The sequence below is a fragment of the Nicotiana attenuata genome, chromosome 5 (assembly GCF_001879085.1).
Source record: "Nicotiana attenuata strain UT chromosome 5, NIATTr2, whole genome shotgun sequence".
Taxonomy (NCBI): domain Eukaryota; kingdom Viridiplantae; phylum Streptophyta; class Magnoliopsida; order Solanales; family Solanaceae; genus Nicotiana; species Nicotiana attenuata.
The window spans coordinates 24023111-24095199 of NC_031993.1; the positions used below are offsets into that span (position 1 = coordinate 24023111).

At 39.1% G+C, this 72089-nt stretch overlaps 1 protein-coding gene across 7 annotated transcripts; it reads left to right on the forward strand.

Moving 5' to 3' along the window:
* On the forward strand, positions 24719 to 51953 carry LOC109225521 (vacuolar protein sorting-associated protein 8 homolog). 7 transcript variants are annotated; one of them, XM_019390216.1, is made up of 22 exons: positions 24719 to 25030; positions 25522 to 25584; positions 26394 to 26453; positions 32855 to 34372; positions 34692 to 35003; positions 35090 to 35248; positions 35384 to 35477; positions 35569 to 35729; positions 35856 to 36489; positions 37460 to 37524; positions 37682 to 37783; positions 38473 to 38615; positions 38804 to 38859; positions 41326 to 41987; positions 42080 to 42270; positions 42428 to 42722; positions 44612 to 44881; positions 44960 to 45069; positions 45529 to 45838; positions 46723 to 47130; positions 47245 to 47485; positions 47562 to 47934. In XM_019390216.1, the coding sequence occupies exons 4-22, from the start codon at positions 32915 to 32917 to the stop codon at positions 47585 to 47587; spliced, it is 5697 nt and encodes a 1898-aa protein (XP_019245761.1). In that variant the 5' UTR covers positions 24719 to 25030; positions 25522 to 25584; positions 26394 to 26453; positions 32855 to 32914; the 3' UTR covers positions 47588 to 47934. The 7 variants fall into 7 exon arrangements, with proteins under 7 accessions (XP_019245761.1, XP_019245763.1, XP_019245762.1 ...); XM_019390218.1 differs by lacking the exons at positions 24719 to 25030; positions 25522 to 25584; positions 26394 to 26453 and adding exons at positions 29924 to 30335; positions 50981 to 51953 and having other exon boundaries at positions 47562 to 47612; XM_019390217.1 differs by lacking the exons at positions 24719 to 25030; positions 25522 to 25584; positions 26394 to 26453 and adding exons at positions 29924 to 30335; positions 50981 to 51953 and having other exon boundaries at positions 47562 to 47607.

Below are 72089 nucleotides of genomic sequence, written 5' to 3' on the forward strand. Positions count from 1 at the left end.
GTTGTGAAAGTGGTTCTAGCAATTGTCAATAATAACTTAGATTCTTGACATGTATTTCGTATAAATTTTAAAGGCTAAGATTGACTTTCGTTAGGGTATGGATTAAAAAGAATTTCTACAAATGCTCGATCTCAGCTTTCCGAAAGGCATCATCAGTTTTTAATCTTTAGTATAATACTATATATTATATAATATTTAATTAAATACTATTATTTTCTCCTTCTTTAGACAATAAAAATTTTATTCTATGCGGTAAAATATGTACCTAATTACCTATGAGCCATATGCTTAGTATTAGACTATTAGATGCATCTCGTCTTTATTTTTTTCTTAAAATAATCGACGTGCATGGATGCAATTATTTTAATCAGATTTTACCCATTTGTTTGCTTGTAAACTATATTTAGTGTATCTTTTATTAGTTAGCTGCGGGATATTTCATTAAGGATTGTTTAGGTAAACCAGAAGTCATAGATTTCGCCTTAGTTATTGACGCATAGCATTACATTTTGAAAATACAAGAACTCTTCCGATGGTAAGATTTCTTGCTCAAACTCAAAAAGTTTCAGAGAGGTACATACTTTTCCAATTAGGACTGGATATATTAGCTCATCCTCTCGAATAAGATCCATCCTACAAGTAGATAATTATTTTATTAAATCTTGTTAAGATACTTTATCAGAAAAGAAAAAACCTAAAATTCTTTAAGGTAAAGAAAATAACACAAAGATTGCTAAATGCAGAATAGGGTCAATAATTACTATCATTAGCATCAAACAATGAGATCGACATGTTTTCTTTTCATAATATTTTCTTTTATCCGTTGTTGGGCACTGATTCGATTCGAGATACTTTGAAAAAGGTGAAGTTGATTCAAAATGGGCTTATGTTATGTGGTATTTCGTGGTGATTCTTGATGTTATTCCCATGTTGGAATGGTTTGATGAGTTGAACATATCATGGTTTTTCTTAAATAATTTCACTTTGTATTTTATAGATTTTTGTTAATTTTTCCGTGTCATCACATGCCTATTCCTTGTTGCTATTTAATTGGCCATGCTTTTCGTTGTTCGTTTTATATTGATATTCTATACAGGTTATTGTATGGTGAGTGTCTTGACTTGAAGCTCATCACTATTCTACCGAGATTAGTCTTGATACTTACTGGGTACCGATTGTGGCGTACTCATACTATGCTTCTGCACATTTTTGTGCAAATCCAGGTACTCAGAGCGAGCTGGTCGTTAGTGAGGTAATCTCTTCGAGTTGCTGTGGAGACTTCAAGGTATGCCTGTTACTCGGCTCGCAGGCCTCGGAGTCACCTTCTAGTATTTGTGACTGTTTGTCGTATTTCCAAACAATATTGTATTTTGAGGTTTTTGTGTACTCTATGTAGAGTTTATGACTCAGTATTACTGGATTTTGGGGATTTATGTGACTGTTGTATTCCACTTTTGATTATGCTATGGTACTCTTCAACTTTCATTAATATTTAAATTGGTGTTTTGATTTGTTGATCTCATTATGTGTTACGCTTACCTAGTCCTAGGGACTATGTGCCATCATGATTCTCGACGTGGAATTTTGAGTCGTGATATCGTTACGAGTTCTAACAAATACACTTAGTCAAGTCAATTTTTTCCATTTCTAATTTTGTTTTCCGGTAAATAGGGAAATGTTAAGTAATATTTTTTCACATTCTTGTGTTTTCTTATATTGTTATTATTAATGCTTGCTTGCTTATTGAGATTATGTCCAAGAGACTAGGTGGGTAAGGTCTAAGGCGCGGGAGGCGGATGGGTTTAAACTGTGGCACTCGGGAGGTAAGAGGGATAAAAGCAGAGTGGGCATCTTGGTGGACCAGGATCTCAGGGAGCTAATGGTAGAGGTTAGGCGAGTGAATCATAGGTTGATGGCTATTAAATTAGTGGTTGGAGGGCGTACTTTGAATGTTATTAGTACTTATGCGCCCCAAGTGGGCCTGGATGAGGTTGTGCGTGGTATTCCGCCCATTGAAAGGATATTCATATGAGGGGATTTTAATGGGCTTATTGGGAAGTTTGTTAGGGGCTATGATGACGTGCATGACGGCTGTGGCTTTGGGGTAAAAAATGGAGGAAGTATGTTGCTGTTGGATTTCGCTAAGGTGTTTGATCTGGTGATAGCAAACTCGAGTTTTCAGAAGAGGGAGGAGCACTGATGTCGCCCAAGTTCACACCTCAAATTGGGTTTGTGAAGCGGTCGATGCAATTATAATTATCCAACTAGGAGTCGGGATCGAATCCACAGGGAGCGTAGATGAGATTAGGCATATACTCGGACTAAGCGTATAATGTGTCCAAAATGCACTTCCACATGCTTTGTTTTTTTGTCTACTTCTAAATTAAGCTATTGTTTGTAAATATAAACTAGAGAATGATATTTTTGGTGTTGTTTTTCAAGTTATAAAAGATCTAGGGCTGTGAGTTCCACCTAGGTGGTTGCCTAACGAGTGTCGGGCTTTAAAACGAGTTTCGTTGGCTGGGGCGTAATATAGCAATCAACACACAATTACCCACTTAATACCTCTCGGTAACAGAGTGATTTTGCCCAATTTGGCTTTCTCAAGCCCAAATGAGTAATTCACAAAACAGTTGATAGATGCTCAAGTCGGATTTTACTTACTCTAGATTCAACCCTTTAATTGGACTATCAATTTTTTGAATTCATCCCAATTTCTTGTTAGCCATGTTTTCCTAGACTCAATCTCTCTTTCTCAAGTAGAGACTAAGTCAAATAGGCTTGAATCAATGTTTGCAACCATTAATTCAACAATTAAAGCAAGAACTAAACTAAATATTACACACCCAATCATGAACAAGCCCTAAATCAAACACCCATTAGGTACCCACACAAGGGTTGGGTCATAACTCTAGCTAGAAATTTTGCTACTCATATGTGAAAATGAAGAAATTAGAGAAGAGAAGAAGATTACACTTATATTAGATGATAAAGAGATAAAAATCCAATGTAAATTAGACAAGCTATTGTAAAATTTCCTAAACCAGTAAATAAAAATGGCTCCCAACATTTAGATGTTCAAAACTTGACCTCGTTTTGACAAAAAGACTATTTATACACAGCTGAAAATTTCTGCCAAAATTGCCCTTTCGGAGGTTCTGGGGCAGCACAATTCTGTGTGTGGTCCGCACTTTGAAGATGAGCTTGACAGGAGGGACTTCTGTGGCCGCACAATTCTGAATTGCGGTTGCACTTCTTCAGGTTCTGCGGACCGCACATTTATGAGTGCAGCCGCACTCTGGACTTCTGCGGCCGCATAATAATAGTGCGGTCTGCACTTCTCGATGGACTTCATGTTAGAACTCTCTGATCTTCCTCTTTTGCAACCGCACAATTATTGTGCGGTCCGCAAATTGCAAAGCAGCACTGTTAAAATTCCTTCACATTCCGCGGTCGCAGACAAAATTCTGCGGTCCGCACTTTCCCACTTTTTTGCTTGGTTTTAGTCCTTGTCCAAAAATACTCCTTCTTGAGTTGAATTTCATCATGTTGGCTCATTTTCCAATACTCCTGCAAGAAAGCACAGTTTATCAGTTTTTGGGAATACCTTAAAGCATTGTTGAGCTAAAACGAAAGTAAAGGGGTGCAAATAAGTAGTAAAAATTCCTACTTATCAAGCACTTAGTTACCTTCAAGAGCACGACAGCCAAGACTCAAATCGATTATCTTCTTCTCCGGAGGTGTGATAAAGGTATGTGTACTGACAGTAAGGTTATTCCGAGTGAGAACCTAAAAGCCCATCATAGGCTTTTGGTAATGGACTTAGACATCGTGCTGAAGAAGAAGAAGAAGAAGGTTGGGTGTGGTAGACCGAAGATAAGGTGGGCAGCTCTGACTAAGGACAAGGCTTAGGAGTTGCAAGAGAAAAGGCAGCATAGGGTGAGGATGTGCGTCCGTGGTTAGCAGAGTACCTGGCACTCCCGGGCACCACCCCAGCATGGTTGACAGCAAGAGTCAAAATTTTGAGGAGGACTCCAAACTTCAAAGCAAAGGGTTGGGAGACGTTCGTGTGCATCAGGTTGGATCCCACTACTCATGAGAACTCTCTGCCTATCTCTCGGGCAGTCTTGGTGGCTTCTATCATGGCGGACTACCCGATCAATGTCGGGAATGTGATATCTAGGGTGATCACACGGGTGGTCAATGAAGGAGATAGGTCATATCCCTTCCCAAATTTCCTAACTATGTACTTTGATGACTCGGAGGTGGACAAGAGGAGGTTTGATGTGAAGGTGAGGCCAAAGGCACCTTTTTCCTGGTACAACCTACAGAGTGATGACAACCCCAAAGGCAAAGATCCGAAAGGCAAATCCACTGCTTCTACTGGCCATTGTGAAGAGCTAGTAGTAGTAGTAGCTCCTACTCAGCCTTCTGCAGCTACCCCAAACATGGCCCCAGGACCCTCTACTACCGCTACCCCAGATATCCCCTCATCTTCAGCCTACCCATTGACTGCCCACCGCTTGAGCCAGACCCTTGCCAGTATCAACAACTGGATGCAGGCAACCACTTCTAAGCTATCTGTGCTTTCTACCTCGGTGGAAGTCCAATTTGTTCCCCCTCAGCCATAGGTCCCTCAGTTAGTGGGAACCCTCTCAAGGAGCTTCTGGACAACCAGAAGAAGCTCCTGGAGAACCAGCAATTGATACTGGATGTTGTAGGTACTCACAGGAAAGCACTGAAGGAGCTAGCAAAGGAAACAAAGAAGTTGAGAAAGACTCGGGCATCGAAGGAGTCAGTGAAGGAGTTGAGAGTATAGGTAGAGAGAATGAAGGTTACTGATCAATTGCCCTTGGAGCTATTATTGCAGGATCCGACCCCGGCAGTCCAGCCGGAGCAGGAATTGGAGAGGCCATCCAAGAGAAAGAGGGTGATTCCCCGTGCTGATGATGCAGTGATAGAGTTGGCGAAGCCTCAGGAAGGCTTTTCTAGCCAGCCCCAGGTTCCAGTACAGGCCCAGGTCCCAGTGCAGACACAGGTTACAGGGACCCAGTCACTGGGTCCCGAGCAGTCCGAGGACCCAGGTACCCAGGCTCATGATCCTATGCAGACGGAGGGCCAATAGGGAGTTTTCTCTTTACTCTCTATCTTTTATTGATCTTATTTTGTTTAGTTAGCATTGAGGACAATGCTAGCTTTCATTTGAGGGGGTAGCCCTATTTTGATGACATTGGGTTGTATATATGGCACTACTTTCTTTTTATGCTTTGACTTTCACTTTTGGTATGTACATAATTTTACCATTTTAGTTCACTGTTCGTATTTTTGCAACTTTGGTCTGTATATAAAGTTATTTTCTGATGTATATATTCATTCCCTCTTATGTATATTCGACTAAATCCCCTCTTGTACATATTCATTTTACTTTCCGCATTTTTTCCTCCTTACTAGCTTCTTATTTCATTTTGAAAGCTTCTTATTTTTAGTTTTTGCGTGCAATAAGCCTTTGGTTTTCTTAATGCCACGGTTCTTTCCAAAGGTGGAATTTGTGTGAACCGGGTGGCTCTTCCCGATGATGGATGGCATGACAACCTTCTTAAGGGTTTGAGTCTCTTTTCTTTTTCTTTTTGTGTAAATAGTAGCTAGTGAGTAGTGGTGCCTCAAGCAAAGCTTCACTTGGGCCTAACACATTTGCCTTTGATCCTATGGTAAAAAATAAATTGTTGTGTATAGGATGGTGAAAGTTGTGACCTTGAGACTCTTGTGTTGGCCGATAATCATCAAGTGGTTTTTCGGGACCATTGTGTTGCTCAAATCTTAGCTAAGGTCGTTGTGGGCCCCCGACTCTGTCTCTTTAGCAATCCTAGAGCCTCTGTGGTTAGAATTTGAATTGCAAGTCCAAGTCCCGTGCCATTAGTCTAGAACTTGCCCTGAATGTTTGTCTAGGTGAAATCCTAAGTGTAGTTTGACTTGAGAATTGATTATAGGCTCTCCTTGATCCAAACGATATCTTGAAAACATCCATAGCCTACCAATGATAATGTCCCTAGTCCACCCCTTTGAGCCACAGCCCTTTTTCCTTCAAAAACCATGATACAAGCCTTTACCCGTTTTGAAGAGACCCTCTCTTGGCACCCAATCTTTCCTTAGCACAAGGTAAAAGCATAAGTTTGGGGGGAGAGACGAAAAATGCAACAAAGTGGTAAAAGGTACAAAATGAAGAAAAGGAAAGGCAATGAAAAATAAAGAAAATCAAAAAGTAAAAAAAATGAGCAATAAAGAAGAAATGAAGGGATTGAATAAAAGTAAATTGATGAAAGGCGTGGAAAGCCTAAAAAGGAGAAAAAGGTTTGAAATGAACAAGAAAGAGTGACAGTGTGTCTCTCTAACCCCTAAGAAAGAAGTAAATGACTTAAAAAGTCAAGAGAATGTGTGCCAAAATAAAGCAAATGAAGTGCTTAAGGGAAGATGGAACCTACTTAGACCAAATATTTCCTACCCTGAACCAAAAGCCTTCACTATAACTCCAAAAAAGTCCTATATGATCTTGAGTTGAATGAAGCTTACATTAGTGGTGACTCACATAAGGGGCAAGCTTATGGTACTTAGATACGGACTTGTGACCTTTCTTTGAGAGAGATGGGAGTGTTTCCACTATCCTCATTGTGAGTGTTACAATCTGAAAGTGAGGTTTGCTTAGGGAGAGTTGATTATGTATAAGTTTGGGTTCCACAATGGCCAAACTTTTAGAAAGAGTTTCCTTGATGGGTTGAGTCAATTCTTGATGCTCTTGTGTCACACTAAAACCATGGTGCTTATAAGATTGAATGTTGTTAATGATTCATTTGAGTTGAGGGCAATTGTTAGTCCCAATTTTCTTGAGGTCACTTTAGGTCAGCTGGATTTTCTTGGTTTTACTCTTAAGGAGGTGTGACTTATTTTGTTTTCTTGAGGACAAGCAAAAGCTTAAGTTTGGGGGAGTTGATAACTAGGGATTCTAGTTTATTTTACACTCCTTTTTACTTGAGTTTTGATTAAAATGCATACAAAATAGTCCCAAAGGCTTACATGTTGTACTTGTTTGCAGGGTTTGGTCAAAAAGGTGACAATTAGTCAAAACCAGCTCAAAAAAAAGTGAAACATGCACAAGTACCAATAACAAGTCAAAGCATAGCTGCAACAGACCCACCGCGGCCGCAATCCATTTAGTGCGGTCCGCGGTGAGGAGATTCAAAGAGGTGCAAATTTGGAGCTTAAAGCAGTGCGGTCCGCGGAGGTTTTCTTGCGGCCGCAAAAGCCTCTTTGCGGCTGCAATCCATTTTATGCGGTCCGCAAAGAGGGAGGTTCAGAGAGTTGGAAGTTTGGACAATTGAAGCCAATGCGGTCCGCGGAGCATTTTAACCATTTAGGAAACCTTTCAAGCATTTTACTCTTAGCTTAATTTAGCATCTCATTAGCATAAAAAATAGAAGTAATCAAAAGAACTACTATGATTGGAAGTGCAATTAAAAGCACTACGCATTGCTAATTTAGATAGGTCCAAATCCCAACCAATTCTAGCTCCTTGTGGATTCGATCCCGACCATCTCGGGTAAAAGCTGCTTCGACCACTCTTGCCATTTTGTAGTGGTATAGGGTTGGCCTCGATCATAAACAGTATAGAGAGGACTCATAGAGGTGAAAAGAATTTCTGAAAACCAGCACTAGTTTGGTGGTAATACAGCTTGAGAAAAGTATGAAAATACTTTGAAATCAGAACAACCAGATTCAGCAACACTTTGGCAAACAGATTCCACACAGGGAGTGAGGGGTTGGGGGATACATAGAATACACCTTACTGTATAGTGGAGCACATAAGCAAAACAGATGCACAGAATTATCAAGAATTTGTAGAATTAATAAGTTAGTTACAAAGATTACAACAAAGATATGTTGAGAACACATAGACCTTGGACATGACCAAACACACAACTAGAGTTGCCTTGAGAGACTAGATGACTTAGCATGATCTCATTAGTAAAGTAGAGTAGTCAATGACTTAAATGAACAGACTATGCAAGCAACACACAAGCACTCATAACTTAGAAATGATAATCACATATAGAACAAAATAGGGTGAGTCATGTTAGATAAAGTAGTAGACATGCAAGTATAGTTGAGACATGCTAATCACATATTGAACAAGACAGTGTTGGGCATGCTAAGCAAGACAATAAACAGGAACAAGAATGGAACTCATGACTGATGAACTAAGGCAGTAATGAAACACATAGGGTTTAGATTTCAAAAATTAATCAGAGGCATACCAGCTAGGAAGAAGAACACAGAATGTAGAGCAAATGTTGTGCAATGGTCTTGGCTGTCAGCTAGGCCAATGAATATCACAAGTAACAGAAAAGCACAAAGAGAGAGCTTTTTAGAGTGTAAGTGTAATGGTGAACTAATGTCCGTGTCCAGAAGTGAGAATAGAGGAGAGTATATATAGTAGTTAGGAATTAAACAGAATAAGATAAAGAATCAATTATGTAGTAATTAGGGAAATTTACAGAATCAGTCACACGTAAAATCAGTAAAGTCTCCCCTTAATCAAGGGGTAATCAATCAACGGTAAAGAGCCGGACAGATATTTAAGGAAAGAAACCAAGTAAGACTTAGGTACAGAGTAGACAATTAGGGGTGAATAAACAGGAGTTCAATTAAGGAAATAATTAGTAAGAATCAGCAAGTATCACAGTTAATTCAAATAAGGTATGAAAACTAATTATGGTCGTAAATAAAGGAAATAATCAAGAATCAGCACATAGTTTTTTAACAGAGCCAATCAGTGAATCAGAAATTTAAACAGTACTGATTTAAGGGAGAAAATATAGGTTTTCCACAAATAGACAAATAGGCTAGAAATAGAATTTCATAAACATACAGAAATCAGCCAAGAAATCGAATCAAAAACCCTAATAGAGATGAACTAGGGTAAAAAAAAATCACAAGACATTGAATTAGACTAAGGGGAAATCATGAAAGTCAAGGCACAGACCAAACAATGTAACTAGTAACACGGAAAGACTCAGAATCGAAGCAAAATATAAGAAATTAGGGCTTTAGCATAAATCGATTAGGGTCCAAATAATTTTAGCAAAAATCAATCAATAATACTTAAGAACAGACGATTAACATTCGAACAATCAGAAAAACTTTGAGAAGACGAGTTTCAGTAAACCCTAGTGGAAAAATGGAAAATCACTTGAAAACCCAAAAAACTTTCAAGAAAGCATGTGAAGTACGTTCAATCCGTCTCAGATACGTATAGATCTGAGAAGATCAAAGATAAAATCAGGGTTTTTTTTATAAGTAAAACAGAGATGAGAACATAGACTTGGAAATCTACGGATAAAATGAGAAAGATCTTACTCAAGGTCGAGTCAAATGGCCTGAAATAGGCAAGAAAACCCCAAGGTGTAAACAGACCGCCTAGGTCCCTTGAGAATCTCCTCAAGGATCCAAGAAATGGAGATACCACAGCAAGCAGGAGGCCGATATAGGCCTGAGACGACAGAGAAACATCGTAGAACAGAGGGCTAAGCCGGTGACGGCGCCTGAAGACTAGGGTTTAGGCAGAGAGCGTTTGAGAGAGAGAGGGGACAGGCGACAGCGGGGTATGGTGGGAAATGATTAGGGTTTGGGGGGTGTAGGCGGGTTTAATTATGGTAGGAAATATCTTGACCGTTGATCAAAAGTGATCAACGGCCAGGATTGGCCAAAAGGTTTGGCCGGGCAGGTAGGTATTGGGCCTAGGGTCTTTTGGGCTGGTTTTTAGTTTAATATTAAGGGGGTTTTGGGCTGGTATAAAAAGGGTTAAAATTGAAATATAAGAGACTATTTGTTAAATACCCCAAACATATGATTAAAAATAATTTGTAAAATGATTACTAATTATAAAACATGAATTTCATGCATAGAAATATTTTAAAAATAGTTATTTAGTATTTAAAAATGCAAATGACTAATTTTCGATAAAATAATACAGAAATGTACGCATGGGCTATAGTTGCAAAGTTATTGCAATTATAGCCAAAATGTGCCAATTTGGCTATTTATGAAATAATTTGGACTCAATAGGACCATAATAGTAATATTAAATCAAGACATGTTCCAAATTCGTTTGTGATGCGATTTCACAGTTATTTATATGAATAAAATATTGAGATAAATTAATTTGAAAATGTAAAAATTATGGGAAAATACCCATTGATGCTAATGCATAGTTTTAAAGATATTATGCATTTCAAAAATATAATAGGAAAAAATTGGGTATCAACAACCCCTATGAATGATAAGATGCGTGAAGCAAGGCTTAGATGGTTCGGGCATATGAGAAGGAGAAGAATAGATGCTCCAGTGAGGAGGTGTGAACGACTGGCACTGACAGGTAGGAGAAGAGGTAGAGAGCGGCCTAAGAAGCACTAGGAGAGGTGATCAGACAGTACGTGGCACGACTTCATCTTAACAAGGACATGTCCATTGACAGGAGAGTGTGGAGATCGAAGATTAGGGTAGAAGGATAGTAGGTCGTCGCGTGTTTTTCTGATTTGTTCCAGGTTTATTAGGGCTAGCTGCCTAGTACATTGTCTTCGATTCTTAGAATGTTAGTATTAGGGTTGTTTTAGTACTATCTTCCATTTCATTTTTCTAGTACCCTGTCGTGTTAGTGCTTGTGGCTATTACTTTTGCTATTGCTATTGCTACTGCTTTCTGTCATTTATTTTTCTCCGGTCCTTACAGTGTTGATATCATTTTCTAGCCTTGTTATTGTTATTTACTTGTTCCTATTCTTCCTCTCGAGCCGAGGTGTCACGACCCGGATTTCCCATCCTCGGGAATCGTGATGGCGCCTACTTGTGAAAGCTAGGCAAGCCAAGTGTTACAGATTTTATTACCCTTTTTTCTTAACCTTTAACATTTACAAGTCAATATATGATCAACAGCGGAATACAAATTCGGAAGACAAAATGTAACAATTTAACTTAATACAAATACGTATCCATAATAATAATTTACCCAGAACTGGTGTCACAATCTCACAGACCATCTATGAATACTACAAATAGGGTCTGAACGAAGAAAATACATAATTGTCTCAGAATTAGATAAAACAGAATGGAAAGGATAGAAGGGGACGCCAAGGCATGCGGACGTCTGCAGGACTACCTCGGGTCTCCGCTGGACTGAAGGCAGCAACCTCTCTATGGCCAAATGCTCCAGTACGGGGATCTGCACACAGTGCAGAGCGTAGTATCAGCACAACCGACCCCATGTGCTGGTGAGTGTCGAGCCTAACCTCAGCGAAGTAGTGACGAGTCTAGGACAAGACTACCAAATAAACCTGTGTAGTTAAATCATATACGGAAAATAATAAAAATAGAAACTAATAGTTAAAGATGGGAAGGGGGAACATGCTGCGAGGAATATCAAGTACTAACAGAATTTCAGTAGATAAGCGTAAAGAACACCATAATTCAATTATAAGCAAGAATAAGGAAAACAGTAACAAGTGCACGGCATCACCCTTCGTGCTTTTACTATCGTTCTCACCATAAGAATCAATAGATTCGGCACGACATCACCCTTCGTGCTTTTACCTCACATAATCATGGCACAACATTATACTTCGTGTATTATCACTCATATCATGGCACGGTATCACCCTTCGTGCTTTTACATTTACAATATCGGCACGGCATAACCCTTCATGCATTAACACTCACTCACAAATATCATGCACGGCATCACCCTTCGTGCTTTATACTCTTCCTTACCCAAGAAACAACTACAAAGCAATTCGGGCAAGGGAATCAATAAAATCAGAATAAAATTCCGGCAAAGAAACAATAGTATAACAATAATATCCCAGCAAGGAAAACAATATCATAAGCAATAACATCACGGCAAGGGAAACAATATCATAAACAATAACATCTCGACAAGCGAATCAACAATATATCTCATTTCATTTCCACAATCACTTCACAACATAAATCTCAACTTGAGCCAATGCTCAACAATGGTCAATTACCAAGAATACTTTCGTAAGCCTTGTCCAATATTGATAATCATCATATTAAGCAAGGACAATAATAACGGAGTCACAACAATCATGGTATAAGACTCACGGGAATGCTTGACACCAACGTATAGATACTCGTCACCACACCTATACGTCGTACTCAACACTCAAACATAGCAAATAAAACCACAACTCCTATTCCCTCAAGCTAAGGTTAGACCAAACACTTACCTCAATGCCACGAACACAATCAAGCCTCAACTACCGCTTTACCTCTTGATTCCACCTCCAACCTGCTTGTATCTAGACACAATTTACTTAATAACATTAATAAATGCTAAATATACCAATTCTAATGCATGAAAATAGGTTTCCCAATGTTTTCCCCAAAAAGTCAAAACCCGACCCCGGGTCCACTTGGTCAAAACCCGAAGTTCGAACCAAAATCTGATCACCTATTCATCCACGAACTCAAATATATAATTTATTTTAAAATCGGACCTCAAATCGAGGTCCAAATCCCCAAAATTTGAAAATCCTAAGTTCTACCCAAAACCACCCAATTTCCCATGAAAAACCATTGATTTTGAAATGAAATCATGTAAAAAGATGTTATAGATTGAAGAAAATAAGTTAGAAATTACTTACTAATGATTTGGAGAAGAATCTTTCTTTGGAAAATCGCCCAAGAGAGTTTAGGGTTTGAAGGAGTTTGAAAAATAGGTGAAATCCCGTCAAAAATCTCATTGCGATGGAAAACATCGCATTTGCGATGGGCAGGCTTCGCAGTTCCCACCCAGTGCTCGCATTTGCAAAGAGGGCCTGCCCAGGCTTGGTTCGCATTTGTGACACTGGGGTCGCATTTCCCAAACCTGAGCACCTCACATTTGCGATGCCTGATCTCGCAATTGCGAGATCAGAGGCCTGTTACACACCTGCAACATACCAACAATTTTTCTAAGTCGAAATTCACTTTGTGGCCTATCCAAAACTCATCCAAGCCCCCGGGGCTCCTAACCAATCATGCACACAAGTCTAAAAACACCATATGGACTTGCTCGTGCGATCAAATCATTAAAATAACATCAACAACTACGAATTAAACCTCAAATTCATGAAATCACTCAAGAACATTGAAATTTCTATTTTCTCAACTATAGGTCCGTTTTGTACCAAACCTATTCCGATTCTTACCAAACTTCACAGATTCAACTTAACTATTATTTTAAACCAGTACCGGGCTCCAGAACTAAAATACGGGCCCGATACCATCAAGAACGCGCATCATTTTATTTCTAAAAGCCTTTATACTTTCCAGCAAATAATTTTTCTTTAAAAATTCTTTCTCGGGCTTGGGAGCTCGGAATTCGATTCCAGGCAAACGCTCAAGTCCCATATTTACTTCGAACCCTACGAGATCGTCGGATCACGGGTCCGAGTCCGTTTACCAAGGATGTTGACCAAAGTCAACTTTAACTAATTTTAAAGGCCAAATTCATGAACTTTTCTTATATTTCACATAAAAGCTTTCCGGAAGCGTGCCCGCATTGCGCACGCAAATCGAGGTGAGACAAATTGAGGTTTTCGAGGCCTCGAAATGCAGTTTTGACTTCTAAAACAAGAGATGGTCTTTCGAGTCATCATATTCTCCACCTTTAAAACAACCGTTCGTCCTCGAACGGGCATAAGAAAATTACCTGAGTCGGTAAAAAGATGGGGATATCGGCTCCGCATATCGAACTCTGACTCTCAGGTCGCTGCCTCAACAGGCTGACCTCTCCACTGCACACGAACTGAAGGGAAATTCTTCGATCTCACTAACGAACCTGCCGGTCTAGGATAGTTACCGACTCCTCCTCATAGGTCAAGTCCTTGTCCAACTGGACAGTGCTGAAGTCTAACACGTGGGATGGATCGCCGTGATATTTCTGAAGCATGGACACATGAAACATTGGATGCACGGTTGATAAACTCGGCGGCAATGCAAGTCTGTAATCCACCTCTCCCACTCGATCAAGAATCTCAAAAGGACCAATGAATCTAGAGCTTAGCTTGCCCTTCTTCCCAAATCTCATCACGCCCTTCATGGGCGACACCCAAAGCAACACTCGCTCTCCGACCATGAACGCCACATCACGAACCTTGCGGTCGGCGTAACTCTTTTGCCTTGACTGAGTTGTACGAAGCCTATCTTGAATGATCATAACTTTATCCAAGGCATCCTGTACTAGATTTGTACCCAACAACCGAGCCTCTCCCGGCTCAAACCACCCAACCGGCGTCCGACATTGCGTACCATATAATTCCTTATAGGGAGCTATTTGGATGCTCGATTGATAGGTGTTGTTGTAGGCAAACTTCGCTAGAGGAAAGAACTGATTCCACGAGCCTCCAAAGTCAATAACACAAGCTCGAAGCATATCCTCCAAAATCTGAATAGTACGCTCGGACTGTCCGTCCGTCTGAAGATGAAATAAGGTGCTCAACTCGAATCGTGTGCCCAACTCACACTGAATCGCCCTCCAGAAATGTGAGGTAAATTGCGTACCTCGGTCAGAAATGATATACGTGGGCACACCATGAAGACGATCAATCTACCGGATATAGATCTCTGCTTACCTCTCTGAAGAATAGGAGACTGTCAAAGGAATGAAATGCACTGACTTGGTCAACCTATCAACAATAAATCATACTGCATCGAACTTCCTCTGAGTCCGTGGGGGTCCAAAAATGAAGTCCGTAGTGATATGCTCCCACTTCCACTCAGGAATCTCAATCCTCTGAAACAAACCACCAGGTCTCTGATGCTCGTACTTTACCTGCTGACAATTCAAACACCGAGCCACATATGCAACAATATCCTTCTTCATCCTCCTCCACCAATAATGCTACCGCAAGTCCTGATACATCTTAGTGGCGCCCGGATGAATAGAGTACCGGGAACTATGGGCCTCTTCCAGAATCAACTCTCGAAGTCCATCCACATTAGGCACACATACTCGACTCTACATCCTCAAAACTCCATCATCCCCATCTGTAACCTGCTTGGCACCACCGTGCCGCACCGTGTCCCTAAGGACACACAAAGAACGGTCATCATACTGTCGATCTCTGATATGCTCAAATAATGAAGAACGAGAGACTGTATAAGCTAAAACATGACTAGGCTTAGAAACATCCAACTTCACGAACTGATTGGCCAAAGCCTGAACATCTAAAGCAAGCAATCTCTCACCGACCGGAATATACGCAAGACTACGCATACTGACTGACTTTCTACTCAAAGCATCAGCCACTACATTGTCCTTCCCCATATGATATAAGATGGTGATATCACAGTCTTTCAATAGATCCAACCACCTTCTCTGCCTCAAAATCAGCTCCTTCTGCTTGAACAAGTACTGCAGACTCTTGTGATCCGTGAACACCTCACATGACCCGCCATATAAATAGTGCCTCTAAATCTTCAGCGCGTGAATAATGGCTGCTAACTCCAAATCATGAACTGGATAATTCTTCTCATGAATCTTAAACTGTCGCGAAGCATAAGAAATAACCTTGCCATCCTGCATCAACATCGCACCAAGACCAATGCGAGATGCGTCACAATACATTGTATATGGGCCTGATTCTGTGGGCAAAACCAATACCGGCACCGCAGTCAAAGCTGTCTTGAGCTCCTGAAAGCTTGCCTCATACTTGTCTGACCACCTGCACTAGGCACCCTTCTGGGTCAACCTGGTAATCGGGGCTGCTATAGATGAAAATCCCTCCACAAACGACGGTAGTAACCCACCAAACCTAAGAAACTCCGGATCTCTATAGCTGATGCGGGTCTATGCCAGTCTTGACTGCCTCTATCTTCTTCGGATCCACCTGAATACCCTCTGCTGATACAACGTGACCCAAGAAAGCAACTGATCCCAACCAAAACTCACACTTCGAAAACTTGGCATACGACTGACTATCCCTCAGAGTCTGAAGAACGACTCGAAGATGCTGCTCATGCTCCTCCCGGCTGCGGGAATAGATCAAAATATCATCAATGAAGACAATCACAAAGGAATCCAGGCAAGGCTTGAACACTCGGTTCATCAAGTCCAAAAGATGTTGGGGCATTCTTTAACCCAAATGACATCACCAAGAACTCATAATGCCCGTACCGAGTACAGAAAGCTGTCTTAGAGACATCGGATGCCTTAATCCTCAAATGATGGTAGCCAGATCTCAAATTGATCTTCAAAAACACTTTGGCACCCTGAAGCTGATCAAACAAATCATCAATCCTTGGCAATGGATACTTATTCTTGATTTTGACCTTGTTCAACTGATGATAATCTATACACATCCTCATCGACCCATCCTTCTTCTTCACAAACAACATCGGCGCACCCCAGGGCGAGACACTAGGTCTTATAAAGCCCTTATCAAGAAATTCTTGCAACTGCTCCTTCAATTCTTTCAACTCTGGCGGAGCCATGCAATATGGAGGAATAGAAATGGGCTGAGTGCCCGGAGCCAGATCAATGCAAAAGTCAATATCCCTATCGGGTAGAATACACGGCAGGTCTGAAGGAAATATCTAAGTAAACTCACGAACAACAGGCACAAAATCCTTAGAAGGAACCTCGACACTAGAATCACGAACATACGCCAAATAGGCCAAACATCCCTTATCAACCATACACCGAGCCTTCACATATGAGGTAACCCTACAGGTGGAATAACCAGGAGTCCCTTTCCACTCTAAACGAGGTAAACCCGGCAAGGCTAAGGTCACGGTCTTGGCATGACAGTCCAAGATAGCGTGGTAAGGTGATAACCAATCCATCCCTAATATGACATCAAAATCAACAATATCCAAAAGAAATAAATCTACTGGGGTCTCAAGATTCCCAATCACAACTATACATGAACGATGGACACGATTTACCACAATAGAATCACCCACCGGTGTAAACACATATACAAGAGCACTCAAGGAATCACTAGGCATGACCAAATACAGTGCAAAATAAGATGACACATAGGAGTATGTAGATCCTGGATCAAATAGAAATGAAGCATCTCTACTACAAACCAGAACAATACCTGTGATAACTGCATCGGAGGCCTCAGCCTCAGGTCTGGCTGGAAGAGCATAACATTGGGGCTGGGCCCCACCACTCTGAACTACATCTCTGGGACGACCTCCTGTTGGCTGGCCTCCACCTCTAGCGGCCTGACCTCCACCTCTAACACCTCTACCTCCACCTCTAGCACCTCTACCTCTACCTCTAGCTGGCTGAGCGGGCGGTGGAATCCTCAGTGCCTGAACCATGGCACGGGAACCCTGATGCTGAGAGCTGCTCGGTGCTCGAGGGCAAAATCTAGCAATATGCCTCGTGTCGCCACAAGTATAACAAGCCCTCAGCTGCTGGGACTGACGACCCTAAAAATTCTGGAGCGGAGGTGCACTGATAAGAGCTGGCGATGCACTGTAGGGTAATTTGATCAAAATACTGTATATGAGAACCACGACCACCTGGAGCACCGTAAAAAGCCTGTAGTGCCGAATAAAACAGCCTGGAACAATGGCCCCTACCAAAAGAATCCATGCCTCCAGACGAGACACTACTGAACCTGCCCGAATGACGAGGCCTCTTATCAGACCCCTGACCACTCCCCTACGATAGAACCATCTCAACTATCTTGGCCACGTTGGCCGCATCCTAAAAAAAATCTCGCTCCCCGTCTCCTTAGCCATATGTAATCGAATAGGCTGAAAGAGTCCCTCAATGAACCTCCTCACTCTCTCTCTCTCGGTGGGAAGTATAAGAAGAGCATGACGGGCCAAGTCAATAAATTTGGTCTCGTACTGAGTGACAGTCATAGAACCCTGCTGGAGACGCTTAAACTGCCTCCGATAGTCTCCCTCTAAGTGATAAGAAGAAACTTCTCCAGAAATAGCTGAGAGAACTGATTCTAAATCAAAGCCGGTGACCTAGCTGGTCTAGCCAAACAATAATCCCTCCACCAAGTCTTGGCGATCCAGACAGACAAAAAGCAGCAAAGTCGACCTCATTGGTCTCCACTATCCCCATGTTCCGTAGAATCTCATGACAGCTGTTCAAATAATCCTGGGGATCCTCAGAAGATGTACCGCCAAAAGTGGTAGTAAAAAGATTGGTGAACCTGTCCAACCTCCACAAGGCATCAACAGACATAGCTGGCCCTTCACTGGTCTGTGACACAACACCCGACTGAACTACTCCAACTGGCTCAGCTGCTGGAGTCTAATACTGGGGAGCCATCTGCTCTGGAGTGTGGGTAGAAGGAGTCTGGGCTCCTCCTCCAGCATGAGAGACAGCTGGTGCTACATGAAATATGCCTGCCTCAGTGACACTCTCCACAAGGCCCACTAGACGGACCAGAGCATCCTGAAGTACCGGGGTGGCTATGAACCCCTATGGGACCTGAGCTGGTCCTGTTGGAACTGAATGGGCTGGAACCTCATCGTCAACTCAACCTGAGGCTCCGCCATTGGTGCTGCTGCTCGAGCTCTGGGCTGAGCTCTGCCTCGGGCCCTAGCACGGCCTCGGCCTTTGCCCCTCGCAAGATCTGCTGCTTGGGGCTCGAGTTGCTGGTCAGCTGATGAAGCGGTACGTGTTCTCACCATCTCGAAAGAACAGAGTGGAAGTTCAATTAGCATTGAGAAATCAAGTCGCATGACAGGAAAGAATAGATGTGAAGTTTTCCTAAACTCCGTAGCTTCTAGGGATAAACGCAGACGTCTCCATACCGATCCCTCAGACTCTACTGAGCTTGTCCGTGAATTGTGAGACTTAAAAAACCTTAAGATCTGATACCAACTTGTCACGACCCGGATTTTCCACCCTCGGGAGTCGTGATGGCGCCTACTCGTGAAATATAGGCAAGCGGAGTGTTACAGATTTTATTACCCTTTTTCCTTAACCTTTAACATTTACAAGTCAATATATGATCAACAACGGAATACAAATGCGGAAGACGAAATGTAACAATTTAACTTAATACAAATACGAATCCATAATAATAATTCACCTAGAATTGGTGTCACAATCTCACGGACCATCTATGAATACTACAACTAGGGGATGAACGAAGAAAATACATGACTGTCTCAAAAGTAGATAAAACATAATGAAAAGGATAGAAGGGGACGCCAAGGCTTGCGGACGTCTGCAGGACTACCTCGGGTCTCTGCTGGACTAAGGCAGCAACCTCTCTATGGTCCAAATGCTCTAGTACCGGGATCTGCACACAATGCAGAGTGTAGTATCAGCACAACCGATCCCATGTGCTGGTAAGTGTCGATCCTAACCTCGGCGAAGTAGTGACGAGGCTAGGACAAGACTACCAAATAAACTTGTGCAGTTAAATCATATACGGAAAATAATAATAAAAGAAACTAGCAGTTAAAGATGGCAAGGGGGAACATGCTGTAGGGAATATCAAGTACTAACAAAATTTCAATAGAGAAGCATAAAGAACACCATAATTCAATTATAAGCAAGAATAAGGAAAACAGTAACAAGTGCACAGCATCACCCTTCGTGCTTTTACTCTCGTTCTCACCATAAGAATCAATAGATTCGGCACGGCATCACCCTTTGTGCTTTTACCTCACATAATCATGGCATGTCATTATCCTTCATGCATTATCACTTATATCATGGCACGGCATCACCCTTCGTGCTTTTACATTTACAATATCGGCACGACATCACCCTTCGTGTATTAACACTCACTCACAAATATCACACACGGCATCACCCTTCGTGCTTTATACTCTTCCTTACCCAAGAAACAACTACAAAGCAATTCGGGCAAGGGAATCAATAAAATCACAATAAAATCTCAGCAAAGAAACAATAGTATAACAATAATATCCAGACAATGAAAACAATATCATAAGCAATAACATCACGGCAAGGGAAACAATATAATAAACAATAACATCCCGACAAGCGAATCAACAATATATCTCACCTCATTTCCACAATCACTTCATAACATAAATCTCAACTTGAGCCAATGCTCAACAATGGTCAATTACCAAGAATACTTTCGTAAGCCTTGTCCAATATTGCTAATCATCATATTAAGCATAGTCAATATATAACGAAGTCACAACAATCATGGTATAAGACTCACGGGCATGCTTGACACCAACGTATAGATACTCGTCACCACACCTATACGCCGTACTCAACACTCAAAACGTAGCAAATAAGACCACAACTCATATTCCCTCAAGCTAAGGTTAGACCAAACACTTACCTCAATGCCACAAACACAATCAAGCCTCAACTACCGCTTTACCTCTTGATTCCACCACCAACCCGCTTGTATCTAGCCACAATTTACTTAATAACATTAATAAATGCTAAATAAACCAATTCTAATGCATGAAAATAGGTTTTCCAATATTTTACCCAAAAAGTCAAAACCCGCCCCCGGGCCCACTTGGTCAAAACCCGAAGTTCGAACCAAAACCCGATCACCCATTCACCTACGAACTCAAATATATAATTTATTTTGAAATCGGACCTTAAATCGAGGTCCAAATCTCCAAAATCTAAAAATCCTAAGTTCTACCCAAAATCACCCAATTTCCCATGAAAACCCCTTGATTTTAAAATGAAATCATGTAAAAAGATGTTATGGATTGAAGAAATAAGTCAGAAATTACTTACTAATAATTTGGAGAAGAATCTTTCTTTGGAAAATCGCCTAGGAGAGTTTAGGGTTTGAAAAATGGGTGAAATCCCGTCAAAAATCTCATTTAGCAGGTCTCAGATGCCGCACCCTTTGGAATCATGTCATCTTCGCAATTGCGAAGGAAAATATCACATTTGCGATGGGCAGGCTTCGCAATCCCCACCTAGTGCTCGCATTTGCGAAGAGGGCCTGCCCAGGCTTGGTTCGTATTTGCGTGACTGGGGTCGCATATCCCAAACCTGAGCACCTCACACTTGCGAGGTCTGATCTCGCACTTGCGAGGTCTGATCTCGCAATTGCGAGATCAGAGGCCTGTTACACAGCTGCGACATACCAGCAATTTTCCTAAGTCCAAATTCACTCCGTGCCCTATCCAAAACTCAACCGAGCCCCCGAGGCTCCAAATCAATCATGCACGCAAGTCTAAAAATATTATATGGACTTGCTCATGCGATCAAATCATTAAAATAATTTCAACAACTACGAATTAGACCTCAAATTCATGAAATTACTCAAGAACATTGAAATTTCAATTTTCTCAACTATAGGTCAGTTTTATACCAAACCAATTCCGATTCTTACCGAACTTCACAGATTCAACTTAATTATTATTGTAAACCTGTACCGGGCTCCGGAACCAAAATACGGGCCCGATACCATAAAAAACACGCATAATTTCATTTCTTAAAGCCTTTATACTTTCCGGCAAACAGTTTTTCTTTAAAAATTCTTTTCCCGAGCTTGGGACCTCGGAATTCGATTCCGGACATACGCCCAAGTCCCATATTTTACTACGAACCTTACGAGACCGTCGGGTCACGGGTCCCGGTCTGTTTACCAAGAATGTTGACCAAAGTCAACTTTAACCAAGTTTAAAGGCCAAATTCATAAATTTTCTTATATTTCACATAAAAGCTTTCTAGAAGCGCGCCCAGACTGCGCACGCAAATTAAGGTGAGACAAATTGAGGTTTTCGAGGTCTCGGAACGCAGTTTTGACTTCTAAAATAAGAGATAACCTTTCAAGTCATCACACGAGGGTCTTTCAAAAACAACCTCTCTGCCCTCCAGGGTAGGGGTAAGGTCTGCATACACATTACCTTCCCCAGACCCCACTTGTGAGATCTCACTGGGTTGTTGTTGTTACTTGCTTATTGTGCTGAATTGCCTTTTACTACTCCTGATTCGTAAATATTAAATTACTCATTGCGATGATACAAGTACTAAATAAATTACTCCCTCCGATTCACAGTGAGTGACATTTTTGCTTTTGGCACACCCCTTAATAAAATACTAACTCCTAGAAAATAAATAAGTATTTTGACTAAATTACCTTTAATTAAAATTTGTATATTATTAACTTCATATATTGGGATATGTAAATAAGGACAAATTTGAAATCTTAAAGTTAATTCATTCTCGATTATGTGAAAAAGATATTTATTTTGAACCAAAATAAAAAAGCCAAAAGGCCACTTATTATGAACCAGAGGGAATAATATAGTTAAAATATCATGGTATAGCCAGTTTTCACACTGGTCAATGAAAAATAGCCAGCGTTTATCAAGTCAATGAAAAATAGCCACTATTTTGCTACAACAGGGACCGGTCCAGTATAATATACGGGAGTTCTGGTGCATTTGTGTACGAACTCCAGCATATTATGCTGGACCGGTATACTTTGCTAACTCCTGTAAAATTTGCGGGAGACTGGAGCACCAGTGCTCCAAACTCCAGTATATTATACTGGACAATTATACTTGCTGGAACTCCCGTAAAATTTGCGGGAGTTCTAGCATACTTATGCTGGAACTCCCGTAAAATTTGCGGACGTATTTTTCCGGATTTTGAACAGTGTTTTCGCTCAGATTTAAAGTGACTAAATTTCGATGACTTTTGAAACTTGGCTATTTTTCAACGACCAGTGGTAAATCTGGCTATTTTTGAATTTCTCCCAATAATATACTACGTAAAGGTCAATGATGTAATAGGAGACTTTGAGCTAGCTACCCAATAGATTTTCAACGTAAATTTGAAAACTTTGTGAGGAAGTTCCTTGACAGGCCACCTAATATTAAAGGGATGAAATACAATTTCTCAACTTTCTCTTTATGCATCTCATGTAACTAAATAGCAGTTTTTTTCATTTTATTGAATAAATAAAGGAAATTTAACCTCCTATATTAAAGCTTTACACCCTATTTATTATAAATAAAAATCCTTTAAAAATATTATTTTCGATAACCTTTTGGATTTTATAGCAAAATGTGTATTTATGGTCACTTCCTATCGTTAAGCCATTAAATACGCTATCTAATATTTTTCTCTCTCATTCCTTCAGTTTATTCTTTCCCAAGTTCACCGCATAGTATCTTATTTCTCTCTTCACGATCCCTCTCTCCGCTCTTCTCTCTCTAGGCGACATGGAAACCTAACAACTGCCATGGCCGTGCAGCATTCATCGCACGTTCCTATCCATCTATTTCCTAATGAGTTCATCCATACAAAATTGCAACTTTTATTCATATTTGGCACATAAACATTTATTTGATATGCAAGCTCCAAATTTCTCTCCCCAGCTCTCTCCTTTATCAGCGCCATTGTCTCCCTCAATTTCAACTTTTTTTCCTCCAAAAAGTTGTGGTAAGTGTTAAAGTTTTTGGGGTTTTGGCCGGTTAAAGCTTCTTCTTTTTCTCTTCAACAATTATTTTTTAAATATTCACCATTATTAGATTTTCTGCAGAATACCCACTAAAACACTCAATTTCGAAGGGCCATCTTTCAATACTATAAAAGCTTTGTTAGGTTTTCTACAGAATACCCACCAAAGCACTCAATTTCGAAGGGCCATCTTTCGATTTGCAAATCACTCAAGGAGAACATGTATTTGCAAGTTCATCAGCAACCATTGAAGTCGAAAGGAGAACAAAAATACGCAATGACTCTAATTGTAGATGTATTTATATGTATTCGAGTCCGAATACATTGTTTTTAGTTTGTACAATGATTTTCTCTTCTTATATTTAGATGTATTTATGTGTATTCGATAAGGAATACATTGATTTTTATTTTGTATAGTGATTTTTGACTGTTGTATTTAAATGTATTTATATGTATTTGAGTTCATACAACAATATTTTTAAATATATTGTTAGTTTTATCATTTTAATGTTATTCATCAATTAGTTATGCATTCAATCTAACTGTATTCATCTGTATTTTCAACATAACTGTATCCATATGTATTTAAAACAACAATACAGTGAATTACCATAAATACTCTCAATTCAAATATAAAATCAATGAATACAACCAATGAAATATACTCAATAAAGCAGTAATACAATGTATTAGGAATAAATAAAATATTGTGAATACAAAAATAAACTTGAATATATTGAACACGACTGTTAGATACAATAGAATACAAGCACTAGGTTTATTATGAAATATGCAGGCAGTAGTTACTATTACAAGTTGTATCCGGCATAAATACATGATGTATTCATATACAGAAAATCGAATTTCAAAGTATTTCTGTAGATACTTGTATCAATTCCGAGTAGAACCTCGAACAATGTCAGGAAAAAAAACTCGAACTATATCAGAAAAAAGAGGGACCGAAACTTTGAAGAATGCTCTGTTTTTTGGTGTTTAGCGTATGCTAAATCTTATCATTAATTGGATTGACAATATTGTGTGTTATAATTGATTTAGGTGAGTTATATTAGGAGTGTTTCCAATTAAATTAGCAACTTTCTATTATTAAATAACTGGGGAGACCTATTATTAGGTTCTATTCGTGAATACATTTCTATTTCTATTATATAGAAAAGGCTTGATGGTCCACCAAGGGCATAAATGACATTTTGCTCTGCCATTGTTCTTTTAGGTGTAAAACCGCTCCTTTATTTCCTTCACAATATATCTGACACAAACTCTAGATCTCTCCCTTTCTGAAGCACTGCTCTCTTAGTATATCCGTTCATTTTCTCTTCTATGTCCTTGTTCATTCCATATTCTAAAAAAAAAAGAGAGAATTGGTGACAGTCTTATTTTGGGTAAAATAGCTTCTAGGTCATGTGCAATTTATGGAATTTCAGACTACTTTGCGAATTTTTGATTATAATTAGGCAAATAATGTCTGGTATTGTGCAAGACTGAATTTTAGGGAAACAAATGTTGCTGAATTTCATGTCACTCTCTTCAAATATCCGGTGCTCATTAGGTATCCCTTTTAGCCTTTGTTCTCTGGTGATACATTTATTGCTCAATTTTAGGGTTCTCGTAATCTCGTTCGCTTCTTATAAGTGTCATCTCTCTGTTTTGGAGTGTTTCTCAACTTTCTTCGGTGCTTTTTTATGTTCTTCAGGTTGCTTAGTTGATTTAGTGGTAAATTTTTTAGGTTTCTCACCTTAAGGTATTCTTAGATTAGAAATCAAAGTGTGTAGTCTCTGGATATTTCTCATATATTTTCATTAAAAACCCTATAAAAATTTCCAGTCTTTATTGGACACATGTGACATGCTTAAATCTTATCCGAAATGGAATGAATACTTGAGCTCTGATGACGAGTAGTTAATGGATGTGGTATAGTTGAACATCATAATTTATGTAATCTATGCAAAGATATGAATATTTGTTGACATGTGTTCTTCAATCTTTTAGTATTATATGAATGTGCCTATGAATGTTTTTAACTACTCTTTGTATTTACAGGACTTACATTTCCCATGCACTTGGTGTATACCATCAAAACAAGTGATATCCTGCATCTTAGAGGTAAATATCTTTTCATTAGTGTGGCTTACTAGAACGATCAATAGTTATACTGGCAATCCACGTAACATGAATGCTGCTTTCCTTGATTTTGTTCTAATGTATTTATCTAGGACTACCTCTATTGCTTTCTTTCTTTTTTTCTTTTTTTCTTGTTCTCTGTTTTTTTTTACATTGGACCCACATTATAGGTTGCTAAATATGTTAAGTTTGCTAATGAAACCTTTGATGACTTCTTCTAATGTCTTATGGTGTAATGCTGTCTAGAGGTGCGACATATACCTTGCTATAAGTCTAACCTCATTGGGTTATTAAACATCATATAATGACTTTTACTTGATTTCCTAAGACACGCATGTGACAAATTCTGGAACTAACTCTCTATGTTGAATTTGAACATGTTGATATGGGAATTTGTTCATCAATACTGTAGTGACATGGTTGAAAACACTGACCATATGGAGATTTTAATCAGACAACATTTAACAAACGTTTACATTTAGCCCGCTGTTAGTTTTATCCACTGCAATGTTCAATTGACATATCATCCTAAAATGAAATGGACTAAGCTCTTGAATCATGAGAAAGAAGAAAAGTGCTTACTGTTAGCTCTAGGTTGAATCTTTTTTATTTAGTGTCCATTATCTTTGAGACATGAGAGGCTGTGGTCTTTATAAATGATTTGCGAGTGTGTGCTGAATTCCATTAAAGTGCTCTTTAGTTTTAATATTTTTTTGTCTCCTTTATCTTTTGACGGATTAAAGGCTTTGGTCATTTTAAACGAGTAATTAGCTGAAATATTTTTGTTGCAGGCATCAAGGACGCCGCTATATTTATTCTTGTAGAACCGTGCTGGGATAAGAGTTGCTAAGGTAAATTTTGAAGCTTAGCAGAATAAAAATGGAAATCTTTGTTTACTTCTTTATGTTTCAAGAAGAAATACGTACTATCTCCTCTTTTCCTTTCTGTAATGTTAGAAAATACTTTATGATCCTAAATAGATAGCTGCACATATTCATGCTATCTGATGCACTGTGTAATGTGTTTGTGCAATATTAAGATGTCAGCTTGGTAAAATGAATCGATCGTATTTGTTATTATTGTACTAATATAATTGTGGTATTTGTTATTATTGTACTAATATAATTGTGTTATTTTAGTCATCCTGTCGCCATTCTACAAGCAAGACATCATGTAGTATCTTTGTTTTAGGTCTTTAACCATATTTGGAGGGTAATTTATTTCTTTTATCGCATGTGAAAGTAAATATTGCTTTAATTATGGCTTCATGCCGATGCAATGTATAGTACTTCACTGTACCAACCCTACAACAATTTTTTTTCATAGGTTTATTTGTAGATAGATATTTTACTAAATTTTAACTATAACAGAAAAGTTAGCATTCTTTCTGATTTCTAAAATGTCTATTATTGGCAGATTTTAACTTTCTCCCAATTCCTACAAAGCCCTCCCCGTTTCAAAATGAAATAACTAAAATTTGGATACGATGCTAGAAATTAAGCACATAAGCTAAGATATTCTACAATTTTTTTTTATGTTTGTGTGTAGACGGAAACACTTTAATATTTAGATACAAAGACCAAGTTTCCATATGAAAAAAAGTGTAGTACACCAGGAATCTTTGTATTTGAGTGTGAAGCAACTTTTGTCATGAAACTTGAGGTTGCCAAACTATGATTTGATAGGAATTCAGTTTATATTTCCCAATTTATAATGTTAAGAAGTGTTTTGGAATTCTTAATACTTCAAAGGAAAAAAAAACTTTATGCTTGATTTCAAGATTTTGTATCCTTTCTAATTTGAGGTAGATTGTGAATAGCAACAATCTAAGGAAAACTCTCTTAATATTATTTGTGTGGCACTTTGCTTGGCTGACTTACAAGTCTGTCTAAAAAGCTTTCTCCTTAGCTTTTATTTTAAGCCTATCTATTATTTTAAGCTCTTATCTACATGGCATTTTTTTCTTCGTTTTACAATATTTTTCAAGTATCTTTAAATGAGTTTCATAGATAACTTTCTATCCCCGGGGTGTCGAAGAACAGAAACAATCACAGTTATCTTCCTTAAAGCTCTTTCTATCTTCTTCTTTTTCCCTTTTGTATCTTTTTCTCTTCAAGGAAAAGCATTGAAAATACACACTACTAATTTCTTGGTATGGCATTGTCAAAAATATCCGTTTAGGGGATGATTACCCATTAAAAAAATAGGAGGAAATGCCTTTTCCTTATTTTTTTTCTTGAAGGAGCTTATTGTTGTCTACTCTATTTTTCTACCATTCTTTGCTATTTGGTGCCTTCAGAGAAATGCTTTTATTTCTGGATCAGTTATGCTTTGTGTGGTTTTCGTCTAGCTCAACTGGAGATTCACTTCATACTTCATGAATTGTGTTGTTGTTTAATTTATAAATGAACTTGTGACTTCTTAAAAAAAATTCAGTTGTCTAAATTGGTAAACATTGCAAGTACTACAAACTTTTGTCAAATGTGGACTTAACAAATGTAGGCAAAATTTACAAAAGACTGTATTTCTCAAATCTTAGATCCTTCGTTTCAATCAAACGAAGGGAAAATCCTCTTTTAACTACTATTTCCAAGTTATACAAGCTGCATTTGCATCTTTTCCTTCTTGAAGTGCAGGGTTGAGAGCGGTTACGTATTTTTGGCATTCATTCTTAATTTTGATAAGTGCTTCTATATATTTGACATAACCTATTTTCTGCATCTAATGTAATGCTGCAAAAGCTTCTTTCTTAAAACCTGGATTTGGTTATTTCTTGCTTTACAATTTCTTTATCTGCACTTCTTTGTCATCTGATTGGTCATATCATGTATCTCTTGTTTTAATCGTCCCTCATGCTTCTGGTCCTTCCTTTTATATAGAAAAGTATTCTGTATTTATTTATTCAACCTTTTATCTCTTTTTATGTACTAAGAACTCTCTCTTTCAGTTTTACTTTCAACTTTACAGCTTTACATGTTTCTATGTTATACAGTAGTGAGAATCTTCTAAATTTTATCCTTTCAGACATAAAGTGTAAAACCATTCTTACATGGAATTGTTGCTGAGATGGATTTTTTTTAATCCATAATTACTTATTGATCTTGTTACAAGAAATGGTTGTAGATCTAGATGGAACCATTGCTCGATGCAAGATTAATTAGGGTGGGAGCTTGCGTTCAAGAGAAACTGCAGTAAACAGAGAATAGAAAGAACTTCCTCTCTTACAGAAATTCTTGAAGCAGTCAGCCCCTCTACGTAGTGATGTAGTGAGCCTAATTCTGTTATACGGAATAGAAGTACCTACAATTTTTTCTCAGTTGATGAAGTCCTGTTATCTGTTCTTTTCAAAAACTACTGACTCATTTGGAATAAGAACTTGGAGGTGTATTTGGCAGAGCAAAGCACACCAGAGTTAATTTTTTTGGAGTGAACTACATGTCATAATGACCTAACTCGAGCAAACCTCCCACATGCTGGTGAAATCATATGCTTAAGATGTTACGTGTGCTTAGAGGAAGCTGAAGTCCATTTTTTCTTCCATGTACCATTATTTCTTATCTTTATTGCATGCTCTTGGATTTATAGAAGTCACCACAGTTGGATGGGCAAGAATATAAAGAACATCTCAAAAATGTATGAAATACAATTCCGACCTGCATTTCTTTAGTTTAATGTGCAAAAAAACTTTGTATTACCTACCAAAAGAAAATCATTAAACTCTTGAGATTATGTTGAGCAAGTGATTATATTTTTTCAGGGAAGTTGACCCATCACATGTTTCCTGCACTTTGTTGTTGTAAACTTCCAATTTTGGTTCTGATCACCGTAAGAGATTACCTATTTGCAATGTGAATATTTCGTTAATCCTTTCTATGTTATAGCAGTTCTTCAATTTGGCGTCTTTTGTTGGGCAAAAGAAGGCAAATAACCATCCCACTTTGGAAAAGAAATATGCATAGCTACACAGAAATAACATAAAATCTGAACAGTTCTAAAATCTTATTCACAATTTGCAACGTTAGGCCCGCAAGTGCGGGCCTGCCTCATCTAGTGGTATGAATACATCGGTTGCTAGCTGCATTGCCCTATTTTTTAGCCGATTTTTTGCTACTGTATTCATGAATACAGTAGCTCGAATATATCGAATACAATACCATAACAACTGCAAGGTAGCTACGAAAAGTAATTATGTATATAGTAGCTATAAGAAATTAATAGCCACTTAACAATAGTTATTTATGAAAATTGTTGCTAAAGAAACTACGGAGGGCCCATTTCAGAGAGGGGCTACCCATTTCAGTTGTGAAAGTCCGCCTCGTTTTGGTTGAAGGATGGTGTATTTTTACCCCCTTAAATCTGAATTCGTGATAAATTCCATTTCTGTTCTTCTTTTTTCTTTTCACATAGTTCAGTAATTCTGTTTCCTTTCACATATTGAAATTTGAAGGAAAAAAAAAAAGAAAAACGCAAGTACGCAACTAAGGATAAATAAGATTATTTTGGTATTACCAGTTAAGGAAAAAAAAATCACCTTAGCGAAGGAACCGGGTCGAAACTTATACCCATTGTTATTCTCCAACTTGGCAATACTCTTCTCCTTACTTATTCTAGAAAATAAACCGAAGGAAGAATCAATTTATGAGTACTATTTATCTTTGATTCGTGTGTATTAAAAATCACTAAAGTGAAGAGCTTTCAAATTGGGCCAAAGCTGAGTTCTTCTTCCAATCAAGGTAATCTCATGCCTCAGTTTCTTAGTTCTATGGTAGAATTCGTGCTAGGTTTTCTGATTGAAGCATTTTTTAACTTTTGATTTTGGGATTTTGAAGAATTAATTTCGTATTTGTTAATTTATGATTGGAATTTTGGTATTTAGTATTGATTTTGGTCTTATTCCTGATCTTTTGATTTTTCGAACCTTTCTTGTATTCAATGGCAACTGCTGGGTTTTGGTTCAAAGAAAAAAGAGAGTGCTTTTTGTCCAATTGGAATGCTCTTTGTGTTTATACATGATAGTAAATGGTTTTAGCTTTGAATTACTACTTGAGGTCTTCTCCTTCTTGTTCTTCACTGATCCATATTCAAATTTCCCTACACATTTCTGCTTAATTCAAGTTTACTGAGCTACATGATCTATATGTACATACTAAGTTAGCCCATCTGTTTTTTATAGATTAATTGAGGTGTGTTCAAGCTAATTCGAACTGTAGAGTTCTAAAAGAAAGTGTAAATAAACTTACATAGTCTCTGTGTGTGTATTCATGAAGTTACAATGTCTCACAAAACCCTAGATTCATGTCACGCCATTGAATCCTGTACATCCATTCTTGGATGCCCTTTCAGCTTCAAATCCAAACCCCTAGATTCTGATTCCCCAAAACCCTACTCTACATAATCCCGCGGGCTTCAAACTAGGCGCCAATGTCCAGCTGACCGAGCCACCTCCTTTCCCATTTAAGCCTTTGACACTCTATATGATAGTGATCGCTGTTTATCGCTTATAACAAAAGGAAAAATCTCGGTTTGATAGTGGCTAGGGGGGGGGGGGTCCTGCTCCGTTTCGGGGAGGCGCAGTGTTTGGTGTGGGACCCGTCACCATTGTTGCTCTGTTGGAACTTCTGCAGCTTATGGGACTTGCTCGGATTTCCTGTAGCTGTTGGGACTGATTCATGTGGATAGTTGTTTGTGAATGGAGATTTGAATTTGGTTTGGATGTAGTGAGATTAAGAGGAATTCGAAGTGGGAGAAGGAAGGTGGGTTTGTTGAGAGAGAATTTTAATGGTTCGTTTGTGCAAATTCGGGATTTCGAGAATTAATCACGATATGGGAGTTTGGACTTTGGATATGGTAATGAGTTTGATGAAGAAGAGGATGATCAGAGGCTCTCCATCTGGGGCAACTGGAGGTATACCCTGCAATCTGCATTTGGCAATCCATTGTGGTGAATTATGCAATAAGCTTTAATCCCAAACTAGTTGGGGTCGTTTAATGAATCTGTGTATCCATTTAGCTTCATTTGGGTCCGTTGAGTTGATTGTTCTATTATACTACTTAAATTTCCTTGAAGTATTTGTCTTTTGAGACAAGCATTTAAATGGTCAATCTGCAAAAAAAATATAAATAGAAAAGAGAGGAGGAAGTGCTTAATCTGTTTTAGTCTAGTCAATATTAATTCAATGCAAGTATGTCATTGAAATGTGAAATCTTTGGCTCAAGTGGGTTTTTGGGTGATATTGTGGGATCTCTTGACTCTGTTAAAATGGACACTGTATAGGCTAATGTAGTTATAAGAGTTAGTCCTACTACTTCGGAAAAAATTAAACAATTAGTGAATTAAAATTTTCTGTCAGAAAGGTCAGTTTCATCCTGTCCCAAGCTTAGACGGCTGCATTGTAGCCTCTGAAATAGCATGTAAATAGCTCCTCTTTAAGGGTGTACGGCAGTCTGATCCACTCCTTCAGCATATATATATATATATATATATATATATATATATAATGGAAGTTATTGCCTTTTCTGTAAATTTCTTATCGTTCACTATTATGAAATATGGGTTCCATTACCACCTAACTGAGTTTGTATCACTGCCTAAAGATAGTGCTTTTAGTGATATTATCCAACTACAGAATATTGCAGGTTTTAATTAATGTATGGATAATTTGGATTGTGATCTGTTTTATTTTGTGTTTCTGATGTTTTATTTTGTGCTTCCTACTTGTCAAAAATGTTATTTTTTGTGTTCCCTATTTATTTGAAGTGCTAATTTGCTGCCTTTATAAAACCCTCTTGTTATCTTGTTCTGTTTCCTACTAGTGCTATTGGCTTTGTTAAATGCAGAAGTTAATCTCTTCGAAATGAATAAGATTTCGTTGGCTTCTTTATTTGATTTTGATGTGTTTCTAGTGTCGGGTTTGTCGTTCTGAGCAGTGATTTTTCAGGTTGTAGATTTGGATTCCTCTTTGCGTTTTTTCTTTCTTTTTTGAAATTTTGTTTCCCTTAATTTCTCCTGCGACTAAGCAACTTATGTTTTGCAACTTAAAAGTTATATAGCCTTTGACTTGTGTTCATTCAGAGTTCATATAATACACATAATTTAGATATTCGTTGTCTCTGAAATACTAGCTAATTATGTCCCTAACTTAAGTAGAGGTCTTCAGTTATTCAGACTCTACACCTACGATAGCCTTCTAGACATTCTACCTTGTATAGACCTCCTTTATCATAAACTATTTTCATTGGACCTTGTTTACAGGGGCAAAGAGCTAATTGGTTTTGCATCATAGATAAAATCAGTAGTGAGTGAAGACTTGAAATGGAGCTTGACCTCGATTCGTTTTTGGAGTCACATGCTGATGACGACGACGATGATCACTTACTACATCATCGCACTGTTGATGAAATTCTCCTCAACCACTCCTCCTCCTCCTCTTCTTCTTCACCTTCTCCTCCTTCTTCGCCATCTGCTGCACATGGACACAATTATCTAGATCGTCGCAGTCGCTCTGTAGACTCGTCTTCCCAATCTACAGGGCCAAGAGCTGAGTCAATTAGTAGCAAACAATCCAGTGAATTTTCTTCACCACCGGTAGGCCAGAGTGTGTTGCCACCATTTTTTAACGGGGTCATCAGATCAAATTCAAAGCCCGGGGATGCCTTGGCTGCGGCAGTCGCTGCATCACGCTCCATTCCTGCACCTCGTGCAGCAGCCATCAAATCCAGAAGAGCAAGCTCTGCAGTGTTGCAAAGGGCTTTGGAAAGTGATGCATCGCCTTCCATAGCTCCTCCAACCCGTAATGAAACCAACGTTTCGGACAAAAATCTTAATACGTTTGGGCGCTCAGGGTTTTTACACGAGATTGGTTCTGAGAATATTGACTTGGAAGTTGACAGTAAGGATCAGTTTCAAGCTGCTCAAGCTCAACTAAGTGATATGGACGAGACTAGTAGGGAGGTTTCTACAGTGGATGCAGGTCAGGATAATACGAGCTTTGCTGGAGATGATGTTTCTGAGATGGAAGAATTTTCAAATAAAAGTAATTTGAAGGAAGCTCCAAATTATACTGGAACTCTAGTGGAATTTCCTACTAGAACTGAAAAAGACTTGATTTTTAATGAGAGGTCTGGGTTGGATGAGATTGAAGATAGGCAAGTTCAATCTTTATCTGGAGGTGAAGATAATGTTGCAAGTGCTGATAGCAGTGAAGAAGCTGCTACAAATCAGATACTCTCTTCTCCAGTTTATGGAAGTCTTTCTGACGAAGATTCGACTGAAAAGGATGGTGCTAAACATGAGCTTGAGAATGTAATTTCTCAATCTAAAGAGGAGGATATCAGTTCCCATGGAGATGAAAACGATTCTCTAAATGATGCTGCAAGTATCATTGAGGAGTTAGTTCTACAAGGGGAAAGTATGAGGGATAGTACAACGCCTCTGAAAAAATATCACTCTGCCTTGAAGCCCCTAGAATTGGCTGAGGAAGCTGAAAAGAAGCAGGCCTTCACGGCTATGCACTTGGAAGAGGGTGCTGCTGCTCAACCAATGAGGCTTGATGGAGTTCATAGGGGTTCTAATGTCTTGGGTTACTTTGATGTAGATGATAACAACACTATTAGTCAAACCCTGTTATCTCAAGCTTTCAGGCGAGAACATGGATCTTCGCAGGTCTTGGCTGTTCACCTCAACTACATTGCTGTGGGAATGTCCAGAGGATCGATTCTTGTGATGCCAAGCAGATACTCTCCACATCATGCTGATGACATGGATGCTAAGGTTTGTTTTTGTGCTAATTAGCTCTGTGCACCAGTACCTTATTACAGTGACTGACCACATTCTGAGTTAGGTTTCAACAAAAAGTATTGGTCTATTCCAAAATATATTATTCTTTCTTTCTTCTTTGAACTTATGTGAATTTAATTTAACAAATATTTAGCTATATGCACTTCTGAGAAGGAAATTACTCATTGCTTATTGTAGAATCTCTGTATCTGTATTGTGTATATTTACTTGTTACTTAAAGTTAAAGCTTTTAGATGCTACTGAATTATTAAATATGTTTCTTTCTGATGGCAGAAATGTCTATATATTTCAGATGTTGATTTTTGGGTTGCCGAGAGATAGACCTCAAGTCCCTGTAACTTCCTTGAGCTTTAATCAGCAAGGGGACTTGCTCTTTGCAGGATATGGTGATGGGCATTATACTGTATGGGATGTGCAAAGGGCCTCTGTGCTTAAAGTTGTCACTGAACATAAAGCTCCAGTGGTGCACCTTTTATATTTAGGGCAGGATTCTCAAGTTACTCGTCAGTTTAATGTGCTCAGCGGTGATACTAAAGGTGTAGTTAAGTTTAGCCGGTTTAAAGTGCTTCCCTTGATCAACATGATCTCCCTTTCAAAGTCACAGGTAAAAATATCCTTTTCATGTTTCTCAACTGACATGAATAACGTGAATGGCTAGATTGAATAATATACTTTAATACATTTAATCAGGAAATACTAACGGAAAACAATAGCACTACAATATGTGCTGTGCCACTACTATCTGGTGAAAGTTATGGAGGTGCAATGATGGCTTCTCTAGATGGAGGCAACCCTTCTTTGATTGAGGAAGGTGTGGTCATATTTGGCACACACCAATATGCTCTCGTGGTATGAAGTTTTTAGAAGATTCATTTCCTTGGAAGGACCTCACAATCTCCTCAAAACCCAAAATCTTTTTAAATGATCAGTTTAACCTTCATTCCTACTTCTTGCTCAGGACTATTGTTTCATTGTCTATTGCAGGCAAAAATAAGCCCCACGTTTAAAGTTTATGCTAAAATTGCACGCTCTGATGGTGTTAGGGAGGGTTCAATGCCATATGCTGCTTGGAAGAAATGTATGGGATCACTTATTTCTTCAGTTGTTATGTGTGAATTTCGCCTATGGTTACTTTGCATTGAGGCTTGCTAAGATTGTTTTTCTTGCAGCAGAAAGTATGTCCATTGAAACATCAGAAAATGTTTCACTGCTTGCAATTGCTTGGGATCGAAGAGTTCAGGTGGCTAAGCTGGTGAAATCAGAGCTAAAAGTTTGTTGGAAATGGACTACAGATAGCTCAGCAGTTGGGCTGGCATGGTTGGATGAACAGGTGTATAAATTTCTTGGTGCTTTATCAGGAACTTACTTTTTTTGTCATTTATCTGCAATATGTGGCGTACTTGCATTTAGTTTTTGACAGAAGTACAAAGATTACAAGGGTCTTTTACTTGTCCAGATTTTGGTAATTCTCACGGCAACTGGACGACTTTGTTTGTTTTCAAAAGATGGGAACTTGATCCACCAGAGAAGTTTCGCTATGGATGGATCTTGTGGAGATGATCTCATGTCATACCATGCCTACTTCAGCAATGCTTTTGGAAACCCTGAGAAAGCGCATCACAATTGTTTAGGTGTCAGGGGGGCAACGTTGTACATTCTGCGGCCATCCCAGCTTGTTGTTTCACGCCTTCTTTCCTGGAAGGAACGAATAGAGGTTTTGCATAAAGGAGGTGACTGGACGAGTGCGCTGAACATGGCAATGTCTCTTTATGATGGTCGAGCACAAGCAGTTATTGACCTTCCAAGTAATTTGGATGATGTTCAGAAGACTCTTATACCATATCTTGTACAGTTGCTGCTGTCATATGTAGATGAGGTATTCTCCTACATAGCAGTGGCATCTGGCAACCAACATGGGCAGTCAGGCCAATCAAATGAATCTAAGTACGACGCTGACTTTGTGGATCCTGATATTAAGGAGCAGTACACTGTGGTTGGTGGTGTTTCCGTTGAATTCTGTCTTCATATCAAGAGACTTGATGTTCTATTTGATGAAATTTTTCCGAAGTTTGATGCTGTGAATCACAAGGGTATGTTGCAATGTGTTTAGACTTCAACTTCCTGCAGTATGTCTCATGTCAACTATTTGCAAGCTTGCTTCTGCGTTTGATGCCTCCTTGATGAAAAAGAAAATTGCTTATCATAACAAAACTGTAAAATATTGGTGATGCCTCCAGTACCATAGTGAATGAACTAGGTTAACGATTTATGAGGAACTGATTATAATAGGGTGAGCATATTGTTAAGCAGAGAGTTTGAATCGAAGGGACAAACCATAGTTTGAATGAACAATTATTTCACGTCTGTTTGGTAACTTTTTCTTTCTCCCCCAGTCCCCTCCTCTCTCCTGCCTACTAAACTCTGGAACTCAACTTTCTGCCTATGTTGCTCGGACTCTCCAAAAATGTCGTTGGGTGTGTGTCGGATCCTCCAAAAGTAATGCATTTTTGGAGGATCCGACACGGGTGTGGCAGCATTTTGGAGAGTCCGCGCAACATAGCTTTCTGTAGTAACTGACATCCAATATGTTAGAAAACCTACAATATCCATTTTTCTGGCCGTATAAAACAAATTTTCCAGAAACTAGTTATATATGGATAAGAAAAATAAGGAAAACTGATGCATATTGGAGCCCCAGCGGATTGGCCTAGTAGTCCCTGGTCTGACAACCTTGAAAGTTCAATTTCTGACAGAGGTTCTCATCTGCTTAAGACTTAGCCGGCAAAGTTACCGGTTCCTGTGCTGGTGGAGTTGTGCTGGTGGGAGTTAGTAGGTACATGAAAGATTAGTTGGTCTGCTCAGGCTAGTTTGGACACCACTGTTATTAGAAAAGGTATTAGAATAGAGACGTTTAACAGATTGTTATTTAATCCTTTAATTCCATTCGTGTTCCCCTAATTGAAGTCTGGGCTTTTACTCTTCTTATTCTGCTTCAATTTGCAACATGTGTTATCATGATGAAGTTAATAGTCTGTTCAAACTATATGTTTTCATGTACAGATACTTTTTTGGAGCTTCTGGAGCCATATATTTTGAAAGACATGCTAGGATCTTTACCACCTGAGGTATTTCCGTGGTTTTGATTTGTGATGAACTTTTGAATTGGGTTTTTTTTTACAGTCTTATTACTTTACTGTGTCGCTGTTGCACACTTGCTTTGTGGTTCATTTATGAAAGTTTATAATATTGCTGTTGATCTACTTTGATCTGTTATTGCTGAAGATAATGCAAGCACTAGTGGAGCACTACAGCACTAAAGGTTGGTTACAGCGTGTTGAACAGTGTGTCCTCCACATGGACATGTTGTCCCTGGATTTCAATCAGGTATTGCTGCATGTTTTATACCCGTCATTTAAGTTGCTCGGACACAGGGGCGGGTGTCCGATACGGGTGAGGATCCTTCGAGATGTAAATTCTAAGATTCGGGGATACGGATCCTAGTTATGGATATGGGTACGGGGATCCGGCTAAAAATAATTCAAAATAAAAAATAAAAAAATAAAAAAATCTCTAAATTATGAGAAATTTTGTGGAATGCTTACGTATAGCTTGTAAAGTATGGACTTCTTTTTTATTCTCAAATTATAGATAAGTAATGGATTGATTTCCCAGATAAGATATGCTATTTTCTTCAAATTTACCCTAGTTTTGGTCCTGATTTCAGGAATCAAATTGCATCTCGTCTCGAATTTTTCCGTCCGTCGTGATCAAAGTACCCAAAATTGTTTGACCAAATTCGGTACGGATCCCATGCCCACAACCATACTAGTGTCGTGTCGGCACGGATGCGGCACCTAAACTGCCGTGTCGGAGCAACTTAGCCCGTCATGAATGTTTTGGTTAATAAGACAGAAGCGCAAAGGAGATTGTCCTTAAACAGGGAAAATATTGCATATAAAAAGTTGCATGAATGAAATAGAGCTTGCATTATAGGCTTGATCTGCAATTGTTTTTTTCTCTCTTTCCTGTGGATTTGTTGGACTTTAACTGTTAAATTTTAATCTACTTTGTAGATTGTTCGCCTATGCAGGGAGCATAGGCTGCATGGTGCATTGATCTACTTGTTCAACAAAGGTCTTGATGATTTTAGGACTCCTTTGGAAGAGCTCTTTTTAATTTTGCGAGATAGCAAAAGAGAAAGTGCTACTGCTCTTGGGTAAGTTGATAAATGTGTATAATTGTTTGAACATGTCTCATAACTTCTACAAATTTAATGCCCCCATCTAATGTAAATTTCTGCTAAAGTAGGTGATCCGATTCCTAAAGTGTCATCCATATTTTGACATCTTTTGAAATGTACTTGGTGTTTCAAGTAAACAAACTTCACTTTCTTTGTGGAAACAGGTATAAGATGCTCGTTTACCTCAAGTACTGCTTCCAAGGTCTTGCTTTTCCTCCAGGTTGGTCTGCAGTATGCTATATGTAACTTGTACACAATTAAATTTGAGATGGTTTACCGCTTGATAAACTTCTTTTTCTATGCTTGCTTGAACAGTAAACTGCCGATAGTTATTCCTTGCTTTAATAGACTGATAACAGAAGAAAAAGGGTTATATTTTGGGTTTCACTTCCTAGCAACTCTATTATTTTTCTCTATTGTGGTGGTCGATTCTTGTGATATCAGTTAAATTTGAAAGATTTGACGGTTAGTTCAACTGAGGAAATGAGCTAGATTAAAAGAAATATGGAACTGTCAAATATTGTATGCACATGTGATGTTAAAAAATTCAGCTTCACGTATTTTAAGGGCAATTGAATGCATTTGACGTTTCCCTTGTTTGTGTGAGCATCAGAGCCGTCCAGGTGACAATTACTTTGGTTGGTATATGGTTGTGTTGGTTTCTTTTGTTTGAAGAAGTTGAAGTACTTTAAGGAGAAGTTTTTGGATTGATAGTAGTTCACGGAGAAGTTGAAGGATAGGAGCAAGAGATTTTGGGGACGTAAAAAATGGGATAAAGAAGGTGTTAGAGAATCTTGAGAAAGTTAAAAGATGAGAGGAATATTCCCTCAAGACATATGGGGTTATTCTCAAAATCAATTTCCATATTTTCCCACAATATCCACCGTGACATGTTGCATTGCCTATATCCTGTTCTATTTTCATATTTAGTCTTTGAAGACTGGCACAGTAGATCTCCTAATGATATATGCACTTCGTGATCTTGTCCAAGGGAGAAACAAGGAGTGGGGATGGGGAGTTTATGCTGAAGATAATGAAACTTTAATTAAAAGGATTTTTTAGCTATTCTGCATTTCTGCTTTTTTTTTTCTACCGGAGAAGGGCCATATATGCCAGTGAACTATGCGAATTAGGATAGATATGCCCGTCGTTAATAGTTTGACACAGATATGCCCAATCCGTCCAATACTTGCTCATTCATGCCCTTAGTTTAACAGAGCCACTATTTTGTTTTTCTTAACTAATTAATAACCGGACCCAACCAAAATCTGCTGACCCGATCCGTTAGGACTTGACCCACCCTTATTTCAAAGATATTTTTTGATATATTATTTTTGTTTGATTGAGAATTGTGTGATAATCATATTTATTTATTTGAGTAATTTGATAATCGATTTTTTTTGTTATACATCATTTCGGGAAGTAATCCTACTAAAAGTACTACTTGATATTTATTTTATTATTTTAATAATATAATATTCGAACTAGTTTGTGCTTTCTTCAATCACTTTACCATCTATTTTTATTTTTCTCACAATCTATTTGGATTTTTGACCAATACAAATACAAATTAAATAACTCCATATTCACTATAACTTAACCTGATGGGTCCGGTTTTTTTAGATAAGTGATCATTATATGATTGATTATTAGTTTATTGGATTATTTTCTGCATTACAAATTTGTTATGGAATAAGTAATAAATTGTTAAAACAGTGGTGCTTCTTTTCCATTTTTATTAATAAATTATTTCATAACAAGCACCACTGTTAAAACAGTGGTATTTCTTTTCCATTTTTATTAATTAATTATTTTATAACAAATATTATTTCATAGTAAGCACCACCGAGAAAAATAAAAATAGATGGTAAATGATTGAAGAAAGCACAACTAATTCGAATATTATATCATTAAAATAATAAATAAATATCAATTGTTACTTTTAGTAGGATTACTTCCCAAAATGATGTATAACTAAAAAAAATTTGATTATCAAATTACTCAAATAAATAAATATGATTATCACACAGTTTCTCAATCAAACAAAAATAATATATCAAAAAATATCTTTGAAATAATGGTGGGTCGGGTCCTAACAGATTGGGTCAGCAGATTTTGGTTGGGTCCGGTTATTAGTTATTTAAGAAAGATAAAATAGTGGTTCCATTAAACTAAGGGCATGAATGAGCAAGTATTGGACGGATTGGGCATATCTGTGCCAAACTATTAACGACGGGCATATCCGTCATAATTCGCATAGTTCGCTGGCATATATGACCCTTTTCCGTTTTTTCTATATGAGAAAAGTGTATTGAAAAACAGCACAAAGGCTGTGCAGGAGCCATATTTGCAATACAAAACATTAAAAAGATGTGTCGTTGTTCATCTTACAAGGACTCAATAATCTCTATTAAAGGTTGAGCATCTTCTAAAAAGCTTTCTTTACACCAAGTGAAACAGAAATATATAATTCATTTTGATTTTCTGTATTAAATTACCGCTTCCTTCATAGCATCTTGCATTTCTTTCCCTCCATATCGTCCACCATATGCATGCTGGAGTTGTCTTCCACCACTTCTCTCTGCTTCTTGTGTGGACCTTCCTGTGGTACTTTCACACGCTATCTTTTACTTAGCTGTGCTTTTTGTGTTTAGCCTCAAGCAATTGATGATGAACTGTGTTGCAGGGCGTGGAACTCTCCCTCCCACACGTGTGCCGTCTCTTAAAAGAGAGCTTGTGCAATTTTTGTTGGAGGAAGCGAGTTCTCCAAATTCTTCTACAGCAATGTGCTTACCATACAGTGGACCGCACCCAAACCTGCTCTCTCTGTTAGAGCTCGACACAGAGGCCACCTTAGATGTTTTCCGATATGCATTTGTAGAAGGTGGAAACGAAAGTTTCAGTCCAGCATGGAATCCAGCTAATTTAAAGACGGAAACAACTGAAATAGACATTTTAGCTATTGAAGGCGAAAACTTAGTTCAGAAAGTAGTAGATGTTCTTGCTGCCATTCTTGATATGAGTTATTTCCAAACTGGTGGTTCTTTTAACCGTAAAGACGAAAGATGTACCGACATTTGGCCTACAAAGAAAGATATTGAGTACATATTAGATTTTATTTCCTTTTTTATTACCTTTGAAAAAGCTACGGTTTCAAAAGATACCCTTCGTCAAATTCTTGAGTACCTAACACTGGGGAACGAAACTTACCCCAATGTGTCTGGGCGGATTGTTGAAACCTTCAACAGAAGACAGAAGCAACTGACTGCACTGTTAGAAGTTCTGCCAGAGGAAGATTGGGATGCACATTACTTACTGAATTTATGTGAGAGGGGTCAACTGCATCAGGTACTTTTCGTTGTTAACTGTTTCTTTTCCTTTCTCTTCTATCATGTATCATCTAATTCCATTTATTTAAGAGGACATGCTTATTATTTTAGGTCTGCGGCTTAATTCATGCCATCCGACATCAGTATCTTTCTGCTTTGGACAGTTATATGAAAGCTGTTGATGAGCCTATTCTTGCTTTCGTATTTATTGATGGCATGTTGCGGCAACCGAGAGGCAAAGAATCTGATGCTTTTAGATCAGCAGTCATTTCTCGAATCCCAGATCTACTCAAGTTGAACAGGTTGCTATACAATTCCATAAAGCTTGTCCTTCATAGTCAAGCTGGATTTTCATGAGATGAAGTTCAATTCTATGCAAGGGACAAGTTATTTAACCTATTATTTTAAAGGAGAATCACATGGTAATTGAATATCTTTGCTAATTTTGGTATTCTGCAGGGAAGGAACCTTTTTTCTGATTGTCAATCATTTAGGAGAGGAGAAGGATTACATTTTGTCTCAGCTGCGGTCTAATCCTGAAAGTCTTTTCCTTTATCTGAAGACGCTCATTGAAGTTCATTCAACAGGCACCCTAAACTTCTCTTCTCTAAGAAAAGATAATGCTTCAGACTTTCGTGGAAGCAAGAGAGTTATGTCCTCTGAAGTCTACCTGGAAAGCTTGTCTGACTTACCTAAGCTCCTGCAGAATTATCCAATTCACATAACTGATGAAATGACAGAGCTTTATATTGAGGTGAGTATTGTTCTCAACTGAGTAATGTGTACATCGAAACTTGTTCAGGGGCATCTTTTGCTCCTTCGCATGAATATAAGTTACATTTTGCTTTTATTACAGTTACATATTTTCAGCCTTCTGTCACTCTCTCCTGTATATATAAGTTTGGCTTATGTGCTTGTTTGTGCTGTCCTAATGCCAAGTCTTTCCTAGGCGCCCTCCCTTGTTTATTCACATCCTTACTCCTATCCTGTACCTTCCGCAAAATAATTCAACATATTATCAGAAAAGCTGCCTTCGGATGTTCTGAGCAACAGTCAAATGTTGTCTAAACATAGAAGAAAAGTTTGTTTCGTACTGACTTTTTGGTCTGGTACTCATACATTGGTAAAAACGCTCCATATTAGAGGTCTACCCTTTATCCTATATAGGTAAGAGAGCCTTTCTACTTCACTTTCTTTTCTTCAACTTTAGCTTATCGAGCATGAACTTTTCTCCTGATATGCCCTGTCTTGATGGAATACCTCCTCTCTTTTTTTTTTAATCAAGTAATTGGAGTTTCACTGAAAATGCATCAAGAGGATGCTAAAAATTATAGCAGAGAGCAAAAGAGAAAAGCTCCTATATGGTGCTTTGCTGTATGTGGTCTAAGGAGCTCAAAGTCAAAAAACTGATAAAAATTATTAGCATGGAATCTACACCAGCAAAAAACGTTTACAAGGCATCTAGGTTTTAGAATATTTTTTTATAAGGACCATCAAATCATCTGCAATTTCTTTCAGTCCATAAGCACCAAAAAGTGCAAGCTGGTACCATCTGCCATATCTTCCGGATGGACTTACTTTCCACTGCCTCCAACTTCTGTAGGCTTCTTTGATTTGAAAGGGCATTAGCCAGTGTACCCCAAAAGGCAGAAGAACATACTTCATATCTCTCTCGCTATCTGACAGTGAAGTAGGAGGTGACATGTCAGATGCTATAGGCACATATAGCATCTACTGCTGAGAGGATTCTTATCAAATTTTCATGTGTTAAACAACAACCAGATAAGGCTATCCAACTGAAGCAAGCTATTTTGGTAGGATTTTTGACCTTCCACACTATCTTCCATGTCAATCTTCTATGACTCTGCTACTGCTGGACATATTGAAGTAGCATCATTTCACAATAAAAATACCACTGTTACCACAACTCCACCCCAACTTACATCATGAGGGGGTTGACTGTTACTTCTAGCCTTGATAGAAGATTTACTACTTCCTCCAGTTCCCTGTCATGAATATTTCTTCTGAATAGTACGTTCCAGTTGCCTTCTACTCTACAATGACTTACAGCAGCATGTGGGATGAGGGGAAAAGGTATAGGTGCTGGAAATTCCTCTTTTAAAGAGTTATTTCTAAGCCATCTATCTTCCCAGAACCTGGCATATTTACTATGACATATGTTGAATGAGTGTTTTGGCTAAATTCATCCCACAACTAACTGGTGTATTTTCCATGGACCCTCTCTTTTGCCTCCAGCAGATATGATCGACTACTTGTCAGCCTATTTCTTTAGAGCTATCTTAGTTTTATATTCTCAGCCAGTGTTTTATTGCATCTAAATATAGTAATCTAGCGGTTTTGGTACAATCCCCTGCTGTTAGTGATAATAACTACCAGACTGTGTGTTGTAAAGACCAGAGTATATAGCTTTTCTTAAAAGTCTGCTTCAGAATATAGAGCTCTGCAGGACCTTCATGCTTCACAACTAAGGCTTTTAATGAAAGTTGCTTCTTTCCATGTCAAAAAGAAGCCACTTCCATTTAGAGCCTTAGTGTGAAGCATGACTTAGGTCCTGCAGATGCAGTTTAGTCTTATACTGCCATATAAGTCCAATATCTTCCTTATACAATTTCTTTTGTGTAGCTGTTATGTAGGTATGAGCCTAAGTCAGTCCTTGGATTTTTGGAGACTTTTGAAAGCTATAGGGTGGAACGCTGCTTGCGTTTGTGCCAGGAGTATGGAATTGTAGATGCAGCTGCTTTCTTGTTAGAAAGGGTTGGTGACATTGGAAGTGCCCTTTTGCTTGTTATATCTTCACTTAATGAAAAATTCATCCTGCTTGATACTGCTGTTGAAAGTAAACACTGTGATGCAGCTCCCGAGCATTTCAAAGCTATTTTAAGCAAGAAAGAGGTTTGTTTCCTCTAATAATCTTTTATGATAAGGTTTGTCCTGTTAGGTCTAGTCCTTCAACATCTTATTCTCTTGCAGGTCACTGACATACTAGATATTTTGCGTACTTGTATTGGACTGTGCCAGAGAAACAGCCCCCGATTGGACCCTGATGAAGCAGAGAGTCTCTGGTTTCAATTGCTTGATTCGTAAGCCAATTTCCTTTATTTGCTTATTTTCTTGCTTACCTTTACTATTCATGTTCGCCCAGTTTCACTATAACGGGGCTGCAAATGAAAGAGGCAACTGCTTCCCTTCAGGTCACTTGAAATCTTTAGTTCCATTTTTCATTTACTTCGACAGGTTTGTATTCCTGTTGGTAACTTTGCACCTGAACATTGATCTCTTATTTTATGTGAAAATATCAAGATTCTTAATTAGTAATCTCCATTTTTAGCCATTTCACTGAAATCGAAAATAGAAACAAGGTCTTTAACAATATCTAACTACTTAATGTTTTTTCTGTCCATAATAATCTTTTCATTTACCCAATGGATTTCAAATCGCCTGAACAAAAATGGATCCTTACATAAATGTTACCTTCTCAAAAAAAAAAAGGATCCTTACATCACCTGCTTATTGATTCCCTCTTTTTATTCCTGGTACAGTTTTTGTGAGCCTTTGATGGATTCACAGGATCATAGTAAAATAAGGTACAAAGAAGAAGAATGCATGCAAGAAGGTCAGCAGGCTTGCAAAATTCAGTGGAAGGTATCAAAATCTCATAGAAATGCTCACATCCTCAGGAAATTGCTTTCTGTGTTTATCAAAGAGATTGTCGAAGGAATGATTGGATATGTAAGCCTCCCAAGGATCATTCTAAAGCTTCTTTCAGACAATGAGACACAGGAATTTGGTGATTTTAAACCTACTATACTGGGGATGCTTGGAACATATGATTTTGAGAGGCGGATTTTGGTAGGTTTCCTTTTATGTTTCTTCCTCATCTCTCCTATCTTGTGAGTACGGCATGTCAATAAGATTATCATTGAACATCATTCGTTTACTCTATGTAAATTGCTCGTGATGTTTACTCAAATAGGGTTTTCCTTGTTGTTTGGTGTCAATGTATATCCTTTGGCCTACACCTTTTTCTTCATTTAGTTGCAGAAGAATTCCCATATGCTAATCAATGTGTTAAACCCTTCAAGCCTGTGAGTTCTCTCAAGCAAAGATTTTGATTAATTGATGGAAATATGGAAAGGTGAAAAAATAATAAATGTACACTTGTGCATGAGCCATCGAAGTCCGTTTTCTTCCTTTTTTGTTGTTCATTTTAAAGGTTGTATTCTTGCGTTAGTGACATCCTGTGCAAGTAACTCTTTCTGTTGCTTGGATCCCAATTTCAAAATATCTCTAACTTCTATGTAGAAACCTCAATGTGGAAAACTGATTTGCTTCACTACTTGATGTACTTTGTTTGAATAACTTGAGAGGCGGCGGAACCATCAATCCTGACTTCTAATCAGAACAGCTAACTTGAAAAAAAAAATGGTAATTTTCCGTGGAATTAGTTGTTCATATCAGCAAAGTAATACCACTGCATTAAACTTGCCACTTGCCATTTTATCCTGTTAAGGTTTTCAGGGTTTTCCTTTCTTTTTTTTTTTGTGGGGGGGTATGGGGGGTGGGGTGGGGGGGGATGGGGAAATAAGGTCTAGGTCTTCAAGGCTCCACTCTTTTCTGATAAAGGATTTAGACCTGGACTCTTAAAGTAACTTTACCTACCTATGACTCTGTGATTCTTAGTCAAAGCTGTCATGCAGTATTTTCATAGTGACAACTTCCCTACTCTGTTGCAGGACACTGCTAAATCATTGATCGAAGATGATACTTATTCCTCCTTGAGCTTACTTAAGAGAGGAGCTTCTCATGGATTTGCACCGCGGAGCCTCCTATGTTGCATTTGTAACTGTCCCCTCACAAAAGATTTCTCAGCTTCTAGCATTCAAATTTTCAGTTGTGGTCATGCAGTACATCTCCAATGCGAACCTCAGGGAAATGAAGCTTCATGCAAGGGCAACTCAGCTGGATGTCCTATTTGTATGCCAAGAAAGAATTCAGAGAGGTTGAGAAGTAAATCCGTGCTTGTGGAGAATGGATTGGTGAAGACTCTATCAAAATCCCATCAAACACATGGGATGACTGCTCTTCATCCCCATGAGAATGATGGTATCGACAACTTCTATGGACTCCAGTCCATTTCAAGGGTATGCAAATATTTCACTTTGTTATAATTGTGTGGTTGATATTACCATGTGCTTCCCCCTCTTGCACGCACCCCAAAATTTAGGCTCCACTGATCACATGTGAAACTTTTACAGTTTGACCTCCTGCTTAATCTTCAAAAGAACCATCAGTCAATGCAAATAGAGAATATTCCTCAGTTGAGGCTTGCACCACCTGCTGTGTACCATGAAAAGGTTAAGAAAAGAAATGTTCCCTCAGCTGGAGAAAGCAGCAATGGTCTGCCAAAAATGGAGAAACCCAGCAGGAGCAAGCATCTCAGAGATGTAAAACTTAAAGGATCATCTTTAAGATTCCCCCTAAAATCAAACATATTTGGTGAGATTGCTGTTCGCACATGCTTGATCCTTAGATGTGTACCTCTAATTTCTAAAGCTTGTTTAAATGTCTGTAGGAAAAGAGAAGAACATTAAGCTGTGACCAGCTCATGGACGGCCAAGGTTAGGTGATTTTCCTCTCTGGAAGCTACTAATCTGATCATTATTTTCTGGGTTTATCTTCATTAAGCTTGTTGTTATAGCAGAAATTGAATTGGCGAGAGGAACAAACTGTGGCTAGTACTGAGCCTGAGGTTGGATATTAGGATGTGTCTGCTCTGTACATTTGGTATCTGCCCCATTTTATTTATGAGATAGGGGGACAAATGAATTGGAACTGAACTCAGCTTTTGAATTTGATTAAGTTTCTCCGGTGAGCCTTTAAGATAAACTCAAAGTTAATTGTAAAATTTTATCTAATTTTCAACACTAATGAAGTGGTATAGATGATATTTTGGTAGCAAACAGTAAACAGATGGGAGGACATACTATCAACTAATTTTGAGAAAGGAGAACTAAGATTTTTAATTGCATTTGAATTTTAAGATGTTGAATTGGTCAAAATAAAATAGGTTCCCTGAAAGATAATACAAATACTTATCGTCGACACCATGAACTAATATGTTAATTGGTAACAACAATTTCACCAGAATGATTATCGACTTCTCAACGTATGACCTCTCTTAGCCAAGACAAATTTTAGCTAAGCATCTTCGAGCTCCTATATTCAACTGAATTTGATGGATAATGTAGGAACTAAATGGTAAAGATAAGGAGAACTATATCCTAATAGTGGTATTCTATTAAGACACGTTAAGTCATACAGATCTACTATAGCAAGCTTTAGGAAAAATATTGCCACGCAAATGGCTGGATCTTGAATGGGTTTCAAATTTAAATGAAGCGATAAAGATCTATTATGCAAGCTTTAGAGGGATGGTTGGATCTTCAATGAGTTTCATTGGGCCCTACCGCAGAGTAGTGAGAACACTTCCACTATTGAGAAATGGACTGCCTGAAACCTAAACGAACTCCAAAAAGAGAGGATGACAATCACCTTATGGGACTTCTTTGTTTGTTTTTATGTCATTTTCGATGTTAGTTTGAGCTTAATAGTCATAGTAAATGTTTGACACTTGTTATGGTGATGATGGGGGCTCATCATTTTGGTCGGTGAGATTATTAGTGGAAATCTTGAATGTAATGTAAAAAGCATATGGATATCGAGTTGCAGTAGATAGAGCAGTACCGACAACTTACCAGGTACAACTTACCATTGCTGGACTTCTACTGGTTTCCTTTGCTATTTTTGTTCCCAACCTGAGCATAGGAAAAAATAAAGCTTCTAAAAGCAACAATAATTTAATTATATGAAATGGATGAAATGTTTTTGAAGAATAATTTTTAATTAAGCTACGCTAGCACATCAAGATAGAACAGCAGGAAATACAATCTTCTAGCTAACATGTTTGACAAGTTATTCCTAGGATAATATCTTGGGTGAGTCAGAGATCGAGAATCTAGTTAGTGCTATTTGAACTAATTCAAAACAGTGGGGATGCTTAAGTAAAGGACGATGCCGGAAAACAGCCTATAGGAAAGAATATGAAAATAGCAGTTTTAAAAGTTTTCTGGAATGACTTCTAGTAATCACATTACACGTTGCAGTACAATCCAACTTCATCTCTTGAATGAACTTGCCAATTTCATTCCAAATCCATCCATCCATGGACATAGAATTCGTCACTAGACCCTTTCTCTATGAAGGTAGTCACATTTCTATATCTTACTGGTTGATTTTGATCACTCACATACCATATGGCAGCCTTATTTCCAAGCAGCAATATATAGTTGATGTTGATCATTTCATAAGTCCAGAACCTGAAAACATAATTGAACATTTTGCTATGTGACACCGCCATCCTTCTAGTGGTGATATCTCCATCCGCTGATGTCCGGAGTTCCGGCCAAGGCCCGACTTACCTGTGCAACATTACCCCCTACCTGTCGTTGAGTTGTTTTTGGAAAAGGGTCATATTACCCCTCTACTTCCAAATATTATCCTCCGTTTCACTATTCCACTATTAAAACCCCTACTGTTATACTTCGGTCCAAATATACCCCCTATCCGTTAAATAATTTGGTCCCGGCCTAAAAATAGACACGTGGAGTGCTAGGGATTAGTTTAAAGGACCCTTTCATTTTGCCCAAATCAACACCCAAAATTCCCATAACCCGACCCATTTGAACCCATTTAATCACCGAAGAAGGGTCTTCTTCACGAAAGACTTTAGCTTTTCACTCTTTCCCTACATTTCTCGTCCCAAGTGGAGCTGCAGCTTACATTGTTTTCTGAATTAACATCATTTAATTCAACATCCACCACATCGTACTGAAAACTGTCGAAGTCTAAGAAGGACATGTCATCTTCTTCAGAGGAAGAAAGACTAGTGCTTGTGGGGTGGTCTTGTTGAGGTTGGGATGGGTAAAGGCAAAGAAAAATGGTTGAATTGAAATGGATTTTGCTTGGATTTGAAGATAATGATGAGTTCAATGTCCTAAAAATCTTAAGGCTTTCATATCAAGATTTTCACAAAAATTTTCAACTTGAGTTATGCAGAAACCAAATGGTTGAATTGAAATGCTTTTTGCTTTATTCTGCTGGAGAAGGTGTTGGTGCGTCAGCGTGGGTGGTTGCAAAGAGGGTGTGTTGAACTGTGAAATGGAGAAAGAGTTTTTTGAAGAAGTGGATTAATGGGGATTTGTTTTGTCATTTTGAAATTGTTCGAGTTTGGGCTTATGATCAAATTCAAATTTGCTTTTTGCTTTTACTTGTTTTTTTGTTTGAATTAATGGGCTGGGTTAAGAGAGTATTTTAAGGGAGGTAATGGGTCGGGTTATGGAAATTTTGGGTGTTGATTTGGGCAACATGAATGGGTCCTTTAAATAAATGTCTAGCCCTCCGTGTCTATTTTTAGGCTGGGACCGGATTATTTAATGGACAAGGGGTATACTTGGACCAAAGTATACAATTGTAGTTTTTATAGTCGAATAGTGAAACGGAGGGTAAATACGAATAATATTTGAAAGTCGAAGGGTAAATATGACCTTTTTCCTTTTCTACTATATACTTTACATCCCTTCTAAACTTACCAACCTCACTTCTTCCTCTTCCTCGGCCTATTTCTACTATGTACTTCACATCCCTTCTAAACTTACCAACCTCACTTCTTCCTCTTCCTCATCCTTGTAAAGTTTCCCATGCTTCTCTTTCCCTTCATGGAAAAGAGGCAAATTCTTTCTTCTGATATAAACTCAGTTGGCATGTGTAATATTGGAAAATCACTAGAAAAACAGCAAACTTGAGATGATAACGCAGCTTAGGTCAGGAAAAGTGGAAAAGAAAAAGATGGACTTGTGTTTTTTCCCCATTTCTCAGTAACATTTAACCGATAATGATTTTGAGGCATTTCCGTTTCTTCTTATTTTTATATAGTTGGAGAAGGTGACCTTTAAGGATTCAGATCAGTCAACGCAGGATATTAATGAAAACTGTGGAAGCAGTGGCTTTACGTGAAGGCTAGGAAGGTTCTTCTACTTGAATTAATCTCCAACTCTACAATTGAACTTCAGGCCACTCGTCGAATTGAGTGTCCCGAAGTTCGAACTTCAGGACATTATATAGGTGGAGTAGTGTATTCAATGATGGGTGTATCAGTGGTTTTTATGTGTTTTGTGACGCTGTTATGATAAACAATGGAGGCAGACGGATCTGTCATCGAGAAGGTTTAGTGGGAGTAAATGTGAATCTAGCTTGTGACGAGAAAAAACTCATGGTGTGAACATTTGTTACTCGGTTAGTGCTTTTACTAGAGAACTTCTCCTGTTTCTGATTATTTTCTGTTGCATCCTTGCGACACCAAGTAAGTATCCATAACAACTTGGTTGAACAGATCCTGGAATTACCACCGCAAAAAAGTTATTGGACTGGTTTCAGTCTCTTTTTTTCCCGTGAGCTTTCTTGGAGTAAAGCGAACTTTGTCTGTGTGAAACTGTAAGTAGCTCTGTGAGAAAGTTTGATGTTTTGAAGTTTGAAAGAAAGAAGAAAGTAGAAGAAGAATAAAAAGAAGAGGGAAGAAGAAGGTACAGCGGAAGAAGCAGTAGAAGAGTTTTTCGTGTTTGGCAATTTTCAACACATTGCAAATGCTGGATATCTTTTTCACAGCCGTTCTTTTGAAGTGGCTATTGCTGCACTTAGCCCTTGTCACCATGGTTAAGTGATAAAATTAAAATAAGAATGCGTCTGAATTAAATACTGTTAAGTGGTAAAAATGCATGTAAATATACATGATATATTTTGGTGTACAATAGGTGCGAATAAGTTTTCTTTTGTGAGCCATATATAATAGTTAGGCAGCTTTGATTACTTTGATCTGTTACTGTGCTAAAATTGGACGAGTTCATCATCATATTGTTGCATTCTGGCCGTACAATTGTTTAAAACTTTCTTTTCTCTAGTAAAATGGTTTGCGATTTAGCAACTAGGGCTTTTGCTCCTTTTCTTCTACTGGAGGAGTGGTCCCAGTGCTTACCCATTTCCATTTTTGCAGTTGTCTATCTCCAAAATAGTTTCTTTTCTTAGTGGGTCATTGATTTTCATTAAAGAAGTGGGAAAAAAGACCGAGTCTTTATTGTAAAAACAAAAAGTAATTTCTGGGTTTTGATGAGTGAGTTGAAAGATTGATGGCTGAGACTAACCTGGGAAGAAAGACCTTGATTCTTTACACTTAAGGGCACCAACAAAGTCGTTAGACCTGGTGATTGTGTTAATGAGACTCTTATTCTGATAAGCCTCCTTATGTGGTAAGAGTGGAGAAGCTTGAGGCTGACCACCACAACAATGTGATAATGAGAGTTAGATGGTATTACTGACCTGAGGAGTCTATTGGTGGTCGCAGATAGTTACATGGGGCCAAAGAGCTGTTCTTGTCAGATCACTTTGATATGCAGAGTGCACACACCATTGAAAGGAAGTGCATAGTTCTCTCGTTTTAGGACTACACCAAATTGGAGAATGTGGGTCCTAGAGGATTACTTTTGTAGGTTCGGGTACAAAGCTAATACCACCGTTGAGAAGAAAAAGAAACTAATCAAGATGTGCCAAAATATAAGCTACATATTAATTTTACATGGCATCTCTTGCAAATTTCTTAAATCCATCAAGGTTCGGAGGAGCTTCCGTTGGTGGTGGTGGAAAAGAAGCTTGTTCATCACCTCTTCTGGGCGAAGCTGCTTCCTCCGCAAGTTTAGCTAGCTTTTCTTCGTAAGCTTCGCTACCTTTGGTTGTGATTCAGAAAGTCCAAAATTTCTTCGCTCCGAATGGATCCAATCTCTGAAAAGTACTGATTTTTCCAAGTTTTCCCTCATAGATGCTCTATAATCACCGAGTTGTAGTCTTGCTTGACTGTAAGCGTTCTCCAATGCCACTGTTGAAGCTTGAATGACAAAAATGTCTCGGGCCATCCTTGAAAGGACTGGAAAGTGTTTTTCTTTACCCTTCCATTATTCCAAAAGATTAAATGAGCCGTCAGGATTCTCCTGCTCAAGTCCCTGTGACAAATAAACTTCAAGCTCATTTAGTTGTGAACAATCACTAGTGGTACAACCTTGAGAACCCCCGAACTCGGTCCAAGAACTAAGTGCTCTTACTCCCGCAGTTCTTTTAGATGATTGAGAACTAGAAGATGAAGGAGTTGGAATATCTGGTCTAGCATTATCTAGTGCAATTTGATAAGCACTATAAATAGTTAGAGCATTTATTTTAATTGAGGCTTGTGCGTCCGAAAGTGTAGAGAACTCCTCAGATGGAAGTGCTAAACCATTAAAAATAGATCGATACCAATTTTGAGGACCACCTAATTTCATAGTAGGATTTAACAAGGCAGCAACACCATAAATAGGGGAATAGGAAAAAAATATTTTTTAAATTTCTTTCTCATAGAATCAATAGCTACTTCATAAATTTTCTCACCCTCTGAAAAATGAGCAATCAAATTTGCAAGATCTGCAAGATAAACTAAACAGTTCGAAATAGTAGGATAATATTGTCCAGAAAATCCATTTGTAGCAACATGAAATGTTTCTAAAAAATCTACAAGCATTTTAACATTAGCCCAATCGGCATTTGTAAGGTGCTCATCATCATCACTTACATGAGCATTAAACGTTGAATTTATGGGGTTTCTATATTCATATGCAACAACTAAACTGTCATACATGTAATTTCATGTAGTTAGACAAGGTTTAGGAACATTTCTTTCTCTTAGGCCAAATTCATAGCATCTTTTAAAATATTCTCTAATTAAATAACTAGCGCAAATATTGTTCATATTCATGTTTATATTTATAAATATCGCTCTTTACGGTTGTGCGAGGCCATCATTTATAAGTAGGATTAAAAATTCTTTTAATATAATGCACAAAGTGAGGGTTAGAAGGAAAACTATAGGGTAAGCACATAACAGTAACCACTTTTGCTAATTCTTCCCTATCTTTTCTTGGGTCATAATATAAAATACCACCGGTAACAGTATTAATTCCCTGTTGAAATTGATTCGACCCGGTACTAGGGTCAGGCTGACTAGGTAAACGTCCCCCAGCCGCAACTTTCAGTTGATTATATTTAACTTTATCTTGAGGGTGTATCATTATGTGTCTCCTCAAACTTCTCTCCCCCCCCCCCCCCCCAAACATAGTTAAAGGCTAACTCTTTGCCACAAGTTTTACACTTAGCTTTATTTTTTTCTCTTATTTGAATAAAAATGGCCAAACAAGAGATGTTTTGGCCAGTTTAGAAGGTTGTCTAGAAAAAGTAATGGTAGTAATCGGGAGGGGGGAGGGGGGTAGGGGGTCATCCGGGGCATCATTTGGATTAGTTGGGTTAACTTGAGCAACATGACTAGTGGATGTATCATCATCCGATTGCGTTTCATCTAAATCTATTTCCTGCTCATATTCTTCATCTATAGTTGGATTAGAGTAAAGGTTGTTCATATATTCACCATCTAAGCGTTCACCACCACCAACATTATGCACATATTGACTATCCGTAAATTGTAATAAAGTATTATCACTATCAAGAATAGGAGCAGGTGGAGGGCGGGTATGGGGTTTGGGTAGGGGAGGCCGGAGAATTAGAGGAGGAATATATTGGCCACTAGATTCACCACTCTTGCATTTTTTCTTATTTTTACTAAATATTTTTTTAAGGAATATGTCATCTTAATTATAATTATACAAAGTAATCAAAGAAAACAAACAAAAATATATAAACTAAAGAGTTGGAACGAGTTTACCGAATTGACGAACACCTTGTTGAAATTAATTATCGTTGAAGACTTGAATACTTCAATTCACGAACTTCACAATTTTTCACACAAGTTGCAACAACAAAGTAACCAATTTTAGAAGAAAATTAGAGAGAAATTGATGATTTGGTGAAGAAAAATAAAAGAATGAGGGGGTATTTATAGTTGAAAACAGGAAAAAAGTGTTATTATAAAAAGTTTGGGGTTAAAATAAATTTGGGGGGTTAAATGGCTATTTTATAAGTAGCCAATGACCATTTTGGCAGCCATAATGACTATATTTTCAATAGCCAACGGTCAGATTTTTAAAAAGTTTTTTTTTTTAAATTACAGCCGTTGGGCCGTTTAGGACCTTTTGGGACAAGTTGAACCGGCCCACATAGGAGCCGGTCTCGGTCCTAACGGGCTTCACGTGGACTTAAACGGGTAGGCCCGTTTAGGCCCACTACTCATACGGGCTCGCAGGCCCGGGCTCGCAGCGAGCCCGGGCCTAACCGGCCCACTTGCCACCCTTAGTCCAAAAGGACGTGAGGTTAGCTCAAACCCAATAAGAATGGGATTGATAGTATTTAATATAAAATATTGATAAAAGGCTCATAAGTCAAAGTTTATTTTTTCCCTTAAAAGTTTGATAAAGACGTCGGCGGCGGATATCCCATTAGATTGGGATTTCGATTTTTTTCCCTTAAAAGTTTATTTTTGGAATAAACTTTTACCCTAAGTAAATCATTACCTCAACCAAATAGGAAAAAAGTTTATAGGTGATGCTATGTAAAGGGTGATGGAGAAAATTTGCCGTACTAACTCTTGAGAAGAAAAACACTTTGTGAAAGTGAGAGTGCAATTCAAAGCCAAGAGAGAAAATACAATTATAAGAAAAATATTTCTTGTTCTTCTAATTTGAGTTGATATTTTTGAGAAAAATCCAGCACAAGTTTTTCCTTTAATTTGTTCGCGGATTTCATTGATCAAAGAGTTAATAGCAATGATCGATCTCGGTGTGGATATGCATAGAGTCTTTGCACTATCGAAGAAATTTTGAAACGAGACTCTCTTCACCAGGTACATCTTAGATCCGATCTTTGACATGTAAATAAATTTTAAACACGAAAATATCTTCCTAGGATTGTTATTGTCTTCCACTGCGTGTTATGAACATCTATATGCAATCCTTCACTTGGCAGCCATAGAGGACAAGAATAATCAACCTGCCCTCTAGAGGGTTAGTAGATTTTTTTGTTGAGCCCGGGAAAAGAAAACGTGTAGAGAGGCATGTGCCAAGCAGCATGTGAAGGCCCACATGCTCAAAATTAGTTATAAGTAGTCAGTAGTAGGCTTTTACTGAGGCAGGCTATTTTGTTGCAGAAAATTTCTACCCTCTCACCTCCTTCTGTTATCTCTGTCCTCACCCCTTCTTCTCCTTTCATTATCTGTGGGTTCCTTACTATCTGTTGCAATTTCTATTACTAGACTATTGTAATTTTGTTTGAGAGGTTCAATACTATCAGCTAGTTCTACTATTTGTGAGTTGTTATTTAGATAGTTTTATTGGTGCTTTCATCTAGAGGTTTTTCAATATGGAGGACCAAAAATTACTTATAAAGCATTCATAGATGATTCGAATCATGATTCAATTAGGGAAGTGAAGGATTCATTTTCCAAGGAAATGGCGGAGATGCATGAGCTACTAATGGAGGTCATGGCGCAAAGACTCCGGCAGAAATTAACAGGCAAGATCCAACAACGGAGATCGCTCGACAGGAACATGTACCAGCGACCGTCGTCCTCCGGCACAAACCAGCATCGGTGGAATTCGATTGGTTACGTGGTGACAATCTAGAGGCTTGGATATTCCAAGTGGAGCGCTATTTTGATTTCTATAGAATTGAGACTGATCAGCAATTGACCATGGCATCATTCTATCTCGATGACAAAGCTCTCGAATGGTATCGCTGGTTATTTAGAAACAAATAACTTGTGGATTGGCCTCATTTTGTAGAGAAAGTGAGGATCCGCTTTAAGCAGGAGGGACTCGAGTCGGTGGAGGAAAGGTTAACAAAACTCCGACAGGTCACCACTGTGTCGGAATTACAGGCAGGTTTGAAGAAATTGCTAACGAGACTGATGACATCTCATAAAGGTTGATGGTGAAGCTCTTTATTTTTGGGCTTAGGGAGGATATTAAAAATTCAGTACTGAACCACGAGCCCAAAACTTTTGAGGAGGCTTTTAAACAGGACCACATCCACTAGCGTAGAATCTAGGCAGAGAAAGGTCTGGTGCGACCCGCTTTCGCTAACAAAGGGGCTATTCTGTTTCCTAACCCTAATCAAAACTCCTCTTCACCCTTCGTTCCAGCCACATCGATTCCACTGGGCTTGGCTCGTCCACCTCTCAAACATGTCACACATGCAGAGATTCAGGGCCGACGTGAGCGTGGGTTGTGTTATTACTGTGAGGAAAAATACACCACCGGCCACAAGTGCAAGTCTCGACCTCTGTTACTTCTTCTCATTGATGGCTCCGATATTGAGCCTATCTTATCGGAGCCCTTCGTCTCTGATGATCTCTTGGCTAAAGAATTCCAGGTCCTATAAGTTCAAAAGCAGTCCGCTATATCATATAACACATTGACAGGATGTAATTCTTCTTCCACACTTCGATTCCTGGGACATGTGAACGGATCTCCAATCCAAGTTCTAGTAAACGACGGAAGTGATCACAATTTTATTCAGACACGTGTGGCCAAGTTTTTTCAAGTAACTATTTAAAATGTTCCGAGTTTCTCTGTTATAGTGGGCAGTGAACAACGATTACATTGTTAGGGAGTTGTTCGCCAAGTTCCGCTCACAATCCAAGGATGTAGTCTCAGCCTTGATATGTATGAGTGTCCTATTCATGGCGCAAATATAGTTATCGGCGCTTCATGTCTCTCCACACTAGGCAAGGTGGCGACAACTTATGCTGAGCGGCTCTTTGAATTCACATGGCAGGGGTCAACTATAAGTTGGAAGGATGATAGCCTGAATGCAGCACATCCTGTTCAATTACACAGGCTACGAAGTTATGCTACCACTGATGCAGTCTCTTCATATTATTGCTTGCAGTTAGTCCAGGATGATTTAAATCACACAATGTCGCATGATCCAGACTTGGTTGGTATTCTAGTAAAATTTGTTGATGTGTTTCAAAAGCCTCAAGGATTGCCCCCACCCCGACCGCAGGACCATGCTATTCATTTGAATCCAGGGCTGAACCAGTTAATTTTAAGCCATACTGTTTACCTTATTTTCATAAGCAAGTTATGGAGCAAATAGTCACTGATATGCTCAAGGATGAGGTTATCAGGGCCAGCACAAGTCCTTCTCAATGTAACTGACATCGGGTAAATCCTGAATGGAGCATAGTCAACGGGAGAAAATCAAGTATTTGCCATCAGATAGAATTCAATGAGGGAATATTCTCTAATATTAAATGAGCGACCATTATAAAGAATATTCGCATTCATGGTACATGCTCATCAATGGCTCTTTTATTATCATTTAAGAGGAGCTTGATCATAGGATCTTGTTTCACTAGGTGAAATTATAAATAACAGGCTTAGCAGCCATTGTAAGGAGACAAAATAGTTTCTGCATACTAAGGTTGTATCTCGTTACTTTTGCTCTCAATTTAATAACTTTGCTTGTACTTTATCTTTACTCTCATTTTTGCTCTCGGAGGCATTGCGTTCGGAGCCAGGCTTGTCATTTTCTTCAATTTCAATTGCAATCTTAATATTTATTTTATCTCTTTATTATTTTTTCGATCAAATCAGTTCGCTTGTCTATTAACCACATAACAAATTCTACTGTGCCGTTTTACGGGAACAATTTGGCGCCCACCGTGGGGCATAAACAACTGCATAATTGCTTGATTTATTTGTTTATTGCTAACTTGTTTGATTTTTTCCTTTACTGAGAAATCATATATGTCAGCTAATGATGTCAACGTCACACACAATGTTAAGGAACGCGAAGATTTGCCTCAACATGATAACTCAATCGGCGACACTCGTAACGAAGGGGACGAAACAACCTGGTTCGTGAAGGATAGTACTATCGGCATGTGCGGGAGCCAACTTCCATTGACGCGGAAGAGGAACATGACATGGAAACGTAAAAATCTTAAGAGAATAGTAGAACGCGATCATGAGTCACCTCTAAAGGCAAGATCGGGTATTGATGGAGTTAAATCAAGCATTGTCTAGTGCCTCAAATAATGCAAATGGAAGGGGCCCAGTTCCTCCCAGTGTTTCTACAAATCAAATGGCTTAGAGAGTCGATAATAACACCCCAAGGGGTGAAGTCGGTTTTTACGGTGCCAGAGGGATCGATAGCGGATCTGGGAATGACAATGGGAATGACCCCTTCAAAATCGAGCTCATAAGGTTTACGAGGGAAATGAACGAACGAATGGATAAAAATGCGAAGGAGTTTCATGCTTTAATGGATAAAATTCCGGGCGCACCACCAATTTTGAAAGGCCATCTTCAAGAAAATACGCGCAATTTCCATTTAACCCGAGCGCCGCACCAGAGTTGATTCCGAAGAGGTTCATAATGCCGGACATAACAAAATACGATGGACTTCGAATCCACAGGAGCACACCACGGTTGTGAAAGGAAATGATTTAGCTCAATATGAGATCGAGTCGGTCTTGCTGAAGAAGTTTGGTGAAACCCTCACAATTGACTCTTTTACCCAATCATTCAATTGACTCTGTTGTGATGCTTGCAGACTCGTTTATTAAGGCCCATTTCCGAATGAAGATAATAAAGGCGAGGAGTCGTCGGAATCCCACCAGGTGCCGAGATATTTTCAGGTACTGGAGAAGACGGATGCGACCAAGTCAACTGCGAAAGAACTCGAGCAAGTGGCCATGTTCGATGAATTTTTAGAAAGTAAGTTTCACTTGGGAACATGACTCAATCTCGAACTCAGGTTAGAATTTATAAATTTTCTTAAAGCTAACGCAGATTGCTTTGCGTGGTCACACTCGGATATGACATGTAGCCCATTAGATGTGGTCGTACACTAGCTAATCCTGGATCCAAACTTCCCGGTAAGGCAGAAGAAATGCTCGGTTGTCGAGGTTATTAGGAACATGTTTGTTAAAGAAGATGTAATCCGACTACTCAATATCGGTTCTATACGGGAGGTAAAATATCCAAAATGGTTAGCCAATATAGCTGTAGTTCTGAAGAAGAATAACAAGTTTAGAATGTGTGTAGATTATTAAGGTTTTAAATAAGGCGTGCCCTAAAGACTCGTTCCCATTGCCAAACATTGATCAAATGATTGATACTACGACTGGGCACGAGTTAATAAGTTTTCTTGATACTTACTACGGGTACAATCAAATCAAGATGAACCCGGGGGATTAGGAAAAAACTTCTTTCATAACAAACTTTGGCACATATTGATATAATGTGATGCCATTTGGGCTTAAGAACGCCGGAGCCACTTATCACGGGTTCATTAACGAAATGTTTGAAAATCAGATAGGCAAAATAATGGAGGTATACATTGGTGACATGTTAGTCAATTCTTTGAATGCAGGAGATCATTTGAAACACCTCCAAGAGACTTTCGACATCCTAAGTAAACATAATATGGAAGTCAACCTGGAAAAATGTGTATTCGGGGTTGGTTCCAATAAGTTCTTGGGGTTCCTGGTCTCGCAAAGAGGGATCGAGGTAAATACCGACAAAATCAAAGCTATCAGGACATTCCGGACCAGTTCACAAATGTGGAAGAAGTATAGAGGCTGACCAAGAGGTTAGCGGCTCTGAGCTGATTCATCTCGAGATCCTCAGAGAAGTGCCATCACTTTTTTTCAATGCTAAAAAAGAAGAATGATTTCGAGTGAATACCGGAATGCCACCGGGCATTGAAATACCTAAAAAGTTACTTGTCCAGCCCCACGTTACTATCAAAATCGAGGGAAGGCGAACAATTATTGATATATATCTATCGGTCTCGGAGGTAGCGGTAAGGTCCGTTTTGGTCCGAAAGAAAGAAGGTACATAATTTTCCATTTATTATGTTAGTAAGATACTGTCGGGAGCGGAAACCTGCTACCCACACCTCGAAAAGTTGGCCTTGGCTGTCGTAGTTGCCTCGCAAAATCTTAGGCCCTATTTTTAGTGTCGCCCGATAGCTTGTGGAAACCTTTCCCTTAAGGAACGTCCTTCACAAGCCTAAATTTTCAGGCTATTTGGCTAAATACGCAATCGAAATTAGTGAATTCGACATTGAATACAAACCTAGGACTACAATCAAGTCACATGTTTTGGCCAACTTTGTGGCCAATTTCAGTCTGGATTAATACCCTTGACTGCTAAGGAAGTAGTGTTGGTGTCAGAAACGAGATCGGGAGTTTGGACCTTGTTTACGAATGGAGCTTCCAATGCAAAATGGTTTAGTCTCGGGATAGTTCTAGTCACGCTCTCGGGGAAAACCCTAAGGCAAGCCATTAAATTTATTTCGTTAACTAGTAGTGAAGCTGAGTATGAGGCTTTGGTTGCACGACTTGAACTGGCCCGGGGATTAGGCTCCAAGGTCATGAAGTGAAATGTGACTCCCAGATGGTAGTAAACCAAGTGTACGGGATTTTCGACACAAATGGAGAACAAATGGAACAGTATTTGAACAAGGTTCAGGTGTTGCTTGCATGATTCAGGGAATGGTCAGTCATACACATTCTAAGGGAAGAGATTGTGGAAGTAGATTGTCTAATTTAGGGTCGTCTACAGAGATAAAAGGATATAACTCTAGTACAGTCGTTCCATTTCTGCACTCGATATTGCATGTGGACGGTTACCGCGAGATCAATTCAAGAAACTTAGACTGGGACTGGAGGAATGAGTTCGTTGAGTACCTTCGACATGGAAAGTTACCCGAAGACCCGAAGGCCTCCCGTGCATTACGAACCAAAGCAGCTCGTTAGTGCCTCGTGAATGGGTAGTTATACAGAAGATCATACCAAAGACCATTGGCCCGGTATCTGGGCCTCGGAGGCGGATTACGTGATGAGAGAAGTCCACAAAGGAGTCTGCGGGAATCAATCTGGTGTGGATTTATTAGTTTTAAAGTTGATTAGGGCAGGTTACTATTGGCCTCTAATGGAACATGACGCAAAGGCATTTGTTCAGAAATGTGACAAGTGCCAATGCTATGCACAATTGGTACATCAATTGGCGGAACTCCTGCATTCGTTGTTGTCCCCATGGCCATTTATGAAATAGGGGATGGACATAGTTTGTCCTCTACCACCGGGTCCCGGAAAGGTAAATCTTTTTTAGTTTTAACTTACTACTTCACTAAAAGGGTTGAAAAAAGTCCTTACCAAAATATCAGTGAACGCGAAGTGATGGACTATATATGGGACCACATAATCTGCCGATTCAGAATACCCAAGGGAATTGCTCGTGACAATGGGCTGCAATTCATAGGCTGAAAAGTCACAATTTTTTTGGAAGGATTGAAAATCAAGAGATTTACATCTTCACCGTACTATCTAAGTGCTAATGGGCAGGCGGAATCCACCAACAAGGTAATCATTCAAAACCTGATGAAAAAGTTAGAAAATGCTAAAGGCAGCCCGATGAGCTACCGGGAGTACTGTGGGCATATCGAACAACGATAAAGTTGATCACGGAAGAAATACCTTTATCTCTCGTATATGACGTGGAAGCTCTTATACCGATAGAAGTAGGGGAACCAACTTTACGATTTTCCCGAACAAACGAAGAAGCAAACAATGACGCATTGCTGGTGAAGCTGGACTTGCTCGAGGAACACAGGGACTTGGCATACGTGAGGATGGTAGCTCAAAAGCAAATGATGGAAAAATATTAGAATTACAGGGCCAATCTCCGTTACTTCAAGGTAGGAAACTTGGTTTTGAGAAGGGTATCTTAGAACACTCGGGGGGGCCAACATAGGAAGGCCCTTACCGGGTTTCAGCTATCACTGACAAAAGGTCGTACGAGTTGGAAAATCAAGATGGAGTCAAATTGTCCAGCAATTAGAACGTGACTCACCTCAAAAGATATTACTGCTGATGGGTCTTATCAATACTAAAAGTATGAGCCGCAATCTTTTTTCCTTCGTCCAATTTTTGTCCCAATCAGATTTTTCTGGCAAGGTTTTTAACGAGGCAGCAACGAAAGGCATACTACGAAGGGAGCGTCATTGGAAAAAGGAAGGACTTTTAGATATCAATGCACAAAGGCTAACACATCAGTGGTAAAATGGCTATGTGGATAGTTAAGTAATCTTTGGTACGATGGCAAGATTTGCCTTCCATCACTGGAAAAGATTACGTAACCGTTCACAAGTTGTTTCCACCGATGAATCAAGACTTGCAATGTTCGAATTCGCATACTTCGCATTCGAATACTTGGGGAATAGTATAAGATAAGGCAACATAAATGCCACGAAAATCGGGGTCTGCGAGAATCGGGAGCAATAACTTCTCATCGGGGCCGATGACTGCATGATCAGTCCCATAAAAATAAGTTGTACAACTTTAGCAAACCAATGTTATGTACTTTTAAAGGTAGAAGGAATAAAAAAAAGTCCTTTTTCCTTTATCTTATTTCTTGTCCAAATGATGAATTAATTTTATTGTTTGAAAGTAAATTAAAACTTCTAATGCTTGTGACGGAATGAACAAGAGACGTTCTATTCAAGAGCACCGTAAATATAAGGGCCTTCTCTTATGAAACCCTCATAGTAAAGGGTAGATTCCGGAAGGGTTTATGCTCGAAATCAAAAGTTATCAGATGAAATATACCTGAAGCTTTACCTAACTAAACATAAAGGGAATATTTTTGCACAACAATTAAGCAAAAATTTCCTTAGTTATTTATCAAGTGCCAAACTCGGTAAGAGATTTAGCACTGTTACAAAATACAAAGGAAAAAAAAGAAAAAGTTATGCATCGCCGCCACCAGAACTTAAAGGGAGAGATGGATCTATATTTCCCCTGGTAGAGGAAGCAGATTCACTACTAGCTCAGGATCCTCGTCTTCTTCAGTCTCCCCTTCGGTTCCCGAGTACTCGAAACTTGTACTTGAAGAGTCAGTCGCAGCGGGCTGAACAGGAAGATTTTGGCGAGCAGATAACTCCAGTTTTCGAGCTTGGGCAATGGAATCGTTTATGTTGGCAATGCCCATTTTGGCCTCCTCCAAGGTTTTCCTCTTCATATGATATATGGTATGTGTTTTCTCGAAAATTAGGGAATCCTCTTGTTCTTGGAGTTTGGCTTGAAGCTTATCGACCTAGGCTTGGAGCTCTTCCCTTTCAGATTTCATGGCACTGAGGCAAGAGTCGAGCTCAACATTTGTAGTTGAGTGATCCGGTTCTGATCCATGGCTCTCTTAAGCCTCTCTTCCATTTGGGATCTCTTCTCCTCCGCAGCATTGGCCTCCTCGGTTTTGGAGTTTAAGTCTGCCTCAAATTATTTATTTGCTCCTCGAGGGCAGACTCACGCTAGGCAGTGGCAAGCACATTGTCATGGAGCTCAGCCCACCTAGCCTTGGCCTCTCGAAGCTTTTCATGCAATTGACCGGCTTCTTGACAGTGGGCCATTTTATCTTACTCGCTCTACTACAACCAAGCCTCGAGCTCGCCCATCTTAGAAGCTTTTGCCTCCAATACTGGGAGGCACGCAGCAAGTTGGTTCCTCTCGGCCAAGAGTTGATCTCGCTCGGAAGCGAGCCTTTTCTTATCAAGGATCAACCTTTGCAGGATTTCAGAAGCAAGAAAGTTTAACCTGTAAAAAAGAATATTAAAGTTATGATTTCCATTGTAGCATGCAAATAGAAAGAAGATATAAGGGAAACTAGTACGATACCTGTGCCACGCTATGCATGGTATTTTTCATCAGGCACTCCCCTGAAATGGAGCACATTTTCTTCCAATCATTTTTCGAAGCCAACGGCTTCAGATAATTTGCAAGCTCCACTGTCTTGGACATAAGATGACATTCTTTCGAAACCGAAAGAGTGGCATTTTTCCTCCCTTGAGGATCTGGGGAGAGGGTTGAATAATCATGCCCCTAATTCCCGTGGCCGAGAGACCGTGGAGGAGAAACATCCCTTTTCTCGACCATCTGTTACCGATGCAGGAGATGTAATTGTTGTTGCTGGTGAAGGAGCAGTTGGTGTCGGTAGGTGTGAACCCACCAGTGTGGAAGGTGAAGAAGCAACAGAGGCAGAAGAAGGGTTGATTATTATTTGCTCAGTGGTCGAAGCCAGAAGAGGCCCAGGTCCAAACTCTTTGTTCTCGAGACAACAATAAGGACTGGAAAGCAAGAATCATCATTATCTACTATGTCCATCTCACCCCAAAAGTGTTTGGGTTTCTTCTGCGGTCGGGTTTCAAAGCTCTCCCGGCTGAGCATCCGATTGAACTGATGAAGATATTTTTCTCTTTTGAAGGGAAGCCTCTTCATCACTGGCATCCCCGTCATCAACGAGGACCGTTGTGGCCGGCTCGGATGGTGTTTTCTTTGCTTTCTTTCTTTGAGCCTAGCCGAGGAGGAGCATCTTCTCTTCGATTTCTTGGGTTAGGGACTCCAAGAAGGGGCACCCCCACCTGAAGCATATGCGCGAGCTCCGCTCCGAGCAAGGGAACTTTGTATCATCCTCTTGGCCTCTTCGGGGTCAACTAAGACATCGACCTTGTGGCACATGATAGAACCTTGCGAAAGTCTTGTATCAAGCAAAAAATAGAGTTAGCAACTTTTTCATGAAATTACCTATGTTCGTGCAAGGATAAAAGGAAGAAGGTCTCGGTTTACTATGATTTTTGGCCTTCCACCCGTATTTGGGACTCATTTCCTTCCATCGGCGGGATTCTGGAGTCGTGATTTTCAGAATTTTCTGAACCAACTGGTCTAGGCCTTGAACCCATGGTGGTACCCATCGGGTAGCTGAAACGCAAGAAGCAAAAACATCAGTAACAACGGGAAACAATCTTTTCACGAAGAAAGGAAGTGGGTGACCAAATTACGAAAGCGTTTCCACGACTCAGGAAAAGATGGAGTTGTGGACGGGATGATGTCCCTCGTAGCAATGATGACGAATTGTTCCATCCATCCACGATCATTGTCATCGTCTATGATGATAAGGAGAGCGTGATGACCACGCTTGCTAAAGTTTATTACTCCCCCACGGAAGATTTTGGGAGAGTAAAGGTTTATCATGTGTGCAAGGGTTATAGTTTCCCCGGTGTCTGTGCATAGTTGGCGAAGGTAGACCATAGTTCGCCATATAGATGGGCCTACTTGTACTAAGAAGACCTGATACCACTTGCAGAACTCCAAAATTATAGGGTGAGCTCTTCACTCGACCCCAAGGAAAATGGACCTAAGGTAAAGGGATACATATAAATATACGTAAACCCCTCCTCGGTGAAGGTAACCCGCTCTATCATATTCGGGGCAAAGATTTCAAGATTGTGGCAGTTGCAGTCCTCCTTAACAGTTGGGATACTAGAAGGGCGAATGGAGGAGGGATACATACTAACAGGCCATGTCCGTGAAGATGCAGAAGTGGCCTTCTCTTGAAAGTCGTTAGCAGTGCTGAGATATTGTGGTATGATGGTGCTTACAGTGGGAGGTTTAGAATCGACATCAGCTTCCTTTCTTTGTTTTTCTTTGGGCCTCCATCGAATTGAAAATAGTGTTTCTGAAGAATGCAGTGAAAGGAACCATGGTAATGAAGGGTCAGTAAAACTTTTGCTAAGAGATTTGAAGAAGATGGAAAATTTCCTAAGCAGATGCAAAGAGAAAGAAAGGCTTTTGAAAGTTGTAAAAGTGAAGAAATAAAAATGTTGAGCAGCAAGGAAGTTATAGACAACTAAAATCGTGGTAATGATTACCTTGAAAACTGGCAAAAATATTTGCTGAATCGTGGGGTAATATGTGTTCGGGTATTAAATGCGAGAATATGTGCGTCCTTTTAAGCGGTAGAGACTATTCAGGACTTTTCTGCCGAGAACAGATCTTCACCAACTTCCCGGTAACACTAAGATATGTCACCGGAAAGCAGGGGCTATCTGTATGGGTAAAATTAGTTTATAACAAATGGACGAATGATAACATGACATGTGAAATTGAAGATAGGCAAAAGGCAAGTCAAGTAACGACCAATATCAGATATAAGAAATGCCACAACATCGGGTATATCCTGAAGGAAACATAGTCAACGGGAGAAGATCAAGTATTTGATATCGAATATAATTCAATGAGGGAATACTCTAACATTAAATGAGCGACCGTTATAGAGAATATTTGCATTCATGTCCTACAATTACATGCTCATCAATGGCTCTTTTATTATCATTTAAGAGGAGCTTGATCCTAGAATCGTGTTTCCCTATGTGAAATTATATATAGTAGGCTTAGCAGCCATTGTAAGGAGACGAAATACTTTCTGCATACTAAGACTTTATCTCGTTACTTTTGCTCTCAATTTAATAACTTTGTTTATACTTTATCGTTACTCTTATTTTTTTTATCTCGGAGACATTGCGTTCAGAGTCAGGCTTGTCATCTTCTTCAATTTCAATTGCTAATCTTAATATTTATTTTATCTATTTATTATTTTTTTGGATCAAATCAAGTTGTTGGCCTATTAATCACGTAATAAATTCAACTGCATTGTTTTACGGGTAAATAGTCTGTTGTTTCTATCACCAAAAGTTAAAAACGCTTCGACACATCTTCAACACCTATTCCAACACACAACAATGTTGAAACTCTATTAACCTTCTTTTAGATATCCAGCTCCTAGCTCCTGCCAGAACAAGCACGCATGTCTGGTTAAAGAAATATCATTACTCTATCAAAGCAACCATGCCCTTAGAGCTTCCCATCCACTATTCTCATTCCTTTTATTCTCTGCGTTAGTGAATTACGCATAATAGAAATTGTTTTGAACATAAATAATTTCTACATAATGTTGGCATAGTTTATCACCTTGCCACGGACTATTATTATCTGGTTACAAGAAATCAACTCATCAGCGTTTGATCCAAATGTATGTAAAATGGGAGCCACCAAAACATGGTCACTTTAAACTAAACACCGACGGCGCCGCACCGGTGGTGTCTTCCGAAATTCTAAGGGGGACATGATTATGGGATATACAGGACAACTACCACTTCAACACCAATTGAAACAAAACTAATGGCCTTATTACATGAATTGCAATTGGCAGTACATCACAATATTCAACCTCTCAAAATAAATATTGACACACTAGAGGTAATATATGTATAACCCGTAAAATAGTCCAGTTAAATTTATAGCGTGATTTGTAGATAAGAGATCAATTTGAACCCAAAAAATAAGTAAATGGAAACAGAGATAAGATTATCAAATGAAACTAAAGATAACAAGCCTGACTAAGGACTTTTGCCTTTTCGTTAACAATAGAATGCAATGTTTTAAGTATTAAATTGAGTGTAATAGAGTATAGCTTATTGAGTACAGAATGTTTTGTGTCCTACAATGGATGTTAATATTTCTATTTATAGCCTTACTTAGGGAGACAATATCCTAAAATTAAGCTCCTCTTGAATAAGAATAATATCGCCATTGATGAGTGCATAACGACTGGCTTTGAATGCTGATATTCTCTGTAACGGCTGCTCATAAACGCTATTCGATATCAAAAGCTTCGAATCTTAATTGTCAATTCATATTCCCTTCGGGATTCACCCTGCACCGGCCACACACCCGCACCTTGTGACAACTATGTGTTGGTTCACTTTCCACCTGTCTTCGGTTCCACTTGTCACCTCTCCATTCGACCAACTGTCATCAAACAATTTTACCCCATACAGATAGTCCCCCTATTTTTCGGTGACACAACTAAGTGTTACCGAAAAGTAGATAATAATTCTTTTCTTGGCGAAAAAGTTCTTGAACGATCTTTGACATTTGAAAGGACGCACGTCTTCTCGTATTTAATAACCCGTACACGTGTTACCCCGTGATTCAGCAAGTAGTTTTACTGATTTTTGAGGTAATCATGACCACGATTTTTGTAGTCTATAACTTCTTCGCTACTTATCACTTTTAGTTTCTTACTTTCATTATTTTCATAACTCCTTGTTCTGCAAATCCCCTTAGAGCTTTTCTCCAACATTGAACCCTTTCAGTAAAACTTATTTGCAGATTTCTTATCATCATCTCTTCTCACACTGCTATCTCCATAAACACTGGTCTTCTCTTAGGTGGAGGCCCAAATAAAAACAAAAACAAAGAGGTTGACGTCGAGTCCAAACCTCCAACCGTAAACACCATCATACCTATTCATCTTATCACCACATCTGATCTCTAGGAGAAAAAAGGACCTACAAATTCCACAAGCGGCAGGTTATAGCTTATTCACATGTATCCTTCCTCTATTCGTGCCCTGTTGTGAAAGAAGACTACAGCTGCAACAACGTTGAAATCTTCATCCCAGATTGAGTAGAACAAGTTACCTACTCCACAGCGGGGTTCATATATGTCTATACATATCCCTTTACTTTGGGTCCCTTTACCTTAGGGTCGAGTAAGAGACTTGACCCAATAATCCTGTAGTTCCGCCATAAGTACGAGGTCAGCTTGGCATAAGTAGGCCCATCCATATGGCGTACGATGGCCTGTCTCTACCAACTGTGCATCGAGATCGGGAAAACCCTCACTCTTGCACATATGAAGAATATTTACTCCCCCAAGATTTTCCGTGGGGGAGTGTTAAACTTCAGCAAGTGTGTTCACCACGCTCTTTTCACTGGCATAGATGATTTCAACGACAGTGGATGGATGGAACAATTCATTATTGTTATTACCAGAGACATCATCCCGGCCACAACTCCAGCATTTCCCGAATCATGGAATTTTCTCCGTAAGTCTTCGAGTGTTTGTGTTCTTTCTTCGTAAAAAGAAATATCCTTTCCTTGCTGATTTTTTTACTCCCTTCATTTCAGCTACTTACTGGGAACCACCATGGGTTCACGGTCTGGACCAATGGATTCAAAAAATTCTTGATATTACAACTCCAAAATCCCGATGGTGGAAAAAATGGCTCCCAAATGCGGGTGGAAAGCCAAGAACCATGGTAAGCAAAAAAATTTCTTTCTTTCATCCTTATTCGAACATAAAAACCTTATAATTAAATTGTTAACTACATTTTTTCTTCATACAGGCTTCCGAGGGCCTACGTCGTGGGCCTCGATGTCGAGGTTCTTGATGACCCGATAGAGGCCACACATGTGCTACAAAGTGCCCTTAATCGGAGGAGGGCTCGTGAAACTATTCGTGCCTCCGGTAAAGATGCATCCTCCCAAAGTCCCCAGCCTAAGAAACCGAAGAGGAAACATTCCTCCTAGGCTGGGACTCAGGGGAAAAGAATACAAAAAACACCAACCGAGTCGGACGCAGTGGTCCTCGATAATGAAGGGAGAGCCAGTGATGAAGAGGCTTTCCTCCAAAGAAGAAAATGGTCTTCATCAGCTTAACGGAGGAAGCTCCAAAATCCACTAGTGGAGGAGGTTCAAGCGCTCTGGGGGGGGGGGGGGAATAGGCTTAGTTGAAGATGTTGGCTCCCGCTTTCCGATCCCCATTGACATCTCCGGCCGCAGGAGTTAGTCCCCTGACCTTTCTCTGCCACCGACTACTAAGCCAGCCACAACCGCCATGTTTTCTACACCAGATGTTTCCTCTCCATTTGCACCAACAACTCCTTATCCAGCGACACCAGCTGTCCCTTCTCCACTAGCACCAGTTGCTTCTCCTCTACCAACATCAACCGAACAAGTAGGGAATGCCTCTCCTCCATGGTCTCCCGACCACGGGAACTTGGGAAATACTTACTCGACCCTTTCTCAAGATCCTTGTGGAAGGAAAAGTGCCACTCTTTTGGTTTTGAAGGAGTTCCACTCTCAAGCAGGTGGAGCCTGCCATTACTTGAAGCTGCTGGCTTCAGCGAAGGATTCAAAGAAGATTGACTTCCTTTCTGGGGAGTGCCTAATAAACAACAGCATGCATTGTTTGGCGCAGGTAGCAACCTCAGTTCTCTTTATCGTTTTTCAATTTATATTTTGAAGTAATAACTTTGATTCTTCCCTGCTTCTAGGCCAATCTTCTTACCTTCGAGGGCCTACAGGGGTTGATCCTGGACAAATGAGGTCTTGCTTCAAAACGAGGTAAACTCTTTGACTGAAAGAAATCATCTCGTTGAGCGCCTCCCAGTGATGGAGGCTAAAATTTCTCAAATGGATGAGCTCGAGGCCTGACTGCAACAATCTGAACCAGATAGAATGGCTCATAGCCAAGAAGCAGCCCAGCTACATGACATGAAGAAGCAAAGGCTAAGTGGGTTGAGCTTCACAATACTGTGACTGCTGTCACTGAGCGTGAATCAATCTTTATGGAACAAGTTAATAACTTGGATACTAAATTGCATGCCAAAAACGAGAAGGCTAATGCTGCCAAGGATAAGAGGGTAAAAATGGAAGAGAGACTCAAGAGAGTCATGGAGCAGAACCGATTTCACTCAACCACCAACGTTTATCTTGATGCCAAAATCAGTGCAATGAAGATTGAAAATGAAGAGCTCGAAGCCCAAATTGATAAGCTCTGAGCAAAACTCCAGGACCAAGAATATTCTATTGTCTTCGAGAAAACCTACACCATGTATTAGATGAAGAGGAAGACTTTGGAGGAAGCCAAAGAAGGCATTGCCAAGGCTCGGGAATTGGAGTTAACCGCTCGTGAGAACCCTCTTGCTCGGCCCACTACGTCCAACTCCTCGAATACTAAGTCTGAGTATTCGGGAACCGAAAGGGAGACCGAAGAAGATGGAGGCCCCGCACCGGCAGTGGAACAACCTTCTTCCACTATAGCAAATAAAGACTTTTCTCTCACTTTGGGTTCTGGCAGCAAAGAATTATGTAAAAAATTATCATTTGTAATTATGCCCAACTTTTATTAAATTTTGGTGCTTTAATTAATAAAGGAAACTTTTGCTCAAGTGTTGTGCAAAATGACCCTTTCTATGTTTAATTGATAAAGCTTCGAGAAAATCTTTGGATATGATATCTTCCCTTTACTATGTGGGTTTAATAAGAGAGGGACCTTATGTTTACAGTGCTCCTGAAGAGGACGTCTCTTGTTCATTCTGGCACAAGC

Bases quoted from the DNA above. Each gene is read 5' to 3' on its own strand.
- LOC109225521 (XM_019390216.1), top strand. From the start codon at position 32,915: ATGGAGCTTGACCTCGATTCGTTTTTGGAGTCACATGCTGATGACGAC. The intron at 35,004-35,089 runs GTAAAAATATCC...ACATTTAATCAG, and splicing joins TCTCCCTTTCAAAGTCACAG to GAAATACTAACGGAAAACAA. The intron at 42,271-42,427 runs GTTGCTATACAA...GGTATTCTGCAG, and splicing joins GATCTACTCAAGTTGAACAG to GGAAGGAACCTTTTTTCTGA.